The sequence below is a fragment of the Hordeum vulgare genome, chromosome 7H (assembly GCF_904849725.1).
Source record: "Hordeum vulgare subsp. vulgare chromosome 7H, MorexV3_pseudomolecules_assembly, whole genome shotgun sequence".
Taxonomy (NCBI): Eukaryota; Viridiplantae; Streptophyta; class Magnoliopsida; order Poales; family Poaceae; genus Hordeum; species Hordeum vulgare.
This window is the reverse complement of record NC_058524.1, coordinates 546,677,921-546,750,009: the sequence shown is the minus strand read 5'-3', so window position 1 is coordinate 546,750,009 and position 72,089 is coordinate 546,677,921. Positions and strand designations below refer to the sequence as shown.

General features: G+C 43.6%; 2 protein-coding genes and 1 non-coding gene across 5 annotated transcripts; 2 read left to right on the top strand and 1 right to left on the bottom strand.

The window, feature by feature from the left end:
• Window positions 1-18,185: 18,185 nt before the first annotated feature.
• On the top strand, window positions 18,186-19,103 carry LOC123412262. The gene has a single exon (XM_045105209.1). It carries the CDS (start codon window positions 18,213-18,215, stop codon window positions 18,813-18,815), a length of 603 nt encoding a protein of 200 aa, XP_044961144.1. The 5' UTR covers window positions 18,186-18,212; the 3' UTR covers window positions 18,816-19,103.
• A 309-nt stretch (window positions 19,104-19,412) lies between these two features.
• TRNAL-CAG lies at window positions 19,413-19,493 on the top strand. Its single transcript has one exon. It is a non-coding gene; the product is annotated as a tRNA-Leu (tRNA).
• A 4,932-nt stretch (window positions 19,494-24,425) lies between these two features.
• LOC123411923 (stromal processing peptidase, chloroplastic) lies at window positions 24,426-36,516 on the bottom strand. Of its 3 annotated transcripts, none has more exons than XM_045104881.1 (25): window positions 36,227-36,516; window positions 35,942-36,137; window positions 35,107-35,333; window positions 34,319-34,517; window positions 34,023-34,070; window positions 33,563-33,670; window positions 33,268-33,456; window positions 32,884-33,165; window positions 32,087-32,188; window positions 31,419-31,553; window positions 30,355-30,579; window positions 30,034-30,237; window positions 29,737-29,907; window positions 29,492-29,641; window positions 29,041-29,178; window positions 28,694-28,921; window positions 28,437-28,589; window positions 27,843-27,966; window positions 27,555-27,663; window positions 27,017-27,137; window positions 26,855-26,935; window positions 26,494-26,595; window positions 25,337-25,487; window positions 24,937-25,052; window positions 24,426-24,837 (listed from the first exon to the last, which is right to left on the bottom strand). In XM_045104881.1, the coding sequence occupies exons 1-24, from the start codon at window positions 36,430-36,432 to the stop codon at window positions 24,970-24,972; spliced, it is 3,732 nt and encodes a 1,243-aa protein (XP_044960816.1). In that variant the 5' UTR covers window positions 36,433-36,516; the 3' UTR covers window positions 24,426-24,837; window positions 24,937-24,969. The 3 variants fall into 3 exon arrangements, with proteins under 3 accessions (XP_044960816.1, XP_044960815.1, XP_044960817.1); XM_045104880.1 differs by having other exon boundaries at window positions 24,937-25,055; window positions 36,227-36,447; XM_045104882.1 differs by having other exon boundaries at window positions 24,937-25,055; window positions 27,555-27,660; window positions 36,227-36,447.
• Window positions 36,517-72,089: the final 35,573 nt, after the last annotated feature.

Genomic DNA, 72,089 nt, shown 5'->3' with positions numbered 1-72,089 from the left:
CGTCTCGTGTCCGGGGGCCTTGTGTTTTCTGTGGGGGTGTGATTACACGAGGGTGTTGAACCCTTGCAGAGAGCTCAAGGCAGGCTTATATAGAGTGTGCCACGCCTCATTAGTGAGATGTTTCAAGGGCATTTAATGAACATAACTACAAGAGTTACTAGAAACGGCAACCCTAACTACAACGGTTATAGGTAACGCTAGCTATGTCTGCACTTCATGCCTGGTGACGGGGGTATAGCCCTAGGGTAGGGTCATAGGTCTGACCAATACGTCCTACCCAAGGGCACCTCATTATTAGTTTAAGGACTACAAGGGAAATTCCTACTGGATCGTGACAACATCTAATCCACTCGGTACGGATCCACTCAGACAAGTACATTCCATCCACTCGGATGACAGTCAACCACTCGGCCGTATGACTCACTCGGTCATGCAAATACCAACAGTCGGCAAGACATCTGTAGTGGGCTGACATTATGGCATCAATGCCCCATCTTGTAACATAAGAGGTGAGGAGGTGGCGCACTCTATATAAGCCACCCCCCTCCACATAGCTAGGGACATCTTCTTCTTCGTCTCCTCCTGCGGGCTCATTCCTTCCCTGGAGCTCTGGCTCTCTCCATACCATGTAACTCATGTCCATGACAGATAAAACAAAGCCTCTCCGGAGCACGAGACGTAGGGTTGTTATCTCCACTGTGAGAGGCCTGAACTCGCTAAAACCACCATGTCACCCATGTGCATCTTGATAGATCATGCTCCGTTATCCTACCCTCTTTCTATTGTCGGAATTTGGCGCCCACCTTGGGGCATGGCGTCTATCGAGCCATGATGCAAATGGTTTTATTTTTTCAATCTTCGTCCGCTGATTAACAATCATCGATGGAGAATTTGATCCAGGATGTTCCGAACATCACTCCATCTACGGGAGCACAAAATATTCATCATACAGAAGGATCAGGGAGTTGTTCATCTCATCTCGTTCTCTTTACAATCAAACAATGATCTAACGATGGTTTGTTTCCTTCTGTATATACACGAGCTCATACAAACCCGGAGTAGAGTGGAGTGACAAACCTACAGGATGCCGACGATGGAACCTTGGCCCTCATCTTGGCGGCGGCTTCCGCTGAAGCTCGGCGACCCACCGCTCCTGCTACATCCCGGAGGCGTGGCGACTACCGCTGAAGCTCGGCCGCCCGGCTCTCCTGCTGCAACGAGGAGGCTCCGGCTGAAGCTCAGCAGGGCGCAGGCTCCCGATAGTACGAGCAGACGCCGGCGGGATCCCAACTGAATCTCAAGGGAAGGTGGTGACCGGCGATGAAGCTCCTCTCATCACCGCCGCCGCCGCTGTTCCCCTCCACTGCCACCGTTTAGGTGGCTTGGTTCCGGATGATGAAACTCCGCCGCCCACTCGTCGTCATCTCCGGCCTCATCTGTGACGGCGTCGCTAAGTGACCACACATGCACAGCTACGAACGCTCGGTCTCGTTCCTCGGCCAGCGAGCACGACGACCGGCGGTCGACCCGGTTCCTCGGGTGATAAGGCACGGCTACGACGCACAGCTCCGGCTCCCCGAGCAGTGAAACGCGACCATCAGCGGTCGCGTCGGCCTCGGCCTTAGCTGCGTCGGCCCTCAACTCCCGTGCTTGGATTGCGGCCAGCTGCTCATCCTCCTCATTGCCACCTCTCGGTTGTCGGCAGAGAAAACGCAGACCCGCACGCGGCGGCTCCTTCCTCCGGCATCAACGTCTCAGCAGCAAACTCCGCGAGGGAGGCGCAGGGAAAGCGCCCACCCGCATGCGGTGGCTCCTCCCTCGGGCTCGATCGTGGGCTGGCAGAGCTCTCGTCGCTGCAAACCTCTATCATGCAACATGGGCGGGTCACCTCCCCGTTGATTAAGGGCACATCCAGGTGGCAGGAGAAGAAACAGAAGGGGGTAAATAATTCTACGAGGAGTTATTCGGTTGCCTTATTAAGCGCCTCATCAGGTGAGCCACCAGGTAATCCTACATGCATGCATAACGTTACGAGGAGTTATTTGGCTTCCTTATTAAGCGCCTCACCAAGTGGGCCAAAATAGCATCTGTGCATAACTTTAGAGGAGTTATTTGACTGCCTCATTAAGCGCCTCATCAAATGAGCCAAATAAAACCCCAGGTAATCATGCATGCATGCATGCGTAACGTCTTTAATCGTTACAAATTAGCATATGTACAGGACACTTAGTCCATCAAAAAATATTCGTAGCTATGGTTACTACTAACATGTAGCGAGTCGGCTGCCCCGCGTGTCGCCACTCTGCAGAATGCGTCTACATCAATCGGCCGCCGCACGCATCGCCACTCCGCAGGATGCGTCTTCATCATTCGGCCGTCCCGCATGTCGCCACTCCGCAGGATGCGTCTTCATCATTCGGCCGTCCCGCATGTCGCCACTCCGTACGATGGGTCTTCATCATTCGGCCGCCCCACGCGTCGCCATACAATCGGACACGACGGAATCAATCGGCTGCCCCGGGCGTCATCACTCAATCGGACGTGTCGTCATCACTCGGCTGCTCTACGGGCCGTCACTGAGTCAGACGCGTCGTCATCAATCGGTCGCCCCATGCGCCGTTCCTCAGTCGGACACGTCGTCAACACTCGACCACCCCGTGCGCTGTTGCTCAGTCGGACGGGTCATCAACACTGGGCCGCCCCGTGCGCCGCCCCTCAGTCGGACGCGTCGTCATCACTCGGCCGCCCTGCATGCCATGCTCAGTCAGACGTGTCGTCAGCACTCGACTGCTTCACGCGTCGTTAGCCAGCTAAGTCATTCTTCGCGCAGTGCATTCAGTTAAATAATTATTTATGCATTACCGAGTGTCGAGGAAGTCGCACATGACGTTCACTCGGAGGCCACGCCACTGAGTGTACCTCTGCACTCGGTTGTTTATTTTTATGTGGGAACACTTCACTTCCGCTTTGTTTGGGTCCAGTACTCAAACGAGTTCAGCCGGATCCTTCACTCTTTTAGACTCTTGCTGGTTCCGAACCAGCAATCACGTGGCACACCCAGCGGGTGTCTATAGGTGCAATTTACACAAACTATTTCAGAAAAGAGCATATTACTTTGATAATTTTTTATGCTGGCTCGTGCTATTTTTCATACACAGGTTACTCTACGCATCCGTGCGCCATCCTCGTCGCTACTCAGGCTCAGTCGCCGCAACAATCATTTGTGTGTTTTCACGTGTACGGAAGCCCCTTCGATGACGTAGTGGAGACGGCCGCCCAGCGTGCCGTCAGTGGGTCGGATGCCTCCTCGACATACATCACTTGGATGCCCCGCGCGTTGCCACTCATTCGGACTCGTCTACCTCACTCGGATACCCCACGCATCGCCACTCCGTGTGGCACATCTTCATCACTCGGACGCCCCGCGCGCCACCGCTGGACTTAGCTGCGACTCTGTATCGCCTAAGTTAAAAACTACTCCGAGTATGGAGACGCTCCACACTCGAGGGCTTAGATGCGACTCCGTATCGCCTAAGTTAAAACTGCTCCGAGTGCGGACATGCTCCACACTCGAGGACTTAGCTGCGACTCCGTATCGCCTAAGTTAAAAACTACTCCGAGTATGGACACGCTCCACACTCGGGGAATTTAGCTGCGACTCTGTATCGCCTAAGTTAAAAACAACTCCGAGTGCGGACATGCTCCACACTCAGGAGCTTATCTGTGACTCCGTATCGCCTAAGTTAAAAACAACTCCGAGTGTGGACATGTTCCACACTCGGGGACTTAGCTGCGACTTTGTATCGCCTAAGTTAAAAACAACTCCGAGTGCGGACATATTCCACACTCGGGGACTTAGCTGCGACTCCGTATCGCCTAAGTTAAAAACAACTCCGAGTGCGGACATGCTCCACACTCGGGGACTTAGCTGCGACTCCGTATCGCCTAAGTTATAAACAACTCCGAGTGCGGACATGTTCCACACTCGGGGACTTAGCTGCGACTCCGTATCGCCTAAGTTAAAAACAACTCCGAGTGCGTACATGCTCCACACTCGGGGGCTTAGTTGCGACTCCGTATCACCTAAGTTAAAAACAACTCCGAGTGCGGACATGTTCCACACTCGGGGACTTAGCTGCGACTCCGTATCGCCTAAGTTAAAAACAACTTCGAGTGCGGACATGTTCCACACTCGGGGACTTAGTTGCGACTCTGTATCGCCTAAGTTAAAAACAACTCCGAGTGCGGACATGCTCCACACTCGGGGACTTAGCTGCGACTCCATATCGCCTAAGTTAAAAACAACTCCGAGTGCGGACATGTTCCACACTCAGGGACTTAGCTGTGACTCTGTATCGCCTAAGTTAAAAACAACTCCGAGTGCGGACATGCTCCACACTCGGGGGCTTAGCTGCGACTCCGTATCGCCTAAGTTAAAAACAACTCCGAGTGCGGACATGTTCCACACTCGGGAACTTAGTTGCGACTCCGTGTCGCCTAAGTTCAAAACAACTCCGAGTGCGGACATGTTCCACACTCGGGAGCTTAGCTACGACTCCGTATCGCCTAAATTAAAAAACAACTCCGAGTGCGGACATGTTCCACACTCGGGGACTTAGCTACGACTCCGTATCGCCTAAGTTAAAAACAAATCCGAGTGCGGACATGTTCCACACTCGGGGACTTAGCTGCGACTCTGTATCGCCTAAGTTAAAAACAACTCCGAGTGCGGACATGTTCCACACTCGGGGACTTAGCTGCGACTCCGTATCGCCTAAGTTAAAAACAACTCTGAGTGCGGACATGCTCCGCACTCGGAGGCTTAGCTGCGACTCTGTATTGCCTAAGTTAAAACTACTCCGAGTACAGACACGCCGCACACTCGAGAACTTAGCTGCGACCCCGTATCGCCTAAGTTAAAAAATACACTCGGAGACTCGACTTTGATCCAGAAATCATATAATGCAGATTCAACAAACATTCAACATGACAAGCACTGGAAGTCTTAAACCCTCTGCCAGACTCATCTAGTCCGACAGAGGCTCGGGGACTACACATAGTGGGTGCACTGAGTGTGCCCCCATAGGAAGAGAAATACAAAAAAGAAACATTCTGCTTGGTCAGGTCCACCAACAACATCCAAGTTCAACAGATTCAACAGATTCCAACCGACTACCAGCAGTCAGTCAGAGTCTCAAGACCCTGTTGGTCACTCGGATCTACTTCAATTCTTAAGTTCACTCATACGTACTACTCAGCGGAATCGATCAGGGCGAATGATGAAGACTTCAATCAACGCATAATTTTGCAAGGCCCTGAAGCACGTTCAAGTTCGGTCTGCTGCTACAAGATTTACATCGACACCTTCACCACTCGGACCCCGGTCCATTCGGGGGCTAATGACGGGGATATAGCCCTAGGGTAGGGTCATAGGTCTGACCAATACGTCCTACCCAAGGGCACCTCATTATTAGTTTAAGGACTACAAGGGAAATTCCTACTGGATCGTGACAACATCTAATCCACTCGGTACGGATCCACTCAGACAAGTACATTCCATCCACTCGGATGACAGTCAACCACTCGGCCGTATGACTCACTCGGTCATGCAAATACCAACAGTCGGCAAGACATATGTAGTGGGCTGACATTATGGCATCAATGCCCCATCTTGTAACATAAGAGGTGAGGAGGTGGCGCACTCTATATAAGCCACCCCCCTCCACATAGCTAGGGACATCTTCTTCTTCGTCTCCCCCTGTGGGCTCATTCCTTCCCTGGAGCTCTGGCTCTCTCCATACCATGTAACTCATGTCCATGACAGATAAAACAAAGCCTCTCCGGAGCACGAGACGTGGGGTTGTTATATCCACTGTGAGAGGCCTGAACTCGCTAAAACCACCGTGTCACCCATGTGCATCTTGATAGATCATGCTCCGTTATCCTACCCTCTTTCTATTGTCGGAATCGTTACCACGACACCTGGTATTAAGCCCCTCGGTCATTGAAGCTCCCACGTCGCCCTATCGCCATCTCTGTCCGAATGTCTATGGCGGGCTGACTCGAGGGAACACATCCGAGTGACTTGGTGACATGCTCATCCGAACGCGCCTGCGGTCCTGGGAACTTTAATTGTTGTGTGGACTCCTACATGGCACATGGATGTCAGGTCCATGACCCTACCACTAGTAAGTGACCCCATCAAGCCCCAGGGCAGGCGGACCCCCCGGTGGACCCCCAAAACCCTTTCGGCACGCCCGATACACTACCGATAATGTTCGAAACTTTCTCGGTAGCCAAAATATGACTTCCTATATATGAATCTTTACCTCCAGACCATTCCGGAGCTCCTGGTGACTTACATGATCTCATCCAGGGCTCTAAACAATATTGGTCACCAACGTACAAATCCCAATACTACTCTAGTGTCATCAAATGTTAAGCGTGTGGACCCGGCGAGTTCGAGAATCATGTATACATGACCGAGATACCTCTCCGGTCATTAAGAAATAGCAGGATCTATATGCCTATATTGGTTTCTACATATTTCACGGATATGTTTATCGGTCGAACCACGATGTCAGGGATTCAGTTAATCCTCTATGCAATTTCCTTTGTCCAGCGATATGTTACTTCCCCGACATTCGATCGTTGGTATTTCCATACCTAGTTCGATCTTGTTAGTGGCAAGTCTCTTTACTCATTTCATAATACAAGATCCCGTGACCAAACTCATTAGTCACATGCTTGCAAGCTTCTTGTGATGTTGTATTACCGAGAGGGCCCGCACATATCTCTTCGTCACACGGAATGGCAATTCCGAGCCTCGATCCATGCCAACCCAACAAACACCTTCGGAGATACCTATGGAGCATATTTATGATCATCCAGTTATGCAGTGACGTATGTATACACACTAAGTACTCCTTCGGTGTCAGGGAGTTGCACGATCTCATGGTCTAAGGAACATATCGTTGACAAGAAGAAAGTTGTAGCAATTTAAACTATGTGACACGATTATTTGCTAAGCTTCCGATTGGGTCTTGTCCATCACATCATTCTCCTAATGATTTGATCCTGCTATCAAATGACAACTCATGTAAATGGCTAGAAAATCTTGAACATCTTTGATTAACGAGCTAGTCTAGTAGAGGCTCACTAGGGATACAGTGTTGTTTATATATCCATGCATGTGTTTAAGTTTCCGGTCAATATAATTCTAGCATGGATAATAAACATTTATTATGAACAAGGAAATATGATAATAACCAATTTATATTGCCTCTAGGGCTTATTTTCAATAAATTCCTCATCTGACAGAGCGGCCTCCGGGAGGAGACACGACTGTTGCTCCTGCAGCGGCGCCTGATCCTCCTCGTTATCGGAGGATACGATTGTCGTGGATGTCGAGGGGCTGTAGAGCAAGGGCAGCAGCACCATCAGACACCTGATGAAGAACTGTCGTAGCAAAGATCCATGAATTTCGCATCGCCTCACTTGGAGATGCTCTGGGAGGAGGAGGGGCCAAGTGGATGAAGTGTGAATGTGTGCATTACCGACACACGGTTTAAATGACACAGCCAGGCCATGCGAAGGGCCGGTCAACCACTTCAATGCGGCGTAGCGGCCGGAGTTGGTTTCTCGTGAAGCGGCGTCCGCATTGAAGCGGTGACGCTTAAAAGGTCGCGTGTGTCGACACCGTCCTCCCGTCCAGCCACGTCCCTCGGCATCAATGATGGCCGATGCATGCTTTGGGTCGGCGTGGATGCGGCGCGAGCGTTGGATGAAAAGCGTGGAGGAGGCGGGGGGTTTTTTTGGGTGGACCACGTTTGTCACATGTTGACGTGACAGCGATCTGGACGCCCGCAAAGCCCCCTTATCCAACTATAGTTTGTAGTGTGTAGGAAAAAGCACATTTGGATAGGTCAGCAAACCAATGTAGACCAGACCCGTGTTGGTTGGCAAAACAGGTTTGGGCATGCGGGAGACGGTTAGGAACGCGAACGGTTTAAGGGTTGGCGTTGAAGATGCCTTAAGTATATCGCAAAAAAAAAACTGCCTTAAGTACTTTTTTTCTTTTTATACGGTGAGGCAAACTTAACCAATGATGAAGCACACCAACCAAGTAAAATAACCACCATCCACTAACGAACCCAACAGTTCCAACGTTTAGAAATGGCACCGCCCCGATCGACAAGTCGCACACTTGCTATCCAAGAAAGAAACTTTGAAGGGGACGCAGCGACCATTGGATGGACCATGGATGTTGGCCTTTCCTGAAGAAAAAAGGTACTAGTATAGTTCCCCGCAGGAGCCGTCAGCCTTGGGAGCCGTTGAGGTCGCTGTCCGGGCCGCGGCGCTGGTGATGCCATTTCCAGATACAGATCAGCCCTACTTAGAGCATCTCCAAGAGCATACCCATATTTACTCTCAATATTTAAAAATTGTTTTTTTAGATATTGGTGGCAAAAAACCAGCTCCAAGAGCATACTTAAAACTGGTCTCCACACAATTTTATTTGGGTCACTACCCAAAATTTTGCTCAGAATTGGCATATTTGGGTCTTTGGGGGCAAATACCCATCCGACCCAAAATCAGCACGGGAGTACCCAACTGCCCGAGCTGAAACTTCCGCCCCGCCACAAATCGAACCCGCCGCCGCACCCTCCGGCCATCGGCGCTCCGTCCGCGACGTCCCCGACCCCTCCCTGACCCCCGCCTCCCTCCTCCGGCCACCGGCGAGCACGGACGCCGCCGCATCGAGCCGCCCGTCCGCCGCATCGAGGCCCCGCCGCCCGGCGCGGGGCGGCCGATTTTCGGCGCCGGCGACTCTCCCTCCGCCTCCCCGGCCTCCAGCACGCCTCATGGACCTCCACCCCGCCTCGGCCGACACCGGCGAGCTCACGCGGCGCCAAGCTCGTGCGGCAGCCGACGACCTCACCGCGGCGGCAAGAGGAGCGGCGTGCGGTCGCGTCCGCTTGCCCGAAGTCCTCACCGCCTCCCTCCCCACGTCCCCGACAGCTGCCGTGTCCCCGACGCCCTCGCCGGCGCAAATCGACGCCGCCGCCCGCAAGGTGTTCGACGGTTTGCTTGCAAGGTAATTTCTTCGTTTTTTATTTTTTTTCCTTTTTTGCTTTTTTTGTTTCAAACATCTATAGAAATGTTTTGGTAGTGGGCTATTTAGATTTTGATGTGCTATCTATTTTTCTAGATGGTTCGTTTGAGGATGAATTGAGCAACGGTTCATCGTCGAAGGAAGAAGAAGAGTGGGATGAAGATGAGGAGCTAGCTCTGCTCATGATGATGGAAATGGAGCAAAACAAGCGGCACCCAAAATAGAACTAGAACTAGAACTAGAATTGATTGTATTTGTGATTCGGTTGCATTTGCATAAATAGAGCTAGAAGCACAAAGAATGGGCTATCAAGTTTTGGATATTCAAATATGGGTAAGCTTGAAAAGTAAAAAAAAAATTGAATACCTAAATCTTATCTCTCTTCTACTTATAATGGTTTTGGCTACCTAAAATTTGGGTATGCTTTTGAAGATGCTCTTAATTGCTCGGTATGCTTCAGACGGCCGTTCTTCTGCCGCCATCAGCAATTCAGCATGTTGCAGAACCGCGTTTGGCTTGTACCTTTTGGAGGAATCGAGTTGAATTTTGTTTTAAAATCAGCGTACGAAGGACGCCAAGGAGGCAGGGGAATCGATCAATTTTAGAGGCGGAGGCGGAGGCGGGGAGAAACTTTGGTGCGGGTAAGTGCGGGTTCAGAGCATGTCGCCTGGTCACGTCCACCCCACTGGGCAAATCAGCAGCAGGAGACCATCTCTTTCATCCCAGCTACAGCTAAACCGTCTGATGAAACCCGCGATCAAGGCAGCGTTGGAGTAGACACAGCTTTTGAACTTTGAGTTTCTATGCGCTACTAGGGAGCGCCGTACCGTACGTACGTGCATACGAGTACGACGATGGTCCGCGGCCCATGTTACGACTCACGTGAGGCAGGTGGAGAAATGCCATTCCAACTATACCGCCTCTAGGCTCCAGACGTCCGTACCGTACGAACTATACTTGCTAGCGGAGTGTGAACGGTGTGATACGTGCGCGTACATGCAGAGTAGGGACACATTTCGATGCTTCCAAGCACGACCAGGTCACACCTGAAGCATGTGTGGATGAAACGTACGTACGGGTACGGTTTATTATTATATACTAGTACAAATGCCCGTGTGTTGCAACGGGTTATAAATTTAATTAAGATTAGCCCTTGTATTTTTTGTAATTAATTAAATTCTATGACTAACAGTTTCATTTGCAATTTTGTTTTGTTAATTAATGATAGCATATGGGTTAGAACATCTTTTTATCTTCCTGATATATGTGTTTCATTTGTAATCTAAGTGAGTCTTAATTTGATAACAAACATATTAGACAGCTACATCGAAAACAATCAATTTGTAAGTACATGCATACCAAATGTTCCAGGTTGTGTATCAATATCGATATTCTTAAAAGAAATAGCAAAACAGTTTTTATATATGAAAAATCAAAGCTCAGCCATTTGTTTACGTAAAGCTTGTATAAACAACATTGTATATTTTTTATACATTAGAAACATTTTTTTGCGTATGACATCACAAATATTATTGAGTTTTGATGTCTAATTTTTTTAATACGCATTTTACATATTTTGTATGCATCATGAATATTTTTATATACATGTTTTACATTATTCAAATACACGATTAATATTTTTGAAAAGTTCTATTTTTTATGTCTACTTTGTTCCATACACATTATATATTTTTATATATGTTTTCTTATACACCGGAAACATTTTCCTATGCACATTTAAAGTCTTTTAAATACATGATCAATATTTTTCAAAATAAAATAAAAAAATATTATTTATTGTCCATACGCATTGTATATTTTTTTTGTATATGTGGAAACTTTTTTATCTACAAATTTGACAGTTTTTTAATCTATGATAATATGTGTGCAAAGTTTATCGAAATAAAGGTAAAAGAGAAAAAAATTAAGAAAAGTACGAAATAGAAGAATAAAGGCTTAGTACGCCACAGCCGGAATCGAACCTGGGTGTCCTGGGTAGCATGGCGCGCACCGAACCAATTGGCCTAGGCTGCTCTTGTGCTAAAATAGGAACGGCGTCCTTTAGAAAAAGATAGCCGAATAGAAGTTCAAAACCGAATCGTTTTTGTCACTTACGGGTGGCATTGGTAGGCAATTTTAACGAATTTTAGGGACAAATTTAATGACGTACCACATAAACGATATGTGCTTTATTAGTAGGTAGAGATAGTCTCTCTCCGTATCTAAATAATTATAATTAAATAGAAATTACTTTCTTCGTTTTTAAATATAAGACATTGTAAAAAAATTACTATAGATTAGATACGGAGCAAAATGAGCTAATCTGCACTCTAAGATATGACTACATACATCCGAATGTAGTTTATAGTGAAATTTTAAATAAATGTCTTATATTTAAAAACGGAAAAAGTAGTTTTTTCCAAATATAATTATTTAAATACAGAGAAAGTACTTGTTGATGTTGATCGAACACTGGACCCTCTACTTAACTCTATGTTGGCGACGACAAAAAGGTGGAATGGTTGTTGCGCACGTGAGGACCACACGAACAAACCTACTTCAGAACATGTATGCGTTCCTAGGCACTTGCCCTTGGAGCATGGAGTCTGCTTAACAAGGTCTAACTGAGATGAAAGAAACACAAAATAACATATGTATTTAGTTTGATTGGCTCCATACACTCTAGGTTTCATGAGTGTCATGAAAAGTATGTTGTTTAGTTGTCCGTTTATATACGCGCAAACACAAGGCCTCATGTTTCATTCCATGCAATGCATATTTTGCGTAAGCTTTTTGGCATGGTGGTGAGGTTACCAGCATACACTGGCATCGGAAAGAACACACTCCCTTCATTTCTAAATATAGGACATTTTAAGGATTTTGTTATGGACTATATATGAATGTATATAGACATATTTTAGAGTGTAGATTCACTCATTTTGCTTCATATAGTGTCTATAGTAAAATATCTAAAGGTCTTATATTTAAGAACGAAGGAAGTAGTAGTAATCAGTTATAAATATGGATTTTTATCAGTTATGCTACAAGTTGTCTCTTACTACTCTGTTTTGACATTAAAGTTACAACGGCGCAAAAATGTCATCGTTGTGTGAGATGCTTGCTCAAAATGCCATTAGATATCTCAAGAATTTCATCATTCATTAGATGTTTGCCAAAAATGCCATTAAAGATCGTTATTGTTAGGTCAAACTTGTTGACCATTTTATATGACGAAAGTACCTTACTCACATGTCAGCTCTATCTATCTCACAATGATAAGTGTGGACCCCACTTATAAGGAGTCAGCAAGCGAATAATTTTGAAGGAAAATAAAAACGTTGTTGGGGTCAAGTGTGCCCCACACTTTTATGGTAGTGAGATAGAGGGAGAGCTAACATGTTGGTTCATTGGTGTTTTGGTCACTGTAACATGGCAAACGAGATTTGACCTCACAGTAATGATATCCAACGATCTTTTTGAGCATGCGCCTAACAAAACGATGGCATTTCGGAGCAGTTGAAATTTCTAATGGAAAAACTGAGTAGTGAGATGCAACCAGTAGCATAAATGATGAAAACCATATAAATATTGTGCCACACTTAAACACACAGTTCAAACGCAAAGCAACTTGATATTAAACTAAAGCGACTAGAGCATACGAGGGGATGTCCTAGGCGTTCATGGTGAAAGCGTCGTCGTGCCTCCCGCACCTGGTCACCACTTCAATGCCATCGTCACCGAAGACGATGACCTTCAGCATGTAGGGAGTCAGCAACTTGAAGGTCACCATGAAGCCTATCTTGATCTCATGGACGGCAGCGAAGGTTGCCAACCCTCATCGAGGGTGACCACCATTCAACAGCCACACAATGACCCTTTAGAGCAGTCGGTGTTCGTCTTTAGTTTGAAGTCCTGTCGTACGGAAGAAAAGTGATTCTTGAAGTCCAACGACATAGGTATGGCCTCGAGCGCGCGCGCGGGGGGGGGGGGGGGGGGGGTCATGATCGCCTTGCAGAAGTTAGTTGGCCCTCCCACCTCATGGTACGTAGTTCTGACGCTTACCGGTAGGGGGCTGCTCCGGCATGTCATTGTCCATGGTCGGGCTCTGAATGGACATCACCTGTGAGGACGACACCACGTCCTTGCCCCTGTCCCACTCCTTTGATGCCACCACCTCCTTTCCCTTGTTCTTCATGTTGATCTGTATTATGAAGAGGTTCAAAGGCTGGGTCAGAATCTGCATTATGAACCTTGCAACATCGCCACTAAGACCTATGCTCGTGTGCCCCTTTATTTTCCCATCATGATGGTCACCACTTACCCACCACCTCTATGTCTCTCACTCTTCCTCCTACCCATCTCCATGAACTCCAATAATAAATCCAACCACAACCCTGACCCCAAACCCATTCCCAACCTTTGAGGATGCTCGCTCGGTGACCGCGCCAAGTTTAAGAACACGATGAAAGTGTGCTCGAACTTCAGCAGCATGGAAGAGTTGCACAAAGAGTCAGAAGATGTGGTGAAGAAGGCTACGTCGAAGGAGTTGAAGACATTGATTCCTGGCCCAACAAAGGGCGCTATGTCAGTCGACATACTTCGATGGGCCATGAATCAGGCTGACTCTGGCGATGCTGGACGGAGGGGAAAATGGGCTAAGTATAGATAGGATCGATGTCGACGCGGTGTACTTCACCACAAAGACTGTGGCGGTGCCGATGGAGGAGGATCAAGAAGCAGTGGCTATGGAGATGGAAGAAGGTGATGCAGTGGCGATGATTATGAGGGCGTCAGAGTCAGGACACCGAAGAAGAGGCGGTAGTGTAGGTCGAGGAGAAGGCCAAGGCCAAGGCCACCCGTCGCTCCAGTCGCCTCCAGGGTCCCCGAGGTTAAGATATGTGTGTACTATGTAAGATGAATCCTAATCCCCAATCCTATTATACTCAACCCGGATCGGGAACGTCATATCCACCGGTAGTCATGACAATGTTATGATCACTCCTAGTGTTTTTACCCCGATTCCGCATTCCCCTTACGCGGATCGAATCTAAACTCGGATTGAATGTCGTACATGAGGAGGGGAAAGGGGGATTACTGTCATTGACGAAGTGTTGCTGCGGATGCCGGTGAAAAGGTAGAGGTCGATTTGCTGTTCTGCGATCCACTGCATCGCCGTCATCGTCGATAAGAGTGTGGAGAGGAGAGAGCGAACAGTGAAGAAAGGTGAGGGTAATAAATGTCCATGCTTCGGGAATCAATGCGGTTTCTCGAGGGTGGCTCCTCGTGTGCAACCCCCGCCGCTCATGTGCATCATGCGGGTTAGATTCGCGAGAAATTGTCAATTCAAAGTGTCTTGCAAGATAGGCCCACACACACTTTAAACTTCGTGTCATTCATACCCAATGTTGTATGCTTACAACCAATGAACCCTTTTTCATGCACCATGCAAACAACTAACAATTGCACCACGATTTCGATCCGCTATAGCCGCGATAGGCTGTAATGATCGGAGTTAACGAACAAACGAGCGAATGATATGAATACGATCAATCGGGACGGGGGCACCATGCAGGACGCTACTGCTCCCTCTATATTATCTACAACCGGACATAGCAAATATGACCCTCTAAACGCCTGCGGACACGTCCCGGTCAGTGATCGGACTTGTTTCCTACTTGTTCGCTCGTGCGGTCACACTACTCATTTTCTTTCTCATATGTCCGGTCACATGTACGTGATTGGTTAAGAGGAAGGGATAGAAAGAAAAAATGAATAAAGAAGAGGAAAAGGTGGTCCGGAGTAGGACCGCGTCCTACGTGACGGACTGACCTGGCGCGTTCGGGCGCGTCCGCGAGCCCTCGTATACTCCCTATATTTGAGATGGATGTGAGGGTTCGCGAACAGCCCAGTCGTATATAAATGGTACGAGGGGTTCAGTTGAATCACTTATTTATTTTTTATGTTCGGTCACTGATCAATCGCGTACGCATATGTATGATAAATTGTTTGAGGCGTTGGGTTGTACTCTCTCCTTTCCGGTTTATAGGGCTCAAATCAGAAATCTCATCAACCAAGGTGACTTGTGAGTGGATGACACTAGTTTTAACTAGCTAATGAAATATTTGTCACATATTCAATTTCCAAGGCAATAAATGTAGCATCCTTCTTCTCATTGGACTTGCATGATGGATGTAGAAAATGATGCATGCATAGCCACTCATCTTGTTTCTTTAAACTCTATGAATTAAATATGGCGTGGGACTCAAAGCACTTTAACTCAATTAGACTTAAAATGAGCCTAATATAATGAAAATCTGAAAAATTTAAGATGAGTCCTATAAACCGAAAAAGAGGGAGTAGATGTTCTATAAGTTTATCAATCTATACCTAATAATAAAGCGGCTATTGCTTCCGTCGGAAAACCCACCACGATATTTTTATAAAAAAGCCCGTGTAATTTTTGTTATTCAACCCGCGCTCCATCATTTATCTGCAACGCAAAAGGAAAAAACTATTCGCTGGAAAAATTATACATGTACGCATCGCCTGCTCCCGTCGACCTTGGGCCACCCTGGCCTGTGCCCAGGCCGCCGCCACACCACTCATCGTCGCGGCCGACCTCAACCGCCACCACTGTCGATCTCAACCCACCCGCCTCCGCGGCTGTACCTCTCCTCGCTCACTGCCCCCGTTGCGGCGCTCGAGCGCATCGCGTCGACCCTGGTCCACCCTGGCCTGTGCCTAGGCCGCTGCCACACCACTCGCCGCCGCGGCCGACCTCAACCACCACTGCTGTCGATCTCAACCCACCCGCCTCCGCGGTCGTACCTCTGCCCGCTTGCTGCCCCCGTTTCGGCGCTCGAGCACAACTTCTGGATCAAATCAACGTGACAGCTACAACGACTTGGGATGATGCATCTGCTCGATGCATAACGGCGGCGGCGTGCGGATAAGGCGCGGTGGAGCGAAATACTTGCAGGTGGAGGCGGACCTCCATGGCTCACACGGGGAACTCCGAGGTTATGGCGCGGCAACGGCGACTCCTTATGGCCAGATAGAGGCGTCTAACCCTTGCTCCCCTCATCGTATCCCCTCCTCCGGCAGGAACTCAACATCTGGTGAGATCCCCTCCCCATGCCTCCAACCGTGTGCCAAGCATCGGCAAGAAATTTTGTTTTGTGAGAATTTGTTTGCTGATGAATGAATGTATTGAATGTAAGATTGCATTGTTGTAGAGAGAGAGAGAATTGAACACCACCTTCAGTTTGTCATCTGATCTCACATTCTCTATCCCGTGAGTGAAATAAGATAACAGTTAATTGATCAATTCATGTAGCCTCTTTGTTTTGCTTTGCTTGTCCCGCTCAATTTCTCATCATGGTGAAATTAACAATTGACGGGTTGATTTCTCAACAAAATAGGATAGGACTGACTACATTAGTTAGGTAGCTTATTATTTTAATAATTATAAAAAATTAAAAATGTGTAGTATTTTTTTTCTACCGTTGCAACGCACGGACACTTTTGCTAGTTTGATAGTACAAAGGGAGTAATTCCGTTCTGTCTGACTGGCACCGCTAATCCCGTGCTTTGGGCTTCTCTCCCCCGGTACGGGCAGTGGTCTCCAGCGCGACCTAGCTAGCTACGACGGCGCACGCGCGGCAAAAGCCTACCTCGACGTGTGAGCCGCACCGCATCCCTTCCCGTCTACTGATCGCACACGTTTTAGAAAGCAAATGCGGCGCAGCAGTGGCGCATGCACGGCGGCCATCTCGTCACCAAACAGGAGAAACCGGCCTGAAAGTGGAAGGAAAACCCGTCGGCCGTCGCGTCCCGCAGGCCGATACGTCTACCGATGCGCGCACCAGTGCCGGTGCCCCCCGCAAAAAGCGCAAAGCGCGGTGGCACCTGAGCTGCGGCAGCAGATGCGTGCGGCGGAGGCGACACCGAGGGAAGCCGCGGTTTCGTGCGTGACGGGCCCGCGTGCGAGTCACTAACTCGTACTCTACCGAAACGTACGGTAACACATAAAAGTGGTGAAAATATCCGCAGAATCCAGATACGTACGTAGAGCGTTCCAGGTCGTATGATAGCGTACACATCCAGAAAAACAAGGTGCGGCGATGCGTTCGGCTCGCCGCCGCGTCAGCGCCCACGCGCCGACCCGGCCCGGCCTGACCCTTGTTTTTTGTTTTTTTTTCAGTCACCGTCCGTCCGTCCTGGACTGCTCGGTTTCGTCCGTGCAGACTTTGCGCCCCGGTCCCTGCAGAGATGCTAATTTACAGCAGAAAGAAAATCAGGTGGCTTTCTTTCTTGGGGGAGGGGCTAGGCAAATTTATACTCGACGTGCTTTTAGTTTGTTGATGATGGCTATAAAATTCACCAGGTTGACTTGAAAACAAAAATATATTTGCTGGTCAGGCTGACTTTACTGGAATGATATTAAAACTAATGGTAGAGCTCCATGTGATATCTTTTATAATTTATTGTCTTGTTTGTTGCGGGGTGGAGACAGCTACAACGCATTGGGTTCGGCTCACCGCACAACAAATCGCCTGTCATAATATACTTTGCCATATACTATATTTTGAAGAACAGAGGTAGTCCAATATTTACACGCAGTCTATGAGCAGGTTTTTCACTGTCAAGATAACATTTATCTTTTAGTGTAAAAAAATTGGGTGCAAGCACGCCATTTTTACTAAGTAAAAAAGGGTCATTTGCCGGTTTTCGAACAACATACGATGTTCCCGATGGAGACATAGTATACACATCAGTTAAGTGGCAGAAAAGAAGATTGCTTTGGCATAATAAAATATAAAAAAGAAAGCAGTCCTCCTCCTCTCTCCGTCACCAACCGACGTACGTGAGAAATTCAGAATCGAGTACGCAGCAAGACCACAATAACACAAAACCCAAGGGAGCGACGTGCATAGACGGACGTTTTAGTTCGATTCCAGGGTCAACCTTGTCCCTGTACTCGTACGTACTGTCCTACACGTTGGGCGCCTACGTGGTCTATATATATGCATCTTCTTCCCTCGTCCCGTCGTCACCAAACACAAAACCATTTCATCCCGTATTCAAGAAACTGTGGATGGGATCAGGTCTCTCTCACAACCACCGGAGCAGCGTCGCGCCTCAGCAGCAGCCGTCGTCGGCCCGCGTCATCGCCGCCGACGGCTCGCTGACGGAGTTCGCCACCTCCGCCTCCTCCTCCTCCCCCGTCAGCGTCTCCGACGTCCTCGCCGCAGGCAATGCGGGCGGTTCGTTCTTCCTGTGCAATTCCGACGCGCTCTACTTCGACGAGGACGTGCCGGCGCTCGGCGGCGGCGAGCTGCTCCGTCCCGGCCAGATATACTTCGTGCTCCCCCAGGCGATGCTCGGCCGGCCGCTCTCGAGCGCCGACATGGCGGCCATGGCGGTGCGCGCGAGCGAGGCGCTGGCGACGAGAGCGCGGCCGCGTGGGCGCGGCGCCGGCATCAGGAAGGTGCGCGTCACGCCGGTGCACGCCGAGAGCGGGCGCGGCGACGTGGACGCCCAGGTCAACGCGAAGCTGAACGAGAGGACCCTCGGGGAGTACTCTGCGACGGCTTCGGGTGGTCCGGCGAGGACTGGCAAGAAGTCTGCCGTGGCCGCGTTTCCGCCGGCGAAGAAGGCGCTCAAGCCGCTCAGCACCATCCAAGAGGATGCGGAGTGACGAAATGCTCATAAGAACATCGCCAAATGGAAGGAAATCACACAAAAAAAAATGTGACAGGATTAATTTTTCTGTACATGTTTTTTCGTATTAACCATTTTTTTTTGGAACAGTGGTGTTGGTGAGGAAAATTCAAAAAAAAAAAGTAGATAAGAATGTCGTTTGCTTGATTTGGCACCGTACGTGTTTTTGGTAACGAAGGGAAATGAAATGTGGTCCCAGACATGATTTGTTCATACTTGTACTTTTTCTTAATCGTGTTGGGCTAATGGTCAAAGGCGTCGGCTTTAGATCATGTGATAATGTTCGGTTGACTATTGCGCATGTCTTCTTTTTTGTCACCGTTGTGATGGTCTAAGATTTTGTATGAGGGGGGTGAGAGAGGCTTTAGAAAGGGGAAAAGGTTGAAGCATTGAGCATCTCTCGCGGCAAAAATTCTGGTGAGTACGGATTAGCCATGTCAAAAACATCTTGTGGACTCGCAACTGACGGAGAAGGTCACTGGTCAGCCAAACGCCGGTGCTCATCGTCGGTGCACCAGGATGTGCACATGTTGTTATAACGATGAATATGGTTTGTACGCAACTCATCCACAAAGTCAAGATGGCCGAGTTGGTCTAAGGCGCCAGTTTCAGGTACTGGTCCGAAAGGGCGTGGGTTCAAATCCCACTCTTGACATGCCTTTTTCGTTAATTCATATTTTTTGCTTCACCTTTTGTTTCTTTTGAATGTATGTATATCCTTTTGTTAGACTAAATTGGTCTGTGCCGTCTGTTGCCGACCAGATAATACGACTTCCCGCTGAGAAAATGTAGTGCTAGGCTGAGCGGGCACGAGCATCTCACCGACAGCGTACTAAAGACATCCAAGCATACAACTGGCGTCTCAAAAAGAAAAACGCATCCAACTGGGAAGACTGAGCTGTGAAAATGTCTCCGTGGTCGCAAAGTCGCAGTGCCAGTGGCAACAGCTCCTGGTCTCCCACAGCATGCTACATGCCTGATTCCTTTGGAGAAAACTGGACATGGATAACTGTAGCTTCTAGTTGCAGGTTACTCGTTGTCCGTTTCTCCGCTGAATTTCACTTTCAGTGCCCGCTAGTCCCATTTACCACCTTTCCTCGTGCTGGCGGGAGGGAAGGAGGGAGACTTGGTCGTAGCGCGCGCACACACACACACAGGATGCACGGCGGAACCCATTTGACCCGACCGGATCAGTGGGTGCGCGACGAAAGCGCGCCGCGGTGAGTAGTGGGCACGGGACAATGCGGGCGTACGGTACGGCCTGCGTCCCCGCATGCACGGCGCCACGCGGACGCGAACGCTGCGCAGACCGTGGACCTAATCAAAGTCAGCGAGACCTGCCCGCCCGGCAAGTATATGGCGGTGAATGGCGACGTACTCAGCTGGATGCGGCGGCATCAGGTAATAGCGTTCATGTGAGCAACAGGATCAACTACGTGCATAACAACCTACCGCTTGTGTCGCCTCTCCTCGACAACCCGAGCTTTTGAATGAAATCTCTTCTAATCAACTTCATCTGCACTCGGCCTATTACACCCTCCGTCTCATAATTCTTGTCTTACATTGAATGTATTTAGTCTTCAAATTCTTGTCTTACATTGAATGTGTTTAGTCATGTTTTGGTATTTGAATACATCAATTTCTAAACAAACCTAAGACAAGAATATCGAGAGAGAGGAAGTAGTTCAGACTTTTTTTTAGAAGCACCTAGAACTCAGCTAGCTAAGATTTATCTATGGTCTCATTCACATGACATCATCATATATGTTGGTTGGCTTTTTTTATTCTCCCCATGATTTCCACATGCCGTATTGCTTTTTCAGGCTTGGCCTTTTTACTACTCTTGTCGCTGGTGGCTAGAGCAAACATACTAACCCATAAGAAAAGTACATACGTCTTACTCGGCTGGCATGTACAACATAATTTTAGTTGCCATAACACATTTATGGAGTGTTCTCTTTGCTGTCTTAAAAACGAGTGTTTTTGCTTTTTTAGTTTTGATTTAGTTTAGCAGTAGTCACCAGCATGATGCCTCTGGCGCACAGGATCAATCCCGGTCTTGTCTCATGTTTTTTTTATTTTTTTATTGAAAAATCATCATCTTTCTAAATGATGGAGTTTGTTGTTGTGACTCGACTATGAAAATTCAGAGTTGTGACCCGACTATGAAACTTGTAGTTACGACCCGACTTCAAACTTGTACTTGCGTATTGAGATAGACGAGCAAATTGAGAAAATCAAAAGAACCAACCCAGATTGATCTGTCAAGTATCACTAACTACAACACCCAAGTTAACACTTGCCGCTTTCCTATTTTTTCGTTTTTTATTTCTGAAGCAAGGTCTATTCGCTATCCATATTTGCTCAATTTGTTCTTATGACCCGACTGCATGCTAGGGAAAAAAATAAGAAATGCAAAAACCTCATGAACCCTTTATGTTTTTTTGCGGCAAACCCCATTAAAAGGCATGCAATTGCGGCAAACCCCATCGAAGACATGCAGCTGCGGCGACCCCGTTGCAGACATGCAATTGCGGTGATCCCCGTTGAAGGCATGTAGTTGCGGAAAAAAACACATGGGAGGGCATGCAGTTACGGCGGGCACGCGGTCACATCAACAACAACAACAAACAACATCAATTGGAAGGCGTGCAATTGCGGCAAACCCCATCGAAGCCATGCAGTTGCGGCAAACCCCATTGAAAGGCATGCAATTGCGGCAAACCCCATCGAAGACATGCAGTTGCGGCGACCCCGTTGCAGACATGCAATTGCGGTGATCCCCGTTAAAGGCATGTAGTTGCGGAAAAAAACACATGGGAGGGCATGCAGTTACGGCGGGCACGCGGTCACATCAACAACAACAACAAACAACATCAATTGGAAGGCGTGCAATTGCGGCAAACCCCATCGAAGACATGCAGTTGCGGCGACCCCGTTGCAGACAGGCAATTGCGGCGATCCCCGTTGAAGGCATGTAGTTGCGGAAAAAAACACATGGGAGGGCATGCAGTTACGGCAGGCACGCGGTCACATCAACAACAACAACAAACAACATCTATTGAAAGGCATGCAATTGCGGCAAACCCCATCGAAGACATGCAGTTGCGGCGACCCATTGCAGACATGCAATTGCGGCGATCCCCGTTGAAGGCATGTAGTTGCGGAAAAAAACATGGGAGGGCATGTAGTTACGGCGGGCACGCGGTCACATCAACAACAACAACAAACAACATCAATTGGAGGGCATGCAATTGCGGCAAACCCCATCGAAGCCATGCAGTTGCGGCGACCCCGTTGCAGGCATGCACTTGCGGTGACCCCCGTTGAAGGCATGTAGTTGCGGAAAAAAACACATGGGAGGGCATACAGTTACAGCGGGCACGCGGTCACATCATCAAGAACAACAAACAACATCCATTGAAAGGCATGCAATTGCGGCAAACCCCATCGAAGACATGCAGTTGCGGCGACCCTGTTGCAGACATGCAATTGCGGCGATCCCCGTTGAAGGCATGTAGTTGCGGAAAAAAATATGGGAGGACATGCAGTTACGGTGGGCACGCGGTCACATCAACAACAACAACAAACAACATCAATTGGAAGGCATGCAATTGCGGCAAACCCCATCGAAGCCATGCAGTTGCGGTGACCCCCGTTGAAGGCATGTAGTTGCGGAAAAAAACACATGGGAGGGCATGCAGTTACAGCGGGCACGCGGTCACATCATCAAGAACAACAAACAACATCAATTGGAAGGCATGCAATTGCGACAAAAAACACATGGGAGGGCATGCAGTTACGGCAGGCACGCGGTCACATCAACATCAACAACAAACAACATCAGTTGGGAGGCATGCGAATTGCGGCGACACCGTTGCACGCATGCAGTTGCGGCGACCCTGTTGCACGCATGCAATTGCAGCAACCCCGTTGAAGGTATTAGCATAAATCATATAAAAAACACATTCAAAACACCAGTATTCGCACAAAAAGCGCATTACATCATATATATAACCAAATGTGTTTGTTATATTGCACTTCTCCATTTTCGACATATACTTGGCCCAAAACCCTTACGGGCATACAGTTGCAACAAAATGCCTCGACGACATGTAATTCCAACAAACTCCTTTGAAGGCATGCATTTGCACATACAATTGAAACAAAACACGTGAAGCAGATGCAGTTGGAACAACCCCATCGAAGACATGCAGTTGCAGCAACCCAATGGAAGGCATGCAATTACACCAAAAATCGTGGAAGGTGTGCAGTTGACAACCACGTGGAACGCATCCAGTTGCGACAACCCCCCATCGAAGGTACAAAATTGCACTGGCTCCGTCGTATGCATGCAATTGCGACAACCCCTATAAGACGTGCAAATGCGGCAAAACCTTGGAAGGCATTTAATTGCAACCCCCCATCAAAAAGACATGCAATTGCAGCAACCCTGTTGAAGGCATGCAATTACATCAAACCCATGGAAGGCGTGCAATTGCGACAACCCCCATGGAGGGTATACAATTACGACCCATCTTAAAAACATGCAATTGCGACTCATCTTAAAAACATGCAGTTGCGACCCCTCTTGAAAAACACATGCAATTGCGGTCCACCTTGTAAACATGCAGTTACGACCCCGTCTTAAAAACATGCAGTTGCAACTCATCCTGAAAATGTGCAGTTGCGACCCCGCCTTAAAACCATGCAGTTACGGGCCCTCATGGAAACATCCAGTTGCATTCAGGTCATAACATTTGCAGTTGCACGTCTAGTGGTGAACATGCAAGTGACCCCGACAACTCCCCCTCCTGAGCAGAGTTGCGGCCCCTTTTTTCCAATCTCAAGTTCATTATTGTGTTCACATGGGTATTTTTTTAAAAAAAATAAGAGACATTTTTTGCAAAACTAAAAACCTAAACAATCAATTTGAAATATCCAGTAACAAATGAATTTTATTCTAAAGCAAAGTAAATATACTAAAGTCAAGAAAAAGAGAAAATAGGGAAACAATTGTCTACTCTATATAGTGAAATAAGAAAGAAAAACAGAAGAAAAAAAATACAACGATATATCATGAGAAGAAGATAAAAAGAAAAAGAAATTAAAATGAGCTTAGCCCTCACCCGCAAAAAAAAAAAGAAAAAAGAAAGAACTTATTACCCCTAGAAGCTATAATGAACAAATGGCAAAACATGCACAAAGCTAGCAGCGTGGCATCTTTAGACCCCATCTTTCTTTACGTCGGTTAAAAAAGAAAAGACTCACAAAACTCAGCTCGTTTAAATAAGAAGGCCTGGAGAAAACTCATGCACATGGCTGATCCTCCTACGAGACGAGCCGTCCATCATGGCTCCCGCAATTAACAAAGACAGGGTGAATCTAGCGAGACAACCAGAGGGACATAAAGTGACTATGACCATACTTAAAACTCAGCTAGCTGAGTTTCAGCAAAACTGTTTTTTTTAGGGAAGAACGCAAGTCTGGCTCGAGGGAATAATTAATACGGTGGTGCTATGACCCAAATTGTGTATCCTTCTCGGTGCATATAACTCGAGTATACACTATGTGAGGAGAGACAACATTAGCGAAATCTTACAAGCCTATGCTATTTATTACTTCACCGTTATTTGTGTTACAATGACCTGTGCTACTTAGCCGTTGCACAATATCTTACGAGTAATTGATTCTCTACTGTCATCCTACCTTCTTCAATGACCTCAAAGAATCCCTAGTTACAAGTTACAACAACCGAGGAACCTGCAAGAATCAAATCGTTCACCGCTATACATGTGGACATGGCCTGCCAAGTAAACCTTCCCAATAATCAACTCGATGTTTCTCCAAGAAAAAAAAATGCAACCACCAAGCTGTGTGTTGCATTGGCCCGATCCGATGAACAACCAATGGGTAGGCAGTGCTTGCTGGCAAACCACTGCTATTATGTAGTCTCCACATGGCAATAAAGATCCCCTCTTCAGGAGCTATGTTGATACCTGTGGTATGGGGCCAGTTATAATCAGAACAAAAGTCTGGAAAGCATTGTATAACACTGAATATAATGCTTTATATGAATTGATAAAAATGTACCACACCTTGAAAATTTGGGACGTCAAAATGTATAGAAATCATGTGGTTGGTCTGGTCATAGTAGATAGACCCCGGCCTCCCATGGGAACCATACCAGGAAGCCCCAGCTCAGGCTCATCATCTGCTAATATACCAAATAAATAAATAAAAATGGATGAGACTACAAATTCTGATTAAAAATACGTCTACCATATTGCTGAGTGCTACCCCGTTTGAAATATAAGCCCTTTTATAGGTTTCAATATGTAAATCATATTGGAATCTCTAAAAGGTCTTAAATTTAGCAACGGAAGGAGCACGTGTTTATTAAGAAATAACCATTTTCATGTACTCCAACCAACTTTGCTCAAATCTGGACAAGATTTATAACTGGGCAACCTTATCATCAATGTTCTTATTACGTACCATTCACTTCTTCACCAGATTCGGCGCCAGCAATCCCAATGCAGGCAAATAGAGAGGAATCGTCAACTTTCAAGTGCTCGTATGCAAGATATAAGTCCTCAATTGTGGCACTTTCATACAATGTCGTCAATTCCTTAATACAGGATATATCCTGCATTTATTTGAAACCGATGAACTACAGTAAGAGAGTGATAAAACAATGGAAGAGTAAATGATACAAGTATGGAAAATGATAGTACAAAACAACTAATGAAGGATAAGATATGGACTGGGATCCAACAAATAGTAATACCTAACACGAAAAAATACAGTTTATACAGATTAAACATGTCATCACACATTGGCAGATACATGTAACGCAAACTGCTGTTAAAAAATTCCTAGCATGGTCAAGAAAAGCCCTGGAGCCTGAATTACATAGAGGCTTAGTCCTGGCCAATTCACCAATTTTTTTCATATGTATTCATTGTGTTTTCCTGGAGGGGGGCAGAAAAGCAGAAGGTTTAGTTATGCTTGATTCAGTAAACACACTGAATGCCCTACGTGCATGGTCAGCTAAGCCATAGAATTATACTCCCTCTGCACCTAAATAATTGTAGTTGGAACGAACTAGACTAGTTCTTCCCAACTACAATTATTTAGGTACAGAGGGAGTACTTGCAGCCAGGTGGAGTATAGGACATACTCCCTCCGTTCCTAAATACAAGTCTTTTAAAAGATTCCACTACGGACCACATACGGAGCAAAATGAGTGAATCTACATTCTAAAGTATGTCTATATACATCCGTATGTAGTCTATTGTAGAATCTCTTAAAAGACTTATCTTTAGGAACGGAGGGAGTAGATTTAATTTGTTTTCCTTCTGCTACTCATACAGCAACCCCTGGAACTTTTTGATATATCAACAAACTTCTCAACCCAGAATTACATGATCAAGAGTATCGAGATGTTCGTGGGTCAGCAGGCTTTCATAAGTTTGTCTAGAAAACTTGCATCAAGAAAATCTAATCAGAGTAACTACATAGAGTTCGCCACAGTAAAGTGGCACAAGGATGATGCAGCCAGAGTGTCCGTGAAATCAGGGCTTGGATAGTCGGTCTATTTCTGTTCTAGTTTCATATAGAATATGCACTTATAAACCTCACATATAGAATACCTTTCTCGGCACGGATGCAGACTGCAGGTGGGCTAGCAAACCAAGCCAATAGGCATTTGTTTTTGTCTCAGCCTCATGTTTCATCAGCAGTGTCCTCTTCGCCTGATACACGCAAAAAATTGCTAACCAAATTAACAAGCAGAAAAGTATTGTGCCTGCTTAGATCATGTTCTCAAAGTCAAGGGTACACATTAGAGCTGCAAAGTTACGTTTAAAGATCTGAGCTTAGTAACACAATACATATGCATTTCTTTAAGATGTGGATTCAACTTAAGTTAGACTACCATTTAAGAAAGTGGCCCTGATTAGCAAGAACGGCAGCATTGTCACAGATGAAAAATAGTAAGAAATATTGACTAACCCGATCGAGCTCCCTTTCAACAATTTTGTTACTATGTAAACCTCTGAGAACACCTTTGCACGCATCAACAGCCTTATGTACCTGGCATCAAAGATCGCAAAATGTGGATATTAGCAGCAGAAGAACAAAGTAATAAGACAAGCTCAAGATAACAGATTTTACCTTGCTCGGAGTTGAAGTTACCGCAATCACATACCAACCAAGATCCAGTTTGTCAAAAAGATTTAATTCGAAAGAAACATCGTAGGTTAATCCCATGGAATCTCGAACTGTTGTAAATAGCCTGAGAAAAAAAGGTGCAGCCCACCATGTTAGTCCTATCAGGTAAAAACCAACAGAACGTCAAAGTAAAAATCATTACACACAACCAAGCATCTTGTTTATTGTGTATGGAAGAGCTTAATAGAAAAGTTGACCAAGAATAATGAAGCAGGGACATCAATAAGATGTGAAACTATTTATGTCACTTAACAGAATACATAGGGCATCATCACGATTTTTGCATAAGCAACAACTCATGACCCAGTTATCCAAAGGTGGGACCCAAAAGTAAGCACACCATCCACTTTGTAGCATAATATTAGCATGTACTGCCTACTGTGTATGGACGAGCTTTACAATGATGTAAGGAAAATGAATTATGCATGCGTATAGAAGAGATTTACAATGATGTAACAAAAAATGCACTGAAATGCATTACCTGGAATTTATAATTTCAGCCAGTAAACTCAAAGCAATGCCAAAGAAAAGAGGATGGTTGCGAACGTTAATATGTGTCTTCCCCGAGTTTGCCGGTGCAGAGATTTCTGCTATAATGGTACGATAAATATCAGTCCACATGTTTATACACCACACAAGGTCATTAACAAATGAGTAGTGGGAAAATCCTCGAAGAAAAACAAAGAACAGGTCTAATTCAAGATATGGCACTTGAGATGGAGGTCATGTGGCTCATGTCAGAGAATAGCACATATCAACTTATAATTACCATCTGCGCTAGAACTTCGAATATCATTGAAGAGATCTTTTCCTTCAGTGGCAAACCCCCATCGGTTAGGTGCCGGGCCTGCAATATATGCACAAGCTCTCTCATCTGTATCCTTTATGTATACCTGGGAAAGAATCCACGGTCAAACAAATATGTCTAGATTTGGTCTTTATTTGGATAGCTACCACTTTTTGGCATGTTAATGGCTCTTTGCCTATTAAATTTATTTTTTCTTGCCAATGTAGCTCATGGCAACCAAAAAGCTAAACCAAAACTTAGGCTAGCCAAAAAAATTGGTAGGGCAAGCTTGGGCTAGAACCAAACATAGCCTGAGACTAAAAACACATGATTCCAATAAAGTACCAAAATATCCACATATTATTTTCATGAATGCTTCAACCTGAGAACTATAACGACAATATAAGTACTCCCACCGTCCCATAATGTAAGACGTTTTTTGACACTACACTAGTGTCAAAAAACGTCTTACATTATGGGCGGAGGGAGTATCTTTTTTTGTTTTTGCTCTACACAACCAGCCATGAACATATTTTATTGAAAAGATGGTCACGAAGGCTGCATGACAGTTCATACTTGCTGGAGATGCAGATCCGATGGGGATGGCAGGAAGGAAATCTTCTCGATACGCTCCTCTTTGTTTGGAGATTTTGCAGCACTTACAGTCCCAAGATAATCAAGAACACAAGATTCTACCTCTTCTTCTGTGAAATCACCAACTACACTCACCTGGAAAAAACATTTCAACATTAAATTAAAAAATGGTTAAAAATGTTGGAACAAGAGATGTAGAGAAAGGAAACACAGAATGGACGACAATCTACTCAACAAACCTCCATGTTGCTACCCACAAACTGGTTCATGACAGCTTCTTTAACTGATTGAAGGGTCAACTTCTGCAATGAATGTGGTGATGGCTCTACAAACCTTTCATCATGGTTCAACATGGCTACCATAAGTTTGTGAGCCGTGGCACGTTCCAAACTTTTGGGAATAGACCGGTAGTAAGACAAATATAGTTGAGCAGCTCTATCAAATGCATCTTCTAGCCACACATTATGCTGTAACACAAAGTGAAATACATAGGTAAACGTAAGGGAAAGACCTACATGTTTCAGAGAAAACTCATTTTTTATAGCAAAGCAGGTGACATATTTATGTAGTAAGTTGAAACCCACACCTCAAGGACCATATGGAGGAGCTGGAAAGCAGCACGCATGCCATTATCTCTTAAAGCAAACCTAAATTCCATAAAGATGAACTCCTCATTGGATTCCAGCGAGCAGTTTATGAGATTATTCACACAGAAAAGTTCAACCTGAAATAAAAATCAAATGCATACCATAAGAAAATGTTATCAAACAATTTCTCGGCATTAGTAAGACGAAAGGAAAACGACATGTGATCATCACAAATGGATATAAACAGGAACCGAAGGATACCATAATGAAGTATAACCATAGGACATTGTATGTAATACGATTTATGAATTATAATTTGGAGCTAGAATTACGTAAGACTACATATCGTGTGACTAGTGACTAATCTAAATGTCCAGACATACATAATCAGTAAGTTTGAAGTTTGGGAAGCTTGACTGGCATGGACATAAAACTGAATAGTAGGGGTACCTGTTCCCTCGAAAAGTTGCCAACACAGCCACCTTCACTCAAAGTACGAACACCAACAATAACAGATCCCTTCGATTCAGAATCTTCAGTAGCTCTCCCGCCGCCTACTATCAGCCGCATGACACCAACCCTTGCCTCATTTTGTGTGATCTATCGTCAATCATCATTAAAATCTTAGTCTGGAACGTGAAATAAAAGCTAAATTACATCAGAACTTCTCTATCTCTAGAAGTTGACTAAAGTACCTTGTAGTTGACGGAAATTCCATTAGAAAGGCGACGTTGTGTTATACCAGTTTCATTGTCAAATATTTTCACCACGTCATCCTCTTTACCGAAAGGAACAAATGATGGTCGGTGTTGCACTTTCAAGTCTTCAAGTTCTGATTGAGTAATCAACTCTTTTGGCACCTCAAGCTGCAATCAGAATAACAATCAATAACAACATGTTACTTCACGGTTTTCAGTGACACCAAAATGCATCTCCAGCCAAGTTAGTACAGTTTCAGAACCAAGAAAAGGTATCAGAAATAACTAACATACCTCAGGCTCCGGGTAAATGGGTTCTTCAAGACCTGCCTTCATGGACTCTGTTATTTCCTCTGGGCATATCTCAAAAATACTTTCACCTACTCCATCAATATGGACCTTTTTAGGTACACACGCCACGATAGCAGCAGGAAGTGGTGCACTGGGCTTCCCAAAGTCCGAAATAAATTCAAGTACTTCTGCACCAACGGTGTTAACCTACATATGGTAAAAATGTGTTCAATTATAGTATCATTAAAAGCTAAGAGCGGTAAAATGCATTTATGTCATTTATTTCTAATATGACATGTATATGAGAAATGATCATGTTAGCACCTCTTCAAGTGTGACAGTTTCGGCAACCCCAAGCAAACTTTCATGTCCCTGCAACTGATCCATGACAGTATGGCCAAGTGCATCACTCTCCATAATGAAGTCCAAGTTATCAACTGAGGGAACACTATCAATCATCATAGCCAGCTGCTCACTATCTTTTATCAGTGCATCCATATAACGAGTCATTTCTCCCATTGTGACACCAAACTCTTTGAGTCTCCGAACCTAAAACAGCACAAGGAGAAGTTGGTAAACAGTAAAGAAACATTTGCGACAAAATGACTCAAGTAAAAGGTAAAAGGCACGTGTGCAGCACAAATCTCACTGTCAAGAAACTTCTGTGCGGTGCCGTCAAACCAGTAGAAACCGCACATCCATCAGTTCTATTATAAAAGGGCAGCCCGGTGCATGTAGCTCCCACTTGCGCAAGGTCCGGGGAAGGGTCCGACCACTTTGGGTCTATTGTATGCAGCCTTTCCCTACATTTGTGCAAGAGGCTGTTTCCAGGGCTCGAACCCGTGACCTCCTGGTCACAAGGCAACAGCTTTACCGCTGCACCAAGGCTCCCCTTCATCCATCTACTGATACAAATATTAACATTTCTTGAGTTCAAGCTTGACCTAGGTTAATATCAAACTTGAACTGGCTACAGTTGGTTCAAAGCTAACATTTGGCCTGGATTTCCTAGATTGAACTTGGATCGCGCTATATTAGACTGGGCTAGTAGGCTTAGGCAGGTCATAGACCAAGCTAGGATTGGACTTGTGAAGCTGTCACGCTAGGACAACCTTGCTGTAATATTTTCCACTCAGTTATCATTTGATCTCTTCAAAAACTGTTGCCCTAAATCATTTCTTGTGGCTAAAAGGGTAATAGTTCTTCATGTACGTGCTAAACCAACACTTAAATTTCACAGGACTCTCCTCATATGCCAACTGCAATAGATAAATATATATAGTAATGAACTGATTCAAACTCATGTTCTCTAATTAATTGATCCATATTTGAAGGCACAAACTATATTTGTAAAATATACAGAGTAATTGAGCCATGAAGGCACAAACCTCATGAACAGCAACTTTGATGGCACTCATCCAATTTTGGGGTTCAGCTGTCACTGTTAGAGTAGTGACAGTGCATCCTTCCCTTCCTGAGTCACTGTGATCCAGCTCAACTGATGTAAAGGGAGGATTTGAGCTCTGTATAAAAGAAGGAAAAAAAATTGTCGAGTCAGAGAAACCATCTAACTGATATGCACTCATTTCCTTGTAAAATACTCCCTCCGTCCCACAATATTTTTGCACGCTATGTTAGCTTGCAAAAACGTCTTACATTGTGGGACAGAGGGAGTACATAATAATGTGCTAAGTGCTGACGTATGCAAATTCCTCTGGAAATCTTGGATATTTGACTCGCATTCAAGTCCAATATCCAGTATAATGCATCCTGAGTAGCTAATAGCTGAGCTAAAAGACCAAAAACAAGTATGGATTCTATTTTTGTATGGAGTGGCATTTAATGTGAGCTGTAGTACACTGGTGGGCGTGAAGATCCTAACAATGAGAAAATAACATGTGCAAATGTGCATACATATGAAAGTATGAAGTGCTTGAATTAATCTGATTACGCTAGGATATAAAGTTATAAACCACAGAAAATATTATGTTCTGCTGCAACAAACAAAATGGAAAAACTTATACATATAACATGAACGTTTCTCCAAACCACAAACCTTATATCGTGTATTGATTCTGAAGTGCAGAGCAGATAAAAATATCCGTTTCATCAGTACACTGCGCAGGTCTTTGTATGTACGAACTTGGTTAACGGGTATCTGTCCAAAAATGGGAAGCAAGTCAGACATATGAAGCATGGTTAAGGAATTTCAGAGAGAAGCAGTAACCTTGCTGCAGAAATCCTCATATTCTATTTTCTAGCAATAAAAAGACTATCCATTCAAATATCTTTAAAGAAAACCATATTAAGGGCACTATTCTCAATATAAGACTTTCTAACGCTAGCAAAAAAATGCACTATCAGAACATATATGGTGCGCACATTACAGCAATGCTGAAACAGCTTGCTTATCTAGCCTTCTCTCTCTACTATATACTTGAACCTAAGGTTCCATGTTTTCACTTTTCTCCCTGCCACCCCTTCGTCCAACCTCCCACGTACGCTCCCACACTTCCACCGGGGTTTTTTTTCAGGTGTTCTTTACCCCACCAATCTACTATTTAAACCGGTTTATACCCCACAGATCTATTTAAACCGATTTTTATCTGCCAAATCAGATCAGTCTTTGGTATATCTGGTAACATCTTTATGGGAAGGAACCAATCACGGTCAACATTTAATTATTGATAAATATCTATATCTTTGTTTTCCCGTGGCAACGCATGGGCATTCACCTAGTAAATATTAAAGCAGGAACCAGTCCATAGGAACACTAATGGAACAATTGGTGGTAAACTAGCCACAGAGGCACAGAACTTAACTGTAAGAGTAAAGAGTAGCAGGCAACCATACCTTACAGAACATGTTGATAGAGAAACTCTGAATCAACTCATGTTGAAAAATCACTGGAGGCTTGGCAACCTGATCAACCTCAGGAAGAGACCATTTATGCTCTACAGGAGGTCTGACTGCCTGTCTTTCCCTTTTTATAGGTTTTAGTTTATCTGTGGCAGGCGATCTTGCGGCCAAGCCACCTGGTAGCTTTGGTGCAAAGAGGCTTGCCATGGCACCAAATGGACTTCCAGTCGACATAGGGGCTGCTTCGTTTCCTGAAAGTGTATGTTCGAACACAGCCTGCATTGAAATAGATCAGCTAACCAGCCTGCAACTTTATCCTATAGGGGAATCAACTAAACTATCAACAACAATACTTAAAAGGATGCAATTCCTAGTTACCTCTATCTCCCGCACTGCTCTGGGAATATCATCAATTTCTCCTACCAGGTACAAAGTGGCATTGGCAGGGTAATACCATCGCTCATGGAATCTGCGGATCTTATCAGGATCCCATTTAAGTATTTGCTCCTCAAGTCCAATAGGAAATCTGTTACTCAATTTGTTTTCGGAGTGTAAATGTTGCAACAACTACAATCATAAGAACCACAATTACTGATCAGTACAGGAAGATAGTGTCTTAATGATTCAATACTGTCCAGGAACATGGCCAAAAAGAATAAAAACAAAAACTTACCTGGCAATCAACACGGTATTCGATTGTGTTCATCATCTGGAGCTCTGAAAGAATTGCTCTTCTCTCTTTCTCAACGCGAGACGATGAAAACTTGGGATGAAATGCTATCTGAAACGAATAAATTGAAGAACTTATTTATATATCATGACATTGCAGCATGCATACAAATTTAGCTACCAGTTTAAAGATGATGTTGTACTCCCTCTGTAAAGAAATATAAGAGCAAGATCTACACGCTCTTATATTTCTTTACGGAGGGAGTATCAAATAACATTAAGTGACAGTGGTGGGTAGTCTTTAATTTGCTCCGACCATTTGGAATATGCTTGCTGTTTCAGTATATCTTTAGCAAAAAGAATGAATATGCTTGCGGTTTCAAATATCTTAAACAAAATAAAAAAGCCTATGGTTGGCATACATCCTATAACTCCAAATAGGAATGCAATTGGGTAAGATTTACCTCATTCAAAGCATCCAACACAGAAGGGAGTAAGGATTCACCATATTCCTGCCACACGGAAGACAAACTAAATGTCAAACCCTAGACAAACAACAGAAGACATCTAAATTCAACCATCAGTATTCAAAGAATATAAGTCTATGGCAGCCAACACATACACATTTTCAAATCCATTCTATGCAAGTGTTTGTCAAAGAAAATATGCAAATAGGAAAGCAAAGATGGCCTCGAACAAACCACCAAGAGTTAATTTCCAATCCAAAATTGACACTGAGAAAAGCCACAAAAGTAAGGACCTTCGTTTTAGTTGGGGAATGGATATGGAAGACTGTATGGTGGAAGTCTGTATATGCATTAGACCTTGCACCTGTCCCCAAGAGTTTCTCGCGCTTTTTACTCCCGAGAAATGCAACATGCTCAATCATATGTGCAATTCCCTGCTCATCCTCTTCCTCGTCAATTGATCCGACATGAACTTCCATGTGAGCCTCAAACCTGCAAACTAAAATATTTGAAACCATCGTGCAGATATTTAAATATGTATATCAAAATAATTTTGTTTAGTCCAACTAAACTAAAGTTTAAGTGTGCATTGCATTAAGCATGGTTCAATATTTACTGGCTGCTGGGGTTCCATATACTGGAGCAGAATTTCCATGTTCAGGGACTCGAATCAACAATCCTGGTTAACTCTCCACCGGATTCACCTATAGTTCTTTAATGTCTCTAAAGTAAATTAAAAAAATAAGAGAGCAACGGAAGCCACAATGTATGATGATGCATCCATATACAAGCATGCGGATTCTATGGTCAAAAAATCAAGACAGGTTGAAACTATGTACTTGTTCAACTATTTAAGAGTTTCACCAATTATTCTGCCATGTATCTTTGAAGCTGCATTAAAAATGAAACAAAAAGAACACACAAAGTGCTATATCACTGGGAAATTGTGGTTGTGAATGTAGAAAGAGTTCAATAAAAATTCAGTTGCAAGGAAATGATTGTGGCAGTATGGCCATGTCATACCCACTTCTGATAATTGTATTACAGTGTATAAAATGAGGTGAAAATGAAGTTTCCTAACCTGTCTGCTGGAACTTTATTAGGTAAAATAAGATATCTGAGGCCATTCTTCAATTGACCCCTTATTAGCTTTGGATGGGACGGAAGAGGAGTGTCCAGGACATCTTCAAGCGCCCCGTTTCTTATCGTGGGGTCATAAGGTTTATCAAGAGCTGTCTCAGACCATGTTGGACTTGCAACATGTGGTTCGTCAGGTCCAGCAGCACGTAATATATGACTACGCCTGGTCTGAGAAACATCAAAAAGTTAAGTCAGTGCCTTCAACATTTAGCTTGCTGCATACTCAAATACCGATAAGCAACTGCCCTCTCGCTATATGTTTGCTTGGTACTCCCTCCATTTCTAAATATAAGTCTTTTTAGAGATTTCACAAGGAGAGTACATACGGAGCAAAATGAATGAATCTATACTCTAAAGTATGTCCATATACATCCGTATATAGTTCTCTAGTAACCTCTAAAAGGACTTATATTTAGGAACGGAGGAAGTACAATATTTGCAGTACAAAACCTCCCGCTAGTGAGGCTCAACATTTAGCTTGACAGTTAATGGAAAAACAAACATGTGCAGGCTTCATGGACATAGAAACCAGGGAATCCCTTTAGTAGAAAAAATAACGCTTAATTCTGTTTACACTTGTACTGATGGTCAGTCCACATTTATTGTGCTGCTCATATACCCTCCATAATTCGCACCACTAATTAAGGAACCAGGCAGAACATATATTAAGAAGAGAAGTAAAGAACAAGGCACTTTTCCCCAGCAGTCACCACGTGCAATCCGTTAACAGAAAGATATAGCTGCCTAATAATCCATCAATTCAGAGGAAAACAAACCTTAGGCCCGCTCCACCGGCTGTGTAGCGATAAGCCCGAGGTGTGCGGGAGCGCGCAGGGCGCGAACCTGGCGAGCCCGGGTCGTCCCCGCCTCCGGCTCCTCGGGAAGCAGGAGAGGCACCCGTCCCTCTCCTCGCCGAGAATCCCAGCGGACGACGCAGACGCCGCCCCGAGCCCTTGCGTCCGCCTCCTCGACCTGCGGGCAGGCACGCACAGAAGGACGCGAATCAGCAATTCGCTAACAAACCCGGTGGGCCCTCGCGGGCGGCGTGGGTCAGTACTCACCTGGGCGTGACGGCGCGGCGGTGCGTGCAGCGGAGGGGGTTGGCGGGCGCGGCGGTGGCGGAGGGGCGCAGGGTGAGGGAGGCGCGTGGGCGGAAGGCGTGGGAGGAGTGGTGCACGGCGGCGGCGGAGAGGGAGAGGCCCGGGGCGAGGCGCGGGGGCGCGGCCGCCGCAGCCGCGACGACGGAGGGGGAGGGGAAGGAGGCCATGGGTGGGATGGCCCGGAGGGGGGGGAGGGGAGGATAGGAGAGCGAGAGAACGCTGCTCTCTCTCTCTCTCTCTATTACTAGTCTTTTCTGGGCATTTTGGTGTTTTTGTGAGGGTAAAATAGGCTGGGGCCTATCGAGGAGTTGGGGGCCGGCACGGCGGCTTTCGCGGCTGCGAGAGGTGGGGACGCAAATATCCTCCTGACTCGCGAGTTGGTGCCGGAAGTCTTCCCTTTTAAAAATAAAAAAAAAGGCAAAAGTTTTGTCTTGTTCCATTAATTATTAAGAAAAAGTTTAGACAAAATTTCAAGCTTACAAGACAACATGGTCCAATCAAAACAGAAAAAATCACTTTCCCGAAATTAAATTGTTCAAAAATTTAGCCTCGGCTATGACCTACGTCTTGGCCTCGTCCTTGATTATTGCACCACTCTCGTTGTGAGAGATTCTTTATTACAAAAGGCCTTAACATTTCTTTTGTTTCAGATTTTCCAGCACATAAGCATTTGCGGGGAGATTCTCGTCTTTTTAGAATAGTCAGGTCATCCATCATTGACGGTCCATTATTGCTTGACTATTCGCAGATCACTCCATGAATGCGTTGCACACTGTATCCCCATCCAATTATAATTCATGTTTTAGACTCTTATGATGTCGGAAGTCACCCTGTGCATTTTAAGACCGAATCAAGAAACATACTGACAATAAACCGAATCAAAAAAACATACTAAAAATAAACCGAACCGAATCATTTTTATGGTTTTAATGTTTAAGAATTCGTTCGATTAATCGGTTAATGTGTCAGTTAATCGCTACTTGTTGATGGCCGATTCAAATAACACTTATTCATCATTTTAACTTGTCAGGTCGATTAAATGGCCTGTAAGGCCGATTAAATGGCCTATCAAGCCCATTAACTGACCCGTCAAACCGATTAATCGGTTGTCAAGATGATTAACCACAACTAGCCTATTAACTCGTGGGGAAACAAAGTCCAAATTTTTGACATGTAACCTCTCCTATGGTCCTCTCGCTCCTCAATAGCTAGGATTTGATTAAACAGTAGCATGTTTTGGTATACTATATAGCTGACAGCATGAGAGTAGGGTATAATTCATTAAAAAAACTAGAATATGTTCGCATATTCCGAGTTAATCTATCGATTAATAATCGCCCGATTAATCCAGTTAATGGGATGATTCATCGATTAATCGCTACTCCCAAATCGACCAAACAACTACCATTTACGATTTCCTTAACAATGGGTTTATTTTTTTTGATATGGTATGAACTTTTCATGCCGTTTTGAAAATTGATTTTTATGGTATATATTGAAAAAACGAATGGTTAACCGAATAAATCAAAGTAAATAATATATTTATATATCTTGGGGTAGACAACCATACAAGTAGTTATTTTTATACAAAAGCTAGATTTCTTGTTAAGGATATCCATTTTTCTTGTAACATAGTCATATTTTTCTTCAAAAGAATTGTAAACACGTCCATAACCATCGAATCCATGCATGCATATACACTTCCATATAGTTATATACTCTATGTATAAAAAGATATGTGTTTTGATTCAAAAATTTGTAAATTATTATATGTCATTTTTATATTGGAGTCAACTTCGATTTTTATGGTGTATACCGAAACCATACCGAATGGTGTATACCGAAATCGAACTGTATCTAAATTTCACAATGTATGTATCGAAGTATTAATACCATACAATTCAAAAAACATATAAAGGAAACCATGTAAACCGAATAATCCGAACTAAGAGCATAAACATCGTCTATAAAAATAGTATATAGGTTGCTCTAAAATGAATTTACGGTACCACGAGGCATCAAGCGGAACAGATCATGTAAACTCGCATCGTAAAAAAAGTCTCCTCGCGCTTCTTCTTCCACCGGATACACGCATGGACAGACTCGAACTCCAACCGGCCACATGACGCCGTACCGGCTTGCCGCCTGCTCCGGCGACGCTCTAGCGAGGCTTCGTGATGTCGTGGTAACGCTCTGGCCCGCTGTGTGCTCTGACTGGCCATTGTCAAGCTTACAAGATGGATATGGGAAGTGGTAGTTTCGTCCTGAAATATCTACATCCCATTACCATGCATATATTGAATTTTCCTAAAATATTCTTTGAGTAGGTATTAGTTCAATGGTTTATATGTTATTATGAATTACCAAAACCACTCAGGGACTAGTTGCATTTTGAATCTCCTTCTTTCTGGTAATTGATGACAACATATAGATCAAAGTTTCAACATAAGATGTAATCATTGACATCGTCACTTTTGAATAGTATGTGATAAGCAAAAGCTCCCCAAAGAATTGTTCATTATTTAAAATTTGCATTTGAATGCAAATGCACAATCGGTTGGGACCATTGGATAACTTTTCTATGCCACATACATCTTGATGGAGCCCACAAAGAATATGAATGGGATACAATAAGTACTCATCACCAAGCAAACATGTGAATGGTCGTAAATCAAGCAAGAATGAATGATAGATAGAATGAAAACAAAAATAAAAGTACGTTCAAGCACACACATAGTCTTACAAACCAACCAATACGAAATACTCCCAATAATCAAAGCCAAATGAAAGAAAAAGTGAGTCGCTCTCATTCAAAGCCATAATGATCTATATCTCTCTCCCATTTGGCATCAAAATACCAAAAAGACTGAATAATCTAGAGATAAGCATATCTCGGGGCTCAATCCATGGCTGCTAGAGATGATGAAGTCCTCTGATTGGCAACACCGACATGGGTCGATGGAGTGGATAGGAGATCATATGTGAAAGCATGTGATGACGTTTGCTGGACTGGCAATCTAGATATTGGCGGTGGGACAACAGTAGCAAGAGTGACTGTAGGAGTAGGTCTAGGCTAATTATCAAACTTAGTGGTCGTCTGCCCATCGGAATCACTCATCCATGCCTCAACATTCTCCTTGAGCTTCCTCGGCTCAGTGGTCATCTCTATCATCTTGACATCTAGAGTGTGGAACTTCATCTTAACAATCCGCCCTAGCCTCTCATGGTTCTTCGCAAGGTTAGCTAGGCCTTGCTTGATCTTCTGGGTAGATGGGAGTAGCTATGCCAACTGGTTAGTCTTTGTCTTGGGAAACTATGCGTTAGATGTATTGGGTCCATTGACGTGTGGAGCACCTCTCGCAGCCTCTGCTTGCTCTTGAGCAACAGCAAAGCCAGGATGTGTGGTGTCCATGGTGATTGTGCAATCCTCTAGCTCGGGCTGAATAGGCAAGTGTTTGTGTTCAAGCAAATAGATGTTGCTACCAACCTTGGAGTTGATGAGCAACTCAATATAGGCAGCTAATACGTCTCCAACGTATCTATAATTTTTTATTGTTTCATGCTATTATATTATCATTCTAGGATATATTTGAGTAATATTTTACCAACTTATATTATTTTTGAGCACTAACCTATTGTCCCAGTGCCTAGTGTCAGTTGTTGTTTTATGCGTGTTTCTTACTTTTCAGGTTTATAGTACCAAACGAAGTCCAATTGCCCCAAAACTCTTATATGATTTTTTGGACCAAAGAAAACCTAGAAGCCTCAGGAGAAGACCGGAGGCCACGCGAGGGAGGCACAAGCCAACAGGGCACGGGCAGGGGGGTCGGCACGCCCTGATGGCTTGTCCCTCCCTGGTGGCCCTCCTACCCCTATTCTATGGCCTATAAATTCACATATATTCAAAAAATACTAAAGGGCATCCTAAAACACTTTTTTCGCCGCCACAAGTCTTTGTTCCATCACGATCTCATGTGGAGCTCCATTCTGGCACCCTGCCAGAGGGGGAATCGATCACGGAGGGCCTCTTCATCAACCTTGCTGCCCTCATGATGATGTGTGAGTAGTTTACCACAGACCTATGGTTCGTAGTTAGTAACTAGATGGCTATCTCTCTCTCTTGATCTTCAATACAATGATCATTGTATCTTTGCTTTGATCCATCTGATGTAATACTTTTGTATGGTGCGTTTGTTGGGATCTAATGAATTGTGGGTTTATTTTCAGATTATTCATGAAAAGTAATTGAGTCACCGCTTATATTATTGTGATTCTAATTGCATGATCATCATAGCTTCGTAAATCTCTTCAATCCATTGAATTGCTTTGGCCAAGTAGATTGATAGTTCTTCACTAAGAGGAGTGCATTGTAGTGGGTTCAACCTGACGGGTTTCTATATCCCAGTGACATAAAGGGACAATATATGTATTTTTGTTGCTGCTACTAAGCATAAAACGATGGGGTTTATTCATATTGATTGAGTTTACTTTGTCTACATAATGTCATCTTTCTCCAAGCATTACTCTGTTTGTCATGAACTTAATACGTAGAGAGGTAAGCATAGAAGCGCTTTTGAAGTGGAGTAATAGTAGTAGGTGCAGGCAGGAGTCGAACTATTTGCTTATGGATGTGATGCTTATATACACATAATCATTATCGTGAACATCGCATAACTATCTGCTTTTCTGTTAATTGTCCAACAGTAATTTATTTACCCACCGTATGTTGTTTTCATGAGAGATGTCACTATGGCCCCGAGTCTATTCACTTATATATTCATAAAAAATATGTTTACCTTGCTGCCATTATTTTTATTTTATTTTATTTTGCAATTTACAATTATCTACACACCTCATTTGCTTGCAAATAATGAGATCAAGGGGATTGACAACCATCTTGCCCGCGTTGGGTGCAAGTTGTTTGCTCTTTTGTGCGCACCCACTGAAGACGGTTGATACGTCTCCAACGTATCTATAATTTTTGATCGTTCCATGCTATTATCTTGTCATCTTTGGATGTTTTGTATGCATGAATATGCTATTTTATATCTTTTTGGGAACTAACCTATTAACTCAGTGCCAAGTGCCAGTTCCTGTTTTTTCCGTGTTTTTGACCTTTTTCAGAGGAGAATATTGAACGGAGTCCAAACGGAATAAAATTTGCGGAATGATTTTTTCCATAACAGAAGACACGCAAGAGACTTGAGAACCAAGGTAGGGGACCTCGGAGGAGGTCACAAGCCACCCAGGCCCGACCTAGGGGGCGGGGCTAGCAAGCTTGTGGGCCCCCTGTGGCTCCCCTGCCCTAGTTCTTCCACATATAAATTCCCTAAAAATCTGAAACCATGGAAAGGAGCCACCAAAATACTTTTTCGCCGCCGCAATCTTCTGTCTCCGCAAGATCCCATCTCGGGCACGTTCTGGTGCCCTGCCGGAGGGGGGGATTCAGACACGGAGGGCTTCTTCATCAACACCATTGCCTCTCTGATGATGCGTGAGTAGTTCACCACAGACCTTCGGGTCCATAGCTAGTAGCTAGATGGCTTCTTCTCTCTCTTGGATCTTCAATACAAAGTTCTCCATGATCTTCATGGATATCTATCTGATGTAATCTTATTTTGCGGCGTGTTTGTCGAGATCCGATGAATTGTGAATTTATGATCAGATTATCTATGAATCTTATTTGAGTTTCTTCTGATCTCTTATATGCATGATTTCGTATCCTTGTAATTCTCTTCGAGTTGTGGTTTTCGTTTAGCCAACTTGATGTATAATTCTTGCAATGGGAGAAGTGCTTGGTTTTGGGTTCATACTGTGCGGTGACCTCACCAAGTGACAGAAGGGGTAGCGAGGCACGTATCGTGTTGTTGCCATCAAGGATAAAAAGATGGGGTTTAGATCTATTGCATGAATTTATCCCTCTACATCATGTCATCTTGCTTAAGGCGTTACTCCGTTTGTCATGAACTTAATACACTAGATGCATGCTGGATAGCGGTCGATGTGTGGAGTAATAGTAGTAGATGTAGAAAGTATTGGTCTACTTGTCTCGGACGTGATGCCTATATGTATGATCATTGCTTTAGATATCGTCATGACTTTGCGCGGTTCTATCAATTGCTCGATGGTAATTCGTTCACCCACCATAATATTTGCTATCATGAGAGAAGCCTCTAGTGAACACTATGGCCCCCGGGTCTACTTCACATCATATTTTCAGCCCTGCACTTTTACTTTGTTGCACTTTCCGCCTTCAGATCTCACCTTGCAATCAATCGTGAAGGGGTTGACAACCCCTTTGTAGCGTTGGGTGCAAGTTTGCTGTTTTGCGCAGGTACTTTGGAGACTTGGCTTGGTACTCCTACTGCATTGATACCTTGGTTCTCAAACTGAGGGAAATACTTACTGCTACTGTGTTGCATCACCCTTTCCTCTTCAAGGGAAAAACCAACGCAAGCTCAAGAGGCAGCAAGAAGAATTTATGGCTCCGTTGCCGGGGAGGAGGTATCAAGCCAAGAATAGTCTCCCGTCAATGTGCCAATTTCTGGCGCCGTTGCCGAGGAGCATCAAGTCAAGAATAGTCTTCCTCCAACGTGTCAATCTCTGGCACCGGTGATTATTCTAAGTGAAGCTTATCCAAGTAACCGTCGCAAACTCATCTCTTGCATTTACTTTTTTTTTTGCCTCTCGTTTTCCTCTCCCCACGTCTGAAAAACAAAAATTACAAAAAATATTTGCCTTTTTCGTTCGCCCTTTTCTTTCGCTTGCTTTCTGTTCGCTTGTGTGCTTGTCTGCTTGCTGAAGTCACCATGACTGAAAACACCAAACTTTGTGACTTCTCAAATACTAATAATAATGATTTTATTAGTACTCCGATTTCTTCCTGCTGCGGTAACAAAAGTCCTTCCCTGGCGCGTAGGAATTCTTCTTGTTACTTCTCTGGTTTGCCTCGGTTTTTCCCTTGAAGAGGAAAGGGTGATGCAGCACACGAACAGTAAGTATTTCCCTTAGTTTCAGAACCAAGGTATTGAACCACAAGGAGGGCCTCGTCAAGTCCAAAGTACCTGCGCAAACACAAACAAGCTTGCACCCAACGCTTCAAAGGGGTTGTCAATCCCTTCAAGATTGTTTGCAAAGTGAGATCTGAAGGCGGAAAGTGCAACGAAGTAAAAAGTGTAAGGCTGAAAATATGGTGTGGAGTAGACCCTCGGGGCCATAGTTTTCACTAGAGGCTTCTCTCAAAATAGCAAGTGTTACGGTGGGTGAACAAATTACTGTCGAGCAATTGATAGAACCGCGCAAAGTCATGACGATATCTAAGGCAATGATCATACATATAGGCGTCACGTCCGAGACAAGTAGACCGATACTTTCTGCATCTACTACTATTACTCCACAAATCGACCGCTATCCAGCATGCATCTAGTGTATTGAGTTCATGACGAACATAGTAACGCTTTAAGCAAGATGACATGATGTAGAGGGATAATCTCAAACCAATGATGAAACCCCCATCTTTTTACCCTTGATGGCAACAACACGATACGTGCCTCGCTACCCCTTCTATCACTGGGTGAGGTCACCACACGGTATGAACCCAACACCAAGCACTTCTCCCATTGCAAGAATCATAGATCTAGTTGGCCAGACAAAACCCACAACTCAAAGAGAATTACAAGGATATGAAATCATGCATAAGAGAGATCAGAAGAAACTCAAATAAGATTCATAGATAATCTGATCATAAATTCACAATTCATCGGATCTCGACAAACACACCGCAAAAGAAGATTACATCGGATAGATCTCTGTGAAGATCATGGAGAACTTTGTATTGAAGATCCAAGAGAGAGAAGAAGCCATCTAGTTACTAGCTATGGACCCGTAGGTGTATGGTGAACTACTCACGCATCATCGGAGAGGTCATGGTGTTGATGAAGAAGCCCTCCGTGTCCGAATCCCCCCTTCGGCAGGGCACCAGAACGTGCCCCAGATGGGATCTTGCGGAGACAGAAGCTTGCGGCGGTGGAAAAGTGATTGCGATGATCTCCTATTTTTTTCTGGAATTTTTGGGATTATATAGGCGAAAGACCTAGGTCAGGGGACCTCCAGGGGGCCCACAAGCCTGGATGGCGTGGATCCCCCTGGCCGCGGGGTGGGGGCTTTTGGGGCCCCTGGGGCTCCCCTGCCTTGCCTCTCAAGTTCTCTGATCTTCTTCCTTTCCAAAAAAAATCTTTTCGGGGATTTTCTTCCGTTTGGACTCCGTTTCAAAATCTCCTTTGAAAGGGGTCAAAAACATGGAAAAAACAGGAACTGGCACTTGGCACTGAGTTAATAAGTTAGTCCCAAAAAATAAATAAAAGGCATGCAAAACATCCAAAGTTTGACAAGATAATAGCATGGAACCATCAAAAATTATAGATATATTGGAGACGTATCAAGCATCCCCAAGCTTAACTCCTGCTCGTCCTCGAGTAGGGAAGTGACAAAGAATGAATTTTTGATGTGGAATGCTACCTAGCATAGTTGTCCTTTGCAACTTCTTTCACGTGACATGAATGTTCAGATCCGTACGATTCAAAACAATAGTTTGCTATTGACATGAAAATAGTAATACTTCAAGCAAACTAGTAAAGTAATCATGAACTTTCAAAATAACAAGGCCAAAGAAAGTTATCCCTACAAAATCATATAGTCTGGCTATGCTCCATCATGCTCACACAACTAATGTAAATCATGCACAACCCCGGAATTGGCCAAGTAATTGTTTTCGCACTCTTACTTTCTCAAACTTTTTATAACTATCACGCAATACATGAGCGCGAGCCATGGATATAACACTATAAGTGGAATAGAATGTGGTAGTGGTTGTGAGACAAAAAAGTAGGAGATGGTCACACTGACTCGGCGTATCAATAGGCTATGGAGATGCCCATTAATAGATATCAATGTGAATGAGTAGGGATTGCCATACAAGAGATGCACTAGAGCTATAAGTATGTGAAAGATCAAAAGGAAAACTAGTGGGTGTGCATCCAACTTGCTTGCTCACGAAGACCTAGGGCAATTTTGAGGAAGCCCATCATTGGAATATACAAGCCAAGTTATATAATGAAGATTCCCACTAGCATATGATAGTGACAAAGCAAGAAGCTCTCAATCATGAAGAACATGGTGCTAACATGAAGCACAAGTGTGGAAAAAGATAGTAGCATTGTCCCTTCTCTCTTTTTCTCTTTTTTCATTTGGGCTCTTAGGCCTCTTTTTTTTCTTTTTTTCTCTTTTTTTTGGCTCTTTGGCCTCTTTTTTTTCATCACATGGGACAATGCTCTAATAATGATGATCATCACACTTTTATTTACTCACAGCTCAAAGATCACAGTGATGATCACTCCATAGGAAATGCCTCCGACAGTGTACCATGATGTGCAACGATCTAGCATGGCGTATGACGTTGAAACATCTCGCTAGCTATCTTACGATCATGCAATGGCAATATGAGAGTGACGGCACAAGTCATGAGATGGAACGGTGGTAGTTGCATGGCAATATATCTCGGAATGGCTATGGAAATGCCATAGTAGGTAGATATGGTGGCTGTTTTGAGGAAGGAATTTGGTGGGTTTGTGCACCGGCGAGAATTGTGCGGCACTAGAGAGGCTAGCAATGGTGGAAGGTGAAAGTGCATCTATACCATGGGCTCACATTAGTCATGAAGAACTCGCATACTTGTTGCGAAAGTTTTTATTAGTAATCGAAACAAAGTGCTAAACGCATACTCCGAGGGGAAGGGTTGGTAGGTGTAAACCATCGCGCGATCCCGACCTCAACACAAAAGATGACAATCAATAGATCAATTATGCTCCGACTTCCTAACATAGCGGTTCACCATACGTGCATGCTACGGGAATCACTAACTCCAACACAAGTATCTCTAGATACACAACACCCTACTAACATAACTCTTAATATTACCGAATCCATGTCTCAAAACTAATTGAGAGGAATCAAAACTTCTCTTTCTACTCAATGCACATGAAGATGGAGGTTTTTGCATCCTCTTTGGGTACCTAGCACATTTGGGACTACTTTCATAGCATAAGCCAACTACCAAATCACGCACCACCGTGCTCTAAAGATATAAGTGAAGCACAAGAGCAAAAGTATCTAGTTCAAAAGATATAAGTGAAGCACTAGAGCAAAAGTATCTAGCTCAAAAGATATAAGTGAAGCACTATGAGCATTCTAGCAAAATCACAATGAGTGCATGTCTCTCTCTCTCTCTCTCAAAAAGGTGTGCAGCAAGGATGATTGTGACACAACAACAAAAAAAGACTCCTAAGATACAAGACGCTCCAAGCAAAACACATATCATGTGGTGAATAAAAATATAGCTCCAAGTAATGTTACCGATGGATTGAAGACGAAGGAGGGGATGCCTTCCCGGGGCATACCCAAGCTTAGGCTTTTTGGTGTCCTTGAATTTGGCTTGGGATGCCTTGGGCATCCCCAAGCTTGAGCTCTTTCCACTCCTTATCTCTTTGTACATGAGAATATCACCCAAAACTTGAAAACTTCACAACACAAAACTTAAACAGAAACTTGTGATAACATTAGTACAAGAAAACAAACTAGCACTTCTTTTGGTACTGTAGCAAACTTGAATTCCATCTATATTGATGATGGGCTAATGTATTATCACTTTTCCATGGCTAGTACCCCCCCGATACTAACCATAGTTTCATCAAAACAAGCAACCAACTCAACAAAAACAGAATTTGTCAAAAACAGACCAGTCTGTAGCAATCTGTATACTTCGTATACTTCTGGTACCTCAAAAAATCTGAAAAATTGCGACGGCCTAGGAAAAAAGCATATCAATCAGTAGAAAAAATAATCAACTCAAAATATCTTTCTGAATAAAAATGAAAAATCATCTCGTGAGCGAAAAGTTTCTGTCTTTTTCCAGCAGGATCAAACAACCATTACCAAGACTAATCATAAAGGCTTTGCTTGGCTCAAACACAAAAAGAAACACAAAAAACACAATCACAACAGAATTGTGAAAGTGTGGACGCAACAAAACAGAAAGAAAAAGATAAATTCATTGGGTTGCCTCCCAACAAGCGCTATTGTTTAACGCCCTTAGCTAGGCATAGAAGCGATAGAATCACGTATCGTCGTCTTTGGTGCTCAAACCATAAGTGGCGTGATCACTAAGCATCTTAAGGTTTTCATCTTTCTTGCTGGATGATTCACCACTACTTTTAGGGACAAAGACAGACTTGGTGATTTTATTGCGGGTCAAATTTGGAGTATTCTGCACAGCGACAAAAGCGGAACCCAAGTTGGTTATAACATCCTCTAGTTTGCCAATTCTAGCGGAATCATGACCTAGCTTTTCGTTAACTGTGGGTTCCTTCTCCTTTAAACTTTTCAAAACCATTCCCACCTTGGATCCATACTGAGTGATTTGATTGTGGATCTTTTTATCCAAATTCTCAATGAGTTCAGTCGTAGCGACTTTATTTTCAATAACGTCCAGTCTACGCATCACATGTTCCAGAGTTAAGGTAGTTCCATTAACCAAGAGTGGGGGTGAGCCTACCAAATTCATCACAACTCCGTAAGAATCAATGGTATGGCTACCCAAGAAATTTCCACCTACGATGGTGTCAAGAATATACCTATTCCAAGGAGAAACACCCACATAAAAACTGCTAAGCAAGACGGTAGTGGATTGCTTATGAGTAGATCTACTCTGAGCGCTACAAATCCTATACCAAGCGTCCTTTAAGTTTTCTTCCTCAATTTGTCTGAAATTGAGGACTTCGCTCTCGAGAGTATCGTTTGAAGTGGTGGATCTAGCCATCAAGATAGACTATCCCACACAGGCGAGCAGAAAGCAAGCGAGAGAAAAAGGCGAACGAAAAGGCGTACGAGAAATCGAACGAAAAAGGCAAATTGGTGAAGTGGGGGAGAGGAAAACGAGAGGCAACTGGCAAACAAAGTAAATGCAAGAGATGAGTTTGCGACACCTACTTGGATGAGTTCTTGACTTGATCTTCCTCCCCGGCAACGACACCAGAAATTCTTCTACTGCGGCAACAAAAGCCCTTCCCTGGCGCGTAGGAATTCTTCTTGTTACTTCTCTGGTTTGCGTCGGTTTTTCCCTTGAAGAGGAAAGGGTGATGCAGCACAGGAGCAGTAAGTATTTCCCTCAGTTTGAGAACCAAGGTATCGAACCAGAAGGAGGGCCTCGTCAAGTCCAAAGTACCTGCACAAACACAAACAAGCTTGCACCCAACGCTTCAAAGGGGTTGTCAACCCCTTCAAGATTGTTTGCAAAGTGAGATCTGAAGGCGGAAAGTGCAACGAAGTAAAAAGAGTAAGGCTAAAAATATGGTGTGGAGTAGACCCTGGGGGCCATAGTTTTCACTAGAGGCTTCTCTCAAAATAGCAAGTGTTACGGTGGGTGAACAAATTACTGTCGAGCAATTGATAGAACCGCGCAAAGTCATGACGATATCTAAGGCAATGATCATACATATAGGCATCACGTCTGAGACAAGTAGACCGATACTTTCTGCATCTACTACTATTACTCCACACATCGACCGCTATCCAGCATGCATCTAGTGTATTGAGTTCATGACGAACAGAGTAACGCTTTAAGCAAGATGACATGATGTAGAGGGATAATCTCAAACCAATGATGAAAACCCCATCTTTTTACCCTTGATGGCAATAACACGATACGTGCCTCGCTACCCCTTCTGTCACTAGGTGCGGTCACTGCACGGTATGAACCCAACACCAAGCACTTCTCCCATTGCAAGAATCATAGATCTAGTTGTCCAGACAAAACCCACAACTCGAAGAGAATTACAAGGATATGAAATCATGCATAAGAGAGATCAGAAGAAACTCAAATAAGATTCATAGATAATCTGATCATAAATCCACAATTCATTGGATCTCGACAAACACACCGCAAAAGAAGATTACATCAGATAGATCTCCTTGAAGATCATGGAGAACTTTGTATTGAAGATCCAAGAGAGAGAAGAAGCCATCTAGTTACTAGCTATGGACCCGTAGGTGTATGGTGAACTACTCACGCATCATCGGAGAGGTCATGGTGTTGATGAAGAAGCCCTCCGTGTCCGAATCCCCCCTCCGACAGGGCACCAGAACGTGCCCCAGATGGGATCTTGCGGAGACAGAAGCTTGCGGCGACGGAAAAGTGATTGCGATGATCTCCTGATTTTTTCTAGAATTTTTGGGATTATATAGGCGAAAGACCTAGATCAGGGGACCTCCAGGGGGCCCACAAGCCTGGATGGCGTGGCTCCCCCTGGCCGCAGAGTGGGGGCTTGTGGGGCCCCTGGGGCTCCCCTGCCTTGCCTCCCAAGTTCTCCAATCTTCTTCCGTTCCAAAAAAAAATCTTTTCAGGGATTTTCTTCCGTTTGGACTCCGTTTCAGAATCTCCTCTGAAAGGGGTCAAAAACATGGAAAAAACAGGAACTGGCACTTGGCATTGAGTTAATAAGTTAGTCCCAAAAAATAAATAAAAGACATGCAAAACATCCAAAGTTTGACAAGATAATAGCATGAAACCATAAAAAATTATAGATACGTTGGAGACGTATCACTCCCGCCACTAGTGCGGAATCATATGAAATCAATGCTGCTTTGCTGAATCTTGTTATGAAAGAGAAATTTTCCGGCCTTCCTAGTGAAGATGCCGCATCCCATCTTAATACCTTCATTGAGTTATGTGATATGCAAAAGAAGAAAGATGTGGATAATGATGTGATTAAATTGAAGCTATTTCCGTTCTCATTGCGAGATCGAGCAAAAACTTGGTTTTCATCTATGCCCAAAATTAGTATTGATTCTTGGAACAAGTGCAAAGATGCTTATATATCCAAGTATTTTCCACCGGCTAAGATTATCTCTCTCCGTAATGATATCATGAACTTTAAGCAACTAGATCATGAACATGTTGCACAATCTCGCAATTGATGATTAGAAATTGCCCCGCTCATGGCTTGAGTTTTTGGATGATTATACAAATCTTCTATGATGGTTGAATTTTGCTTCTAGAAATATCCTTGACTCCGTCTCCGGTGGAACTTTCATGGAAATCACATTTGGAGAAGTCACAAAACTCCTAGACAATATCATGACAAACTATTCTCAATGGCACACTGAAAGGTCACCCACTAGTAAAAAAGTGCACGCTATAGAAGAAATTAACTCGTTGAGTGCTACGATGGATGAGTTAATGAAATTGTTTACTAGTAAAGGTGCTCCTTTAGATCCAAATGATATGCCCCTGTCTTCCTTGATTGAGAGTAGCAATGAGAGCTTGGACGTTAATTTTGTTGGTAGGAATAATTTTGGCAATAATAATGCTTTTAGAGGAAACTATATTCCTAGGCCTTTTCCTAGTAATCCCTCTAATAAATTTGGCAATCCCTACAACAATGCTGATGGAAATTACAATAAATTACCCTCTAATCTAGAGAGTAATATTAAAGAGTTTATCAACTCGCAAAAGATTTTCAATGCGTCCATAGAAGAAAAACTGCTCAAAATTGATGATTTGGCTAGGAGCGTTGATAGAATGTCTCTTGATATTGATGCTTTGAAAGTGAGGTGTGCTCCTCCCAAGATCAATATGGATGAAACTTTGAAAGCTATGCGTGTTTCCATGAATGAGAGTAAAGAAAGAACCGCCCAAATTCGTGCTAGACATGAATGACTTAAAAAGGCGTGTTCTCGTGATGAGAATCACGAAGATCTTAAAGTGCTTGGTGTGACTCCTATTGAATCCTTGTTTTCTAATGTCAAACCTAATGATGATGGGGCTGGATATGAATCCACTTTGGTTGAGAAACGCCCCAATGATTCGAAGTCTATCTATCTTGATGCTAAAAGCATTGAAAGTGGAGTAGAGGATATCAAAACTTTGAGTAGTAATGAAACTACTACTTTGGATTTCAAGGAATTCAATTATGATAATTGCTCTTTGATTGAATGTATTTCCTTGATGCAATCCATGCTAAACTCTCCACACGCTTATAGCCAAAACAAAGCCTTTACCGATCATATCATCAATGCTATGATGAAATCTCTTGAAGAGAAACTTGAATTGGAAGTTTCTATTCCTAGAAAACTTCATGATGAGTGGGAACCTACTATCAAAATCAGGATCAAAAACTATGAATGCAATGCTTTGTGTAATTTGGGTGCTAGTGTTTCCGCGATTCCAAGGTATTTATGTGATGTTCTAGGCTTCAATGAGATTGATGAGTGCTCTATTAATTTGCATCTTGCAGATTCTACTGTTAAGAAACCCATGGGAAGGATCAATGATGTTCTTATTATTGCAAATAGGAACTATGTACCCGTGGATTTCATTGTGCTTGATATTGATTGCAATCCGACATGTCCTATCATTCTTGGTAGACCTTTCCTAAGGACTATCGATGCTGTCATCGATATGAAGGAAGGAAATATTAAATTTCAATTTCCATTAAAGAAGGGCATGGAACATTTTCCTAGAAAGAAAATAAGATTGATTTATGAATCCATGATGAGGGCTACTTATGGTTTGAGCACCAAAGACGACGATACATGATTCTATCGCCTTATGCCTAGCTAAGGGCGTTAAACAATATCGCTTGTTGGGAGGCAACCCAATGAATTTATCTTTGCTTTTTGCTTTCTGTTTTGTTGCGTCCACGCCGACATAATTCTGTTATGATTGTGTTTTTTGTGTTTCTTTTTGTGTTTGTGCCAAGAAAAACCTTTATGATCAGTTTTGGTGTTGGTTGTTTGATCTTGCTGAAAAAGACAGAAACTTTGCGCTCACGAAATCATTTTTCATTTTTATCTAGAAAGAGCATTTGAGTTGATTCTTTTTGCTGCTGGATGATATGCCAATTGCCCAAATTGTCATATTTGTTCAGAATTTTTGAGATACCAGAAGTATACGAAGTATACAGATTGCTACAGACTGGTCTGTTTTTGACAGATTCTGTTTTTGTTGTGTTGATTGCTTATTTTGATGAAACTATGGATAGTATTGGGGGGTATTAGCCATGTAAAAGTGAGAATACAGTAATATAACACCAATATAAATAGAAATCAAGTTTTCTACAGTACCTAAAGAGGTGGTGGTTTGTTTTCTTATGCTAATGATATCACGAGTTTCTGTTTAAGTTTTGTGTTGTGGAGTTTTCAAGTTTTGGGTGAGATTCTCATGGACAATGGAATAAAGAGCGTAAAGAGCTCAAGCTTGGGGATGCCCAAGTCATCCCAAGCCAAATTCAAGGACACCAAAAATCCTAAGCTTGGGGATGCCCTGGGAAGGCATCCCCTCTTTCGTCTTCAATCCATCGGTAACGTTACTTGGAGCTATATTTTTATTCACCACATGATATGTGTTTTGCTTGGAGCATCGTGTATTATAGGAGTCTTTTCTTTTTGTTGTGTCACAATCATCCTTGCTGCACACCTTTTGAGAGAGACATGCACTCATCGTAATTTTGCTAGAATACTATTTGAGCTTCGCTTATATCTTTTGAGTTAGGCAATTTAGCTCGCATGTGCGTCACTTATATCTTTTGAGCTAGATAACTTTGCTCTAGTGCTTCACTTAGATCTTTTTAGAGCACCACGGTGTCATATTTTTGAGAAATAAGAACTCTCGATCTTCACTTATATCTTTTTGAGAGTGCTATCTCTGAGTAACTTGGTAGTTGGCTTGTGCTATGAAAGTAGTCCTAAGGATGATAGGCATCCAAAGAGGATATACTAAAAACTTCCATATTCTTGTGCATTAATTATAAAGAGAAGTTTGATTCCTTTCAATTAGTTTTGAGACATGGATTTGGTAATATTAGAGTTATGATTAGTAGGGTGTCGTGAATCTAGAAATACTTGTGTTGAAGTTAGTGATTCCCGTAACATGCACGTATGGTGAACCGCTATGTTAGGAAGTCGGAGCATAATTGATTTATTGATTGTCATCCTTTGTGTTGCGGTCGGGATCGCGCGATGGTTAACACCCACCAAGCCTTCCCCTAGGAGTATGCATTTATCACTTTGTTTCGATTACTAATAAAACTTTCGCAATAAGTATATGAGTTCTTCATGACTAATGTGAGTCCATGGTATAGATGCACTTTAACCTTCCACCATTGCTAGCCTCTCTAGTGCCGTGCAATTTTCGCCGGTGCACAAACCCACCATGTACCTTCCTCAAAACATCCACCATACCTACCTATTATGGCATTTTCATAGCCATTCCGAGATATATTGCCATGCAACTCCCACCGTTCCGTCTCATGACACGTGCCGTCACTTTCATATTGTCATTTGCATGATCGTAAGATAGCTAGCGAGATGTTTCAACGTCATACACCAAGCTAGACCGTTGCACATCCCGATACACTTCCGGAGGCATTTCCTATAAAGTCATCATTGTTCTAAGTATTGAGTTGTGACTAAATAAAAGTCTGATGATCATCATTATTAGAGCATTGACCCATGTGAGGAAATAAAAAAAAGAAAGAGGCCAAAGATGCCCACCAAAAAAATTGAAAAAATAGGCCAAAGATCCCAAACAAACAAAAAATGAGAGAAAAAGAGAGAAGGGACAATGCTACTATCTTTTTCCACACTTGTGCTTCAAAATAGCACCATGTTCTTCATGATAGAGAGTTTCTTGGTTTGACACTTCCATATACTAGTGGGAATTTTAGTTATATAACTTGGCTTGTATATTCCAATGACGGGCTTCCTCAAAATTGCCCTAGGTCTTCGTGAGCAAGCAAGTTGGATGCACACCCACTAGTTCTTCTTTTGAGCTTTCAGACACTTATATCTCTCGTGCATCCGTTGCATGGTAATCCCTACTCATTCACATTGGTATCTATTGATGGGCATATACATAGCTCATTAATACACCGAGTCAATGTGACCATCTCCTCCTTTTTGTTTCACAACCTCCACCACACTCTATTCCACATATAGTGCTATATCCATGGCTCACGCTCATGTATTGCGTGAGAGTTGAAAAAGTTTGAGAAAGTAAGAGTACGAAAATAGTTACTTGGCCAATACCGGGGTTGTGCATGATTTAAATTCGTTGTGTGGGAATGATGGAGCATAGCCAGACTATATGATTTTGTAGGGATAACTTTCTTTGGCCTTGTTATTTCGAAAGTTCATGATTACCTTGCTAGTTTGCTTGAAGTATTATTGCTTTCATGTCAATAGCAAACTATTGTTTTGAATCTTACGGATCTCAACATTCATGCCACAAGAAAGAAGTTACAAAGGACAAATATGTTAGGTAGCATTCCACATCAAAAATTCAGTCTTTATCACTTCCCTACTCGAGGACGAGAAGGAGTTAAGCTTGGGGATGCTTGATACGGCTCCAACGTATCTATAATTTTTTATGGTTCCATGCTATTATCTTGTCATCTTTGGATGTTTTGTGTGCATGAATATGCTATTTTATATATTTTTTGGGACTAACCTATTAACTCAGTGCCAAGTGCAAGTTCCTGATTTTCCGTGTTTTTGACCTTTTTCAGAGGAGAATATTGAATGGAGTCCAAACGGAATAAAACCCGCGGAATGATTTTTTCCATAACAGAAGACACGCAGGAGACTTGAGAACCAAGGCAGGGGACCTCGGAGGAGGTCACAAGCCACCCAGGCCCGACCTAGGGGGGCGGGCCTAGCAGGCTTGTGGGCCCCCTTTGGCTCCCCTGCCCTTGTTCTTCCGCCTATAAATTCCCTAAAGATCTGAAACCACGGAAAGGAGCCACAAAAATACTTTTCCACCGCCGCAAGCTTCTGTCTCCGCAAGATCCCATCTGGAGCACGTTCTGGTGCCCTGCCGGAGGGGGGATTCAGACACGGAGGGCTTCTTCATCAACACCATTGCCTCTCCGATGATACGTGAGTATTTCACCAGAGACCTTCGGGTCCATAGCTAGTAGCTAGATGGCTTCTTCTCTTTCTTGGATTTTCAATACAAAGTTCTCCATGATCTTCATGGAGATCTATCCGATGTAATCTTCTTTTGCGGTGTGTTTGTCAAGATCTGATGAATTGTGGATTTATGATCAGATTATCTATGAATCTTATTTGAGTTTCTTCTGATCTCTTATATGCATGATTTCGTATCCTTGTAATTCTCTTCAAGTTGTGGGTTTCGTTTGGCCAACTTGATCTAGAATTCTTGCAATGGGAGAAGTGCTTGGTTTTGGGTTCATACTGTGCGGTGACCTCAGCAAGTGACAGAAGGGGTAGCGAGGCACGTATCGTGTTGTTGCCATCAAGGATAAAAAGATGGGGTTTATATCTATTGCATGAATTTATCCCTCTACATCATGTCATCTTGCTTAAGGCGTTACTCCGTTTGTCATGAACTTAATACACTAGATGCATGCTGGATAGCGGTCGATGTGTGGAGTAATCGTAGTAGATGCAGAAAGTATCGGCCTACTTGTCTTGGACGTGATGCCTATATGTATGATCATTGCCTTAGATATCGTCATGACTTTGTGCAGTTCTATCAATTGCTCGACAGTAATTCGTTCACCCACCGTAATATTTGCTATCATGAGAGAAGCCTCTAGTGAACACTATGGCCCCCGGGTCTACTTCACATCATATTTTCAGCCCTACACTTTTACTTTGTTGCACTTTCCGCCTTCAGATCTCACCTTGCAATCAATCGTGAAGGGATTGACAACCCCTTTGTAGCGTTGGGTGCAAGTTTGCTGTTTTTGCGCAGGTACTTTGGAGACTTGGCTTGATACTCCTATTGGATTGATACCTTGGTTCTCAAACTGAGGGAAATACTTACTGCTACTGTGCTGCATCACCCTTTCCTCTCAAGGGAAAAACCAACGCAAGCTCAAGAGGTAGCAACGGTTAAGGATTGATATTCGTATTGGTTCGGTAAACCTTGGTTTCTTAAATGAGGGAAATACTTACCCGTATTGTGCTACAATTACCAATTCCTCTTTATGGAAAACCCAAGACATATCACAAGTATCAGGAAAGATTTCTAGCACTATTGCCGGGGAATATCATAACCAACTATCAAGTAACTTCACACAAATTATCATTTACTTGTCCTTCTTTTTATTTGTTGTTATATTAAGTTTGCTTGAAGTTGTTCATAACTCTGTAGTGCGCTTCCTGCGACATGATCAGGGTGTTGGTTTCCGTGGGCAAGAGGGTTTTCGCCATGGGTGCCTCATGCTTCTGGGGGTCCCCCTGGACTTCCGCAATACTGAAGACTTGCGGGCTGCTGTCAACACCTTCGGAGAGTTCCATCATTGGGTCAGCGATGATCCTTACTTGGTTCGCTCCATTGTGTTTGCTTCGTTCCCAGACGACCGACTTGTCCCTCGCAGTATCAACTTCTCTGAATATGCTGCTTGGGGGGGGGGCAAGGTGTCCTGGTCTGCACCGGTATACATCCTGGGGGCGGCGGCTACCGAAGTACTGCCCAATGATGAGGATCCCATGCCCCTCAATGGCAACCCTCACCCGCTTCCTAGACATCTCGTCAATGACAATCTGCAATTTGCTCTGCCCCCGTACCCTGCGTTGGGATGGAATGCGGTGCCGCTGGCACCTGAAGATCTAGTGGTACCTGCTGCTACTGATGATGATGACGGTGGTTGGGGACAGCCGCCGGCAGCCGCTGATGGAGGAGGATGGGAACCTGAAGCGGCCCCAGAAGCACATGTTGCTGATCCTGTTCAGGATCAAGAGTCCATGGTGATTGATCAACAAAGTCCTTCTTCCTCCGACTCAGTTCATGAGCTTGTGGACCTTGACCCTCAGCCGCAGGGTGACATGGAGGCGGAACCTGCTGATCAAGCCCCCCGGCCCCCAACCTGGAGGTGATAGTGGCTAACCCTGTCACCCCTGATGCTGACATGGTACCGGTTGTCGAGGGTCCCGCTGCTGAGCCGGAGGAGGATGTGCTTGGGATGGAGGAGGCGCAAGATGACAATCCTCTGGAGATTGTCCTATACAAACCCCCTCACATTCAGTCTGACAACCTCTTTGTTGGGGCTGCCAGGGTTCTTTACGGGTCTCCTCTGCCGCCAGTTCTATCCTGGTCCCGTACTTTTGATGCTTTCATGGGTGCTGCTACTTCTATGCACGTGCCTCGCCAGCTGCAGATGCCAATGGTGGCGCCCATTGTGATCACCAAGCGATCATGGGCGGCGGCCTTCGACCCTGCTGCTCCAGCGCTACCACCACCAGAGCCTGCTAGCAGCACACTCTCCGTGGAGGAGGTAATCCCTGTCAGTCCATCTTCGTCTGCAGATGACTTATCCTTTCATTCTCCTGCTCCAACGAAGAAAGGGACCCGCAAGAAGGCCACTCCTGTCGTCGACTCCTCTGTTCGTCGATGTACTCGCGGCTCCATCAAGCGAGATGGCTTCAAACCAATCCTGCAGGAGCTGCCAGCGCACGTCCCTAAGAAAAGGAAGCCCAAGCCCAAGCCAATGCCTTCTCCACCGCAGGAGTCTGATGAGGTGCAAGTACCTCCTGCCACTCCTATTCTGATGATACACGAGGTTGGGCAGTCACTTGGCATTGCCCCTGAGAAGCTAACTGTGGATCGACTTATGGAAGATCCTGCTGATTCCGCGCCACCATCTGCTGATGATTAATACACTTATGTTAATATGTTACTGTACTGGCTCCATGTACTGTGAGACTTCTGTTTGCTCTGTCTTTTGGTTAACTGAACCTTGGTTGCACAGGCTATTACATAGCCCTGCATTTGCTCTATATATATTGTCCAATGGATAGTCGTTCTATGAGAAGTTGGCGTGTGTTGTGTTGGAATGTGCGTGGTCTAAATTCGGACCATAGGCAACATGCGGTTCGTAACAAGATTGATGAGAGCCTAGCTGCTGTGGTGTGCTTGCAGGAAACCAAAATGCAGTCAATTGAGTTTCGTACAATGAAGTGTTTCTGTCCCAAACGTTTTGATAAGTTTGCCTACTCTCCCTCCAGGGGGGGATCAGGGGGGCTTATCACCCTTTGGAACTCTTCCATTCTTACTGGTCATTTAGTTGAATGCACACCCTATGGTTTGATCATCTCCTTTACCTCAAATCATACTGGTGAATCCTAGACTTTGGTGAATGTCTATGGTCCTTGTCAAGGTGAATCTAGAGATCTTTTTGTTAGCTGGCTATACAATCTTCATATACCCACTGGGGCTAATTGGTTGCTTCTTGGAGATTTTAATTTCATTAGATCCCCTGACAACAGAAACCTTCCTGGGGCTGATGTAAATGACATGTTCATCTTCAATGAAATTATTGGGCATCTGGGATTGCTGGAACTACCCATTAAAGGCAGATATTTCACTTGGTCCAATATGCAAGATTCCCCTCTTCTGGAGCAGCTTGACTGGTTTTTCACATCAGCCAACTGGATCTCCTCATATCCTCTTACACAAGTGCTACCCCTTGCAAAGACAACTTCTGATCATGTTCCTTGAGTGGTCACTGTCAACACTTCCATCCCTAAGTGCAACTTATTTCGCTTTGAAAACTACTGGGTTGAAATGGAGGGCTTCATGGAGTGTGTTCAGCAATCCTGGCTCATTCCTTCCAGGAAAACCCATATTACTGCTGTCATTATGGATAAGATGAAACATCTTTGACAAGCTCTGAAAAAGTGGCTGACAAACCTATCTCAGTTGAAAACTTTCATCTCCAGATGTAATCAAGTTGTTTTGTGCTTGGATGAGCTTGAGGAATTGAGGACACTATTCAGACCAGAGGCTAACTTCAGGAATATTGTTAAGTTACACTTGGAGCATCTTTTGCATCTCCAGTGCTTATACTGGAAAAAGAGAGCCACTATCAGATTTGTTAAAGTTGGTGAGGAAAACACTAAATTCTTCCATGCTATGGCAACTGGGAGATATAGGAGGAATTCCATTGCATCTCTCAAGTTAAATGATGGTTCCATCATATCTGATCATGATCAAATTGCTGCATGCTTTTGGGCATCTTTTAAGGATAGAATGGGCACTTCTCTTGGCATTAACATGGCATTTGATTTACTATCTATGCTTCAGAAGGTGGAGGGTCTGGATATTCTCACAGAACCTTTTTCTAAGTCTGAAATGGACAAGACTGTTCAGGAAATGCCCATTGACAAAGCTCCTGGTCCTGATGGTTTTAACGGTCTTTTATTCAAGAAATGCTGGCCCATTATCTCGTGAGTTTTATCAACTTGCTGCTGCTTTCCATGCTGGTCATGCTCAACTTGAGAACATGAACTCATCTTATATTACTCTGATTCCCAAGAAGAGATCACCTGAGCAAGTGGGAGATTACAGACCAATATCACTTATTGGGATGGGTCTCAAATTTGTGTCCAAAATGATTGCTAATAGGATATAGTTGCAGATTGTGAAGTGTCTTCACAAGAATCAGTATGGTTTTATCAAGTCTAGAACCATTCAAGATTGTGTTGGATGGACTCTGGAGTACCTGCACCAATGACATCAATCCAAGAAACCTATAGTCATTCTCAAGCTGGATTTTGAAAAGGCATTCGACTCTCTGGAACATGAGTTCATTTTCTAGATTCTCAAACACAAAGGCTTCAATGACATATGGATACTTTGGGTAAAGCAGCTATTAACTTCTGGCTCATCTTCGGTCCTGATCAATGGTGTGCCTGGAAAAAAGTTTTTGTGCAAGAAAGGAGTCAGGCAGGGAGATCCCATGTCCCCACTGCTTTTTGCTATTGCTGCTGATTTTTTACATACTCTGGTTAACCAACTGCTGGTGGAGGGTCTGATTCAGCTGCCCATACATTGTCATGATAAGGATTTCCCCATAGTGCAATATGCTGATGATACCCTTATCATCCTACCTGCTGATAAACCTCAATTGTTACAGTTCGAGAAAATGCTCTTACTTTTCTCCCAATCCACTGGATTACAGGTGAATTATCACAAATCTGCCCTTCTACCTGTCAACACTCCTCCACAGCAACTCCAGGACCCGACAGACTCCATTGGCTGCAAAGTGGGATCTTTGCCCTTCACATACCTTGGCCTTCCAGTTGGGACAACTAAACCAAGAATCATTGATCTCATGCCACTAGTTGATAACATGGAAAGAAGGCTCAGTGCTAGTTCATCTTTTCTGGCTCAGGGGGGAAGGCTACAGTATTTAAACTCAGCACTGTCTTCTATGCCTATCTTCTTTCTATGCAGTCTGGATATCCCACCAGGCATACTGAAGCAGCTTGAAAGAATTCAAAGGCAATGTCTATGGAGGAAAAATGGGCAAGATCGTGCACCCTCTCTTGCTGCCTGGCAACTGGTGTGCAGACCTAAAAATAAAGGGGGGTTAGGTATTATGAACCTACCAATCCAGAATGAAGCTCTGCTGCTCAAGCATGTTGATAAATTTCTAAATCATGCTGATATCCCATGGGTTCACTTGATCTGGAACACTTACTATCATGACACAGTACCTCAGGGAACTGTTTGTGGATCTTTTTGGTGGAAGGATATCTATAAACGACTTGACAAATTCAGATCAGTTACATATGTTCAGCCTAACAAGGGTGACTCCTTCCTGCTTTGGTCTGACTCCTGGTTGATTGGAAACTCCACTAGGCCCCTGGCTGCTAGATTCCAAAGACTTTTTTCTTTTGTGGTTGATCCTTTCTGCACAGCTCAAGAGGTCTTCACAACCTTTTATGATGACAGCATGCTCTCTATGTTCCACTTGCCACTGTCTGCTCAAGCTTACCAGGAGCTGCTTTCAGTTCAATATTTGCTTCAAGACCTGGATATTGATCATCAGGCCTCTGACAGATGGGTATGTGGAAAAGATGCTAAGGCCTACACTGCCAAGAGATACTATACTCACATTCACAGCAGTATTACACCAAACCCTTTAGTCAACTGGATCTGGAAAAGCTGTTGTACCATGAAGATTAAGATGTTTGCCTGGATGCTCATCATGGACAGGCTTAACACTCAAGACATGCTTGAACGGCGTCACTAGAATGTTTCCGACTCCAATCTCTGTGTTCTATGCCATGCCCGAGTCAAGGAAGACATAGATCATTTATTCTTCAACTGTCTTTTCAGTACCAGGGTCTGGAATTACGTGCAGATCACATGGCAGGGTCCATCCATGTGGAGTGCTACTGTAGCTGCTAAAAGAGACTTCCATAACCCCTTTTTTGCTGAGGTGGTCTTCACTGCATGTTGGAACATCTGGACTATCAGAAATGCAAAGGTGTTTAACCAGGAGCAACCAAAGTTTAGAAAATGGAGAACTGGCTTCATCCATGACATTTCCCTGTTAGCTCATAGAATTAAGGCTAGTTTCAGGGATGATCTCCTTAAATGGGTTTCCTTTTTGCCTCCTTGAGGCTTGTAGACTTAGCTCCTCATCCCATTTGTACATTCTAATTTCTTCTTGTACATACTGCTCTTATATATGGGAATAAAAGAAAAAAGGCTGTGGGGTTTTTTCCCTATAGTAGCTGGTCAAAAAAAATATCAAAAATACAAGAATATTTATCTTCGCTAGTTACTTGTTTGCTTGCAATAATCATGTTATCACAAAAAAATAGAAAGTAAAGACTTATGGTCCATATAAAGTTTTCTACTTGGATCATCTCCGATCCATTTGTTCTCGTGCTAAAACCCCAACTAGCTTAGCTGAGGGAAAATCATTAGATGAGCATGCTTATTTTATGCATCACCGGTTGTCTCAAAAGGGGAGACTTTTATGCCATCAAATAAAATGTTTGATATGCTATTCTTGGAATATGTGTGAAATTTATGATTCTACTTGTTTCTGTGAGAACACTAAGAAGCACCTTCCCTATCTATGTGAGTTTAATGATAATGAAATATTATCTTCTTATGCCAAGGGTGTTTGTAGTTACTATGATATTGAACAAACCGAATAATTGTTACTTTTAAGGGTGCTTATGAAGTTGCTTCTTTGATTGAAAAGTATGATGCTACTCTCTAAAAATCTGAAATTTTTGTCATACTTAAATATTGCTATGAAAACTATACTTCTAATTCTTATGCTAAAGAATTTATTGAGAGAATGTCTATTGCGTTGGAAGAAAATTATGATTACTTTGATTCGACTGAAATATCCCCTTTTGATGAACGTGATGCTTTATATTCTTATGGCCACGGTGTCAATATTAATGATGCTTATGGAGATGATCTCGCTATATTTTCTTATGTTGAAAATGAAATTATTGTTATTGCACCCAAAAAGCACGGTTGCAATGGTGTTACTATAAATTCTATTAATGCCAATTGTGTTAGCGATATTCAAAGCTACAAGCTTGGGGTGATAATTTTGTTATGTCCAATACTTATTGCAATGTCATGATTGGGGTGATGATGTTTATTTTGATCTTGAAAATTTATTTACGATCCATGATGAATATGTTATGGATAATAATGTTTGCAATAATATTGAAAGTGGATTTGGAAGAGTGACAACTTTAGATAAGAACCCAATATATTCGGAGACTGTTAAATCTTATGATTATATTGATAAAAGTGGGTTTGGAAACGTAATGACTTCAGTTAATGTTGATCCCACTACCTTGGAAGATTGTAAAACTTTTGTGCATGCAGATCATGGAGAAAAATATTTTGTATAATATCTATATAGTTGAATTTAAATATGATCGTACATGCAATTATTATGAGAGAGACAAATACGGTTATAGAAACGTTCACGTTACTCAATTGCCTCTCTTTGTGTTGAAATTATTAATGCTTCACTCTTCCTATTTGCATATGTTAGATTTCACTTGTCTTGAGAATTTGTTTTCCTACAAAATGCCTATTGTTAGAGCATATTTCTTTGTATGTGGTTTTGGTAATTGATGACAATTCCTATGGACTAATGGTTGCCTTAAGTTATATTTGAAGGATTTGTCCATAGGCACTTCTTGAAGTACATATGTTGGTTTCAAAGAGTTTATATGATGACCAAGGTGGTATTCAAGGTATTATCGAAAGAATGGTCATAAAGATACAAGGTTGATCAAGACTAAGACAAAGGGTAAATCAAGTTGATCAACACACAAAGCATACAAGATGTACCGAGAGGGATAAAGTGATCCCATGGTATGGTAAGCATTGTCCATTACGCTTTTGTGTACTAACCCATGGTATTCGTGAGAGTTCTATGTCGGGTCAGGTGTGTTTCCATGGGATTGTGTCAAGGGGAAGATCTCATACAACCCATGGAGGATGACTGCTACGACAACAAACAACATCGCCAGAAATTGACACGTTGACGGAGACTGGGCTTGCGTTGTTTTTTCCCTTGAAGAGGAAAGGGTGATGCAGCACAGGAGTAGTAAGTATTTCCCTCAGTTTGAGAACCAAGGTATCAATCCAGTAGGAGAATCTCGTCAAGTCCAGAGTACCTACGCAAACACAAAAGAGCTTGCACCAACGCTTTAAAGGGGTTGTCAATCCCTTCAAGATTGATTGCAAAGTGAGATCTGAAGGCGGAAAGTGCAACGAAGTAAAAAGTGTAAGGCTACAAATATGGTGTGGAGTAGACCCGGGGGCCATAGTGTTCACTAGAGGCTTCTCTCAAGATAGCAAATATTAAATTGGGTGAACAAATTACTGTCGAGCAATTGATAGAACCGCGCAAAGTCATGACGATATCTAAGGCAATGATAATACATATAGGCATCACGTCCGAGACAAGTAGACCGATACTTTTTGCATCTACTACCATTAGTCCACACATCGACCGCTATCCAGCATGCATCTAGTGTATTGACTTCATGACGAACAGAGTAACGCCTTAAGCAAGATCACATGATGTAGAGGGATAATCTCAAACCAATGATGAAAACCCCATCTTTTTACCCTTGATGGCAACAACACGATGCGTGCCTTGCTACCCCTTCTATCACTGGATGAGGTCACCGCATGGTATGAACCCAAAACCAAGCACTTCTCCCATTGCAAGAATCATAGATCTAGTTGGCCAGACAAAACCCACAACTCAAAGAGAATTACAAGGATATGAAATCATGCATAAGAGAGGTCAGAAGAAACTCAAATAAGATTCATAGATAATCTGATCATAAATCCACAATTCATCGGATCTCGACAAACACACCGCAAAATAAGATTACATCGGATAGATCTCCATGAAGATCATGGAGAACTTTGTATTGAAGATCCAAGAGAGAGAAGAAGCCATCTAGTTACTAGCTATGGACCCGTATGTCTATGGTGAACTACTCACGCATCATCAGAGAGGTCGTGGTGTTGATGAAGAAGCCCTCCGTATCCGAACCCCTCCTCCGACAGGGTACCAGAGCGTGCCCCAGATGGGATCTTGCGGAGACAGAAGCTTGCGGCGGCGGAAAAGTACTTTCGATGATCTCCTGATTTTTTTGGGATTTTTAGGGAATATATAGGCACAAAACCTAGGGCAAAGGAGCCTTAGGGAGCCCACAAGCCAGGGGCCGCGGGCCCCCTTGGCCGCGCCATGAGGGCTTGTGGGGTCTCTCGTGGGCCCGTGCCCTGATTCTCTGGCTCTCCGATCTTTTTCTGTTCTGGAAAAAATCTTTTTGGCAGTTTCATTCCGTTTGGACCTCGTTCAAAATCCTCCTATGAAAGGGGTAAAAAACATGGAAAAAAGGAACTGGCACTTGGCACTGAGTTAATAAGTTAGTCCCAAAAAATATATAAAAGGCATACAAAACATCCAAAGTTTGACAAGATAATAGCATGAAACCATAAAAAATTATAGATACGTTGGAGACGTATCAATGACTTCAAGTGGTGGTCGTCATCAAGATTGTGGTGTGCAATTTCAAGTGGAGCATCATGAAGATATCATGCTTGAAGCTTGTCGTCATTGTGGTGGCAATGGACTTGTGAAGATGTGATGAAGAGTGGCTCACCCATAGTGAGTATGGGGGAGCAATCAACTTATCTTCATAAAGCCAACGCAATCAAGAAAGGTGGTCCATCTTGAAGAAGTCAAAATCGTCATATTCTAGATCAAGTGGACTATGTGCAAGGTATATGTTTTCCCTTGATAGGTTTTCTATTTTAGGATAGATTGTCGTACTGTCAAGGGGGGCTCTCAAGTGAGTAGCTTGATCGTATCGTTCATTGAGAGCTCAAACCATTTGCATCCTTGCATCATCTTTCTTGGTTCTTGTTTGATGGTTCACTTTGTGAGGTTTAGAGCTTATGGTCATCTTTATGACAAGCTTGAGTTCATCGAAAACAGAGTTTATGTGCATCTTCTATGATGTTTTCAATGTTGGAGTTTTTGCCGGTTTTTCATTCATAGAGGTCTCACATCTCTATATCATTGTTATTTTCATAACCACCTCTTCTTAAGATTTCCAGTTTTTGTTGGTTAGTATCCCCAGAGCCCTATATGAGTTCAAAAAACTCACACGGGGGTCAAAGTAGTTCAGAGAATATCCCCACATAATAAAAAGTTGATCGTAGCCCCCAAGACTCTAGTAGGATGATGAAAACCGCCTAGCGGAGGATTTGGAAAAATGTGATAACTTGAGGGTCTAACATGCCTATCTACAGGCTTCAGCCTCCGTAGTGGCCCCCAACTTCGTAGAGTTGGCGGAAACGAACATGAAGCTGAAGAGCTCTGAAGAAGAGCTCGACCGCCTAAACAAGCGGTTTGATGACGCACAAGGTAAGTCCAAACTGGACTAGAACTTCTATTTTTCTCATAAAACATGAGATGTTTGTATTAGTGTCGTTGAATGTGAATTATTTGCATGACAATTATAGCTACTCCCTCAGAGGCCGAGAGGCTCAAAGTCGATCTATGTAAGGCAAGGTAGGAAACTGCCGAACAGGGTGCGGCAACCGAACTCTCGACGGTTAAGTCCGCCACTGATAGGCACAAGGCCATGGTCACGCTCAATAATGCCATCACTAAATGTGAGGTACTTGAGCGGAAAAACAAAGAAACATCTTCCGAGTTGTCCTCGGCAACCGCTGCACTTCAAGATGCACGGAAGGAGGCACACACCCATCATAAGAAGATCCACCACATCAAGCAGATTGCAGATGGAAAGAGATATTTAGTGCAATGTATTTTTGGTGGAAAAAGGTTTGCATTGCTTACTCGAGTATGGAACACTCTAGGCGTATTTGCAGATCTCTCGAAGAGTGCGACGCATGCTTCAAAGCATTAGGCATCCATGAGGGTGAGGCTGAGCAAAGGCTGTTTTGGGCGTAGTTCCAGGCCCCCGAGCAACCCCTTCGTGTCTCTGATCAGCTGAAACAATTGATGGAGCTGCACAAGATGGCTGAGCCGACAATGAAGGATCTCTGCATCAGGCTATGGCCGACAGAACCGCTGCCTAGCAAGGCTTATTATTGTTGGGGAACGTCGCATGGGAAACAACAATTTTTTCTACGCACACACAATATCTATCCATGGTGATGATCGTCTACGAGAGGGGAGAGTGAATCTACATACCCTTGTAGATCACTAAGCGGAAGCTTATATAACGCGGTTGATGTAGTGGAACATCTTTGCAATCCAAATCGCGGCCTGTCCCGCGATCTCATCACGATCCGTCCCGTGATCCCATCACGATCCATCCCGATCTAGTGCCGAACGGACAACACCTCTGCGTTCAGCACACGTACAGCTCGATGACGATCCCCACCTTCTTGATACAGCAAGAGGGACGAAGAGGTAGATGCGTTCTCCAACACGGCATCATGGTGGTGGTGGTGGTGGAGCTATTCCAGAAGGGCTTCACCTAAGCACCGCTGAAACTAGACTAGAGGAGAAACAAATCTAGAGAGAGAGGGCAGCACGTGGCTGTTTTTCCGTGTCTCAAAAACCCTCAATACCTCTAGTATATATATGAGGGAGGGAGGGGAGGAGGCAGCCTCAAACCCACGAGGTTTGGCCGAAATTGGAGGTGGAGGAGTCCTACTCCAATCCTACTAGGAGTAGGATTCCTCATTTCCACTTGGAAACCCTTTCCACCTTTGGGTTTTTTGCCTCTCAAAACCCATGGTCCTTAGTGGGAGCTTATGTCAGCCCACTAGGGGCTGGTTTGTATCATCCCACATCCCATAAAGCCCCTAGGGGCGTGACACCCCTCCCGATGGTCCCCGGTACCCTCCCGACATTCCCAGTACACTATCGATGAGCCCAAAACTTTTCCGATGACCAAAACAGGACTTCCTATATATCAATCTTTACCTTCGGACCATTCCGAAGCTCCTCGTGGTGTCCAGGATCTCATCCGGGACTCCGAACAACTTTCGGTTATCAACACCTATAACTCAACTATACTGAAACATCACTGAACCTTAAGTGTGCAGACCCTGCGGGTTCGAGAACTATGCAGACATGACCGAGACATCGTTACGGTCAATAACCAATAGCAGGACCTAGATGCCCATATTGTATCCTACATATTCTACGAAGATCTTTATCGGTTGAACCTCTATGTCAAGGATCCAGTTAATCCCTTATGGTGTTCCCTTTGTCCTTCGGTATGTTACTTTCCCGAGATTCGATCGTCGGTATCTCTATACCTAGTTCAATATCGTTATCGGCAAGTCTCCTTACTTGTTCCATAATACAGATCTCATGGCTAACTCCTTAGTCACATTGCTTGGAAGGCATATTGTGATGTTGTATTACCGAGTGGGCCCCGAGATACCTCCCCGTCATAAGGAGTGACAAATCCCAGTCTCAATTCACGCCAACCCAACAGAAACCTTTGGAGATACCCGTAGAGCACCTTTATAGTCACCCAGTTACGTTGAGATGCTTGATAACACACAAGGTATTCCTCGGTGTCCGGGAGTTGCATGATCCCATGGTCATAGGAACACATACATTGACATGCAGAAAACAGTAGCAATAAACTCACACGATCATATGCTACGTTCATAGTTTGGGTCTTGTCCATCACATCATTCTCCTAATGATGTGATCCCGTCATCAAGTGACAACACTTGTCTATGGCCAGGAAACCTTGACCATCTTTGATCAACGAGCTAGTCAACTAGACGCTCACTAGGGACAATGTGTTGTCTATGTATGCACACATGTATTTGAGTTTCCAATCAATACAATTCTAACATGGATAATAAACGATTATCATGAACAAGGAAATATAATAATATCCAATTTATTATTGCCTCTAGGGCATATTTCCAACAATTATGATGTTGTATTACCGAGTGGGCCCCGAGATACCTCTCCGTCATACAGGGTGACAAATCCGAGTCTCGATTCACGGCAACCCAACAGACACCTTCGGAGACACGTGTAGAGTACCTTTATAGTCACCTAGTTATGTTGCGATGTTTGATACACACAAGGTATTCCTCCGATGTTGGGGAGTTTCATGATCTCATGGTCATAGAAACAGATACATTGACATGCAAAAAACAGTAGCAATAAACTCACACGATCATATGCTACGTTCATAGTTTGGGTCTTGTCCATCACATCATTCTACTAATGATGTCATCCCGTTATCAAGGTACAATAGTTTTCTATGGCTAGGAAACCTTGACCATTTTTTATCAACGAGCTAGTCAACTAGAGGCTCACTAGGGACTATGTGTTGTCTAAGTATCCACGCATGTATTTGAGTTTCCAATCAATACAATTCTAGCATGGATAATAAACGATTATCATGAACAAGGAAATGTAATAATAACCAATTTATTATTGCCTCTAGGGCATATTTCCAACAGTCTCCCACTTGCACTAGAGTCGATAATCTAGTTCACATCACTATGTGATTGTAATGAATGTAACACCCATGGGGTTTGATCATATCTTGCTTGTGAGAGAGGTTTTAGTCAACGGGTCTGAATCTTTATAGATTCATGTGTGCTTTACAAATCTCTTTGTTGTCCTGTAGACGCTGCTACCACACGCCATTTGGAGCTATTCCAAATGACTGCTCCACTATACGAATCCGGTTTACTACCCAGAGTTATCCGGATTAGTGGCAAAGCTTGCATCGACGTAACCATTTACGATAAACTCTTTTATCACCTCCATAATCAAGAAAAAATTCCTTAGTACACTAGTTACTAAGGATAATTCTGACCACTGTCCAGTAATCCATTCCTGGATCACTTTTGTACCCCTTGACAGATTCATGGCAAGGCACACATCACGTGCGGTACACATCATAACATACTATAGAGCCTACGGCTAATGCATAGGGGATGACCTTCGTCCTTTCTTCTGGCGTGGTCGGGTTTTGGGTCTTTATCAATACTCACACCTTATAACACAACCAAAAACTCTTTCTTTGGCTTATCTATTTTGAACTCCTTCGAAATCTTGTCACGGTATGTATTGATTTGAAAGTTCTATTAAGCGTTTTGATCTATCTCTTTAGATCTTGATGCTCAATGCTCAAGTAGCTAAATCCAGGTTTTCATTTGAAAAACTCCTTTCAAACAACCCTTTATGCTTTCCAGAAATTCTACATTATTTCTGATCAACAATATGTCAACCACATATACTCATTAGAAATTCTATAGTGCTCCCATTAACTTCCTTGGAAATACAAGTTTCTCATAAACTTTGTATAAACCCAAAAGCTTTGATCATCTCATCAAAGTGCATATTCCAACTCCGAGATGCTTACTCCAGTCCTTAGAAGTATTGCTGGATCTTGCATACTTGTTAGCATCCTTAGGATCGACAAAAACTTCTGGTTGTATCACGTACAACCTTTCCTCAAGGAAACCGCCGAGAAATAATGTTTTGACATCCTATGTGCGAGATTTCATAAATAATGCAACAACTACTAACATAATTCCAACATACTTTTAGCATCACTATGAGCGAGGAAGTCTCATCATAGTCAACTCTTTGAACTTGTTGGAAAGAACTTTGCGACAAGTCGAGATTTCTTAATGGTGACATTTACCATCATCGTTTGTCTTCCTTTTAAAAATCCATATGTACCTAACATCATTTATGACCATCAAGTAGTTCTTCCAAAGTATACACTTTGTTTTCATACATGAATCCTATCTCGGATTTCATGGCCTTCGGCCATTCGTCGGAATCCGAGCCCACCATCGCTTCTCAATAGATTGTAGGTTCATTGCTCACCAGCAACATGACCTCCAAGACAGGATTACCGTAGTACTCTGGAGCAGTACGTTTCCTTGTCGACCTACGAGGTTTGGTAGTAACTTGATCCGAAGCTTCATGATCACCATCATCAATTTTCCACTTAAACTAGTGTAGGCGCCTCATGAACATATTCCTGCGCCGTGGTACTCATTGGCTGAAGTGACGGTTCAATAACCTCATCAAGTTTCCACCGTCCTCCCAATCAATTATTTTGAGATAAACCTTTTCTCGGGAAAGGACCCGTTTCTTGAAACAAACGCTTTGCTTCCGGATCTGAGATAGGAGGTATACCCAACTGTTTTGGGTGTCCTATGAAGATGCATTTATCCGCTTTGGGTTCGAGCTTATCAGGCTAAAAGTTTTTCACATAAGTGTCGCAGCTCCAAACTTTTAAAAAACAACAGCTTAGGCTTCTCCAAACCATAGTTCATATGGTGTCATCTCAACGGAATTACGTGGTGCCCTATTTAAAGTGAATGCGATTGTCTCTAATGCCTAACCCAAAAAGATAGTGGTAATTCGATAAGAGACATCATAGTATGCACCATATCCAATAGGGAGCGCCTATGAAATTCAGACACACCTTCACACTATGGTGTCACAGGTGGCATCAGTTGTGAAACATTTTCCACATTGTCTTAAATGTGTACCAAACTCGCAACTTCAGATATTCATCTCTACGATCATATCATAGACATTTCATCCTCTTGTCATGACGATCTTCAACTTCACTCTGAACTTACTTGAACCTTTCAATAATTCAGACTTGTGTTTCATCAAGTAAATATACTAGTATCTACTCAAATCATCTGTGAAGTAAGAACATAACGATATCCACTGCATGCCTCAACACTCATTGGACTGCATACATCAAAATGTGTTACTTCCAATAAGTTACTTTCTTGTTCCATCTCACTGGAAAACGAGGCCTTCAGTCATCTTGCCCATGTGGCATGATTTGCATGTCTCAAGTGATTCAAAATCAAGTGAGTCCAAACGATCCATATGCATGGAGTTTCTTCATGCATTTACACCAATATGCATGGTTCGCATGTCTCAAATGATTCAAAAAACGAGTGAGTCCAAAGATCCATCAGTATGGAGCTTCTTAGTGCGTTTTACACCAATATGACTCAAGCGGCAGTGGCACAAGTAAGTGGTACTATCATTACTACTTTGTATCTTTTGGCATCAACATTATGAGCATGTGTATCACTAGATCAAGATTCAATAAACCATTCATGTTAGGTGCATGACCATTGAAGGTATTATTCAAGTAAACAGAATAACCATTATTCTCTTTAAATGAATAACTGTATTGCAATAAACACAATCCAATCATGTTCATGATCAACGCAAACACCAAACAACATTTATGTTCAACACTAATCTAGAAAGTAGAGGGAACGTGCCATGGTGATCACATCAACCTTGGAAACACTTCCAACACACATCGTCACCTCGCCTTTAGCTAGCCTCTGTTTATTGGGTAGCTTTTATTTCGAGTTACCAACACTTAGAAACCAAACTGGTATCCAATACCCCGGTGCTACTAGGAGTAC

Excerpts from the sequence above, each read along its gene's own strand:
- LOC123412262 (XM_045105209.1), top strand. The coding sequence starts at position 18,213 with ATGGGATCAGGTCTCTCTCACAACCACCGGAGCAGCGTCGCGCCTCAG.
- LOC123411923 (XM_045104880.1), bottom strand. The coding sequence starts at position 36,432 with ATGGCCTCCTTCCCCTCCCCCTCCGTCGTCGCGGCTGCGGCGGCCGCG. Across the intron at positions 34,518-35,106 it reads AATAAAGTTCCAGCAGACAG|GTTTGAGGCTCACATGGAAG; the intron begins GTTAGGAAACTT and ends TTTAGTTTGCAG. Across the intron at positions 28,922-29,040 it reads TCCTCCATATGGTCCTTGAG|CATAATGTGTGGCTAGAAGA; the intron begins GTGTGGGTTTCA and ends TTTGTGTTACAG.